Raw genomic sequence first — 72,089 nt, 5'->3', positions numbered from 1 at the left:
GAGGTCAAGTGGCTAAATGAAAGTCCCAAATCTCTAATATGTGCATGCTCTCTCTGGTGACCAGGCCCCATCTTCAAGATATCCAGGAGCCCTGCCACACATTGCCTCATTAGCATAACAAAGACACTCCTATCATGAAGGAAATTCCAGAGTATTTTGAAGCTCTATGCTAGGAATGAGAGAAAAAGACCAGATAATATTCTTTATTAGCTGGGTGCAGTGGCTCATGCCTGTAATCCTGGCACTTTGGGAGGCCGAGGTGGGAGGATCGCTGAGGTCAGGAGTTTGGGACCAGCCTGAGCAAGACTGAGACCCTGTCTCTACTAAAAAATGGAAAAAATTAGCTGGGTATGGTGGGCGAGCCTTGTAGTCCCAGCTACTTGGGAGGCTGAGGCAGGAGGATCACTTGAGCCCAGGAGTTTGAGGTTGCAGTGACCTATCATGACACCACTGCATTCTAGCCGGGGCGACGGAGAGACTTGGTCTAAAAAAAAAAAAAATTCTTTATTATACCACAGTCTTGAATTGAATTACATAGTGACTCCCCTGGACAGACTGAAATAAACGGAAGATAGGGAAATGTATTCTTCAGTCCACAGCTAGCCTTGTGTAGTCATTAGCAAAGAAAATGGTAGAGAGCAATGAGAAATCTGAAGCCTTTAAATTTCACTGCCAGCATGTAGCATCATTAAGAATTAGCTGGACATGACCTTGGGGCTATCATTTTAGAGTGGTCTAAGATTACCTCAGGGATCAGTACTTGGCCGGGTTGTCTAGGTTTCCAATTTCTGGCAGATGATAGAGTTGTGGGTGCTACAAGTGAGGATCAGTAGGTGAGGCAGAAGAGGTGGAAGAGGTGATAATAATTATTCAGCGGTTGGGGAAGGAGCCAGATAAAGTTTACAGGTCCTTGGCTTGGTTCTCAATTTAAGGCTCTGTCAGAAAATGTTGCCTTGACTGTAGCTATAAGGTGGAAATCTGAGCTCTTTGGAAGGGAGTTCAAGGGTTTGGGGGTTTCAAGGAGGGATCTGTGTTCAGGGTCACGGCCGGCCTGGGCAGGGTTGTCAGCAGGTGGACAGCGGAACCAGCAGCAGTCACACTCCTGGGAGGCAGCGCTGGCTTTGTTACTCCGAAGCCGCATGATGGTAGGCAGCTTTCGCTACTTGGAGGCTGTGCAGTTCAACGTCTCTATGCCTCAGTTTTATTATCTGTATGTGGGAATAATAATAATGCACACTTGGTAGGGCTACGATAAGGATTCAATGAGGTAATCCACGGAAAGTGCTTAGAACAGTGGCTGGCACACAGAGAGCAGCTGGTAAATGTGACCTTTATTGTGCTGTAGAGACAGGAGCCTCTTCAAATGAATAAAACTGATTTTTCTCTTATCTCAAAGTATATACTTATAATCAACATAAGATACCTGGAAACTTCAAAAAACTGTAACGAGGAAAAGAAAAATCACTTAAAGGCCCACCTTCCAACACAGGTGAATTTAATGACATATTTTTCTGGTCTTTGTTGCTATGCTTTATTTTATTTTTATATGGCTGAAATAATTCTGTTTTCTGATTTTTCATTTACCAATGGAACATTAAGTTTTCCATTTTATTACAATCCTTATGAACCTTATTTTCATGGCTAACATGGTGTCCCACTGAGTACACTATTGCATATTTTATCTGTAATAAAATAAAAATAACTGTCATTGAAATGTCAGGCTCTAGGTACCTTACAGACTTCTTCCGTAAATCTTTCAACAGTCCTGAACATTGTTTGTTACAATTCACACTTTCTTTTCTAAGGGCAGATTTGGCAGGTCTTCTTGAAACAATGTAATCATTGTAGTCAGAGGAAAGGGCGAGGCAACTCTGTCTGAAAGAGAGATGCGAAGAAGACTGGAGACCAGCTCATTCTTAGGTTCGCTGTGGAAATGGGGCCCTGCCGACAGCAGGATTGTCCAATAATGCTCTTTTCTTTCTCTTGTGTCAGTTCACTACTGCTACCAGTATTATTTTTGTTATTACTCATTCTCCCCAAGATACTTCCAGATCTTAATGTTGATGCCCCAGCAAAATTTCTTACTAGAAGTGTGATTTTCCATTTGAGTTTTCATCTAAATCTGTCTGATGTGAACTGGACTCTGTAAACAACCTGTTGTTCAGGCCCTCACACATTTCCAGGTGAATCAAGCCTGCCAGGTGCACCATGGCTGTGGGCTTCCTGCTGTATTTAAATCAGGGAGAAGGGAAAGACATGTGGAGTGACCTTTTTGGAAAGTACAACGTTGGTGACTATCACACTATACCGGATGATTGCGTCAGGTGTCAAAGGCAGTTGATCCTTGCCTAAAAGAGAGAGAGAAAAGAACGGCCACATACCATTCTCAAAACCTTTCCTTATTAGAGAAAACTGTTGTAACTTTTATCTCCAAGGTTATGCTGTATTTCCCAAGCCATATACTTTTCATCTTACAGTTGCACAAGTAAAATTGTGGATGCTGTGTATCTATTGTTGAGTTAGGAATGCAAATAATTCATGTCAAAAAAGAGGCGAGCCTGAACAAAGGAGCTGCAGGTAGAAAAGAAAAATTGCAGCTTAAAAATTCAAGGAATGAACACTGAACTCTGTGTATAATTGAAAATTATACCACTTAGAACAAATTACAGAACCAAGGTGCACCTGAATCTTTTGTGTCCAATTATGTGTTTTAATGCAGTGGATTTAAAAAAAAAAATCACTGCTCATTTTAATCCGTGAGTCAAGCACTAACCCCCAAATGGTATTTTTCAGGGTCCATTTTTACTGTTGCAGAGAAATAATTAAGGCCATTATAATTAACTTTCCTATGACTCAAAAACTCTGAGTAATGTGAGCACCTGCTGATATATGAGACACAGAATAATATAGTGTCATTGAAAATACTGCCAATTTAAAGTAATTTGATAATTAATGGTAAATAAAACGTGCGTAGAAAAACATTTCTGAAACCATGGTGGGGAAAAGTAAGTGCAACTTATAAATTACTAAGCTTTTGTTCATAGCTTTATTTGAAGGATATTCATGACTCAGAGGGGCTAATTCATAATGATGTTGGTAGGCATACAAATCTAAATGCTACATAATATTTAAAGCCACAGTACCCAGCTCCAAATGTTGGAGTCTTGGAGAATCGAGGGCAGGCCGTATCTTCATGGTATCACTCAGAAGCAAACACACCAGTGGAATCAGAAGCCCTAAGAATGGGCAGGGATCTCGGAAGCCTGCTTCCTTCACTGCCTTCCAGAGCAGGTATCTTTCCTGCAGAATTTCTGTAATTTTCTTTGATGAAAGAAACATCTGGTGATGTACTAAATTTTGAACCAAGCTGAGTCTATTTTCCTTGTTTGATCAAAATGACCATTAGATTTTTCAATTTGATTTTTCTCAGAGAAAAGATGCTGAACTCTAGGCTTTATTTGTAGTCGAAAAATTTCCAGTCATATCCGTGAGGAAAAGACTACACCAGCTGTAACTAGTCTCCTCGATTTGATGTGTATATTGTCTTAGGAAGGAGTTGGAGGCCTCTTGACTGCCGATGAGATGTTACGGATTCATCTGTTGAGGGGCTTTGGGGATCAGCTGGCGTTATTTAAACCTCATTTCCTCAGCCTTAGAGAACACAGTGATGCTTGTTTTCTTGAATAATGCCTACATTTGGGTGGCATTTTATTGTTTTAAAAAATGCAGGTGCAGGTGGAGATCAAATTTATGTTTTTCATATAAACTAGTAATATCAGTCTTATAAATCTTACAGGAATACAGTTCGCAGCGCCATGTTGTGGGAGTAAAATATTCGCAGCTGACTCTGAGGCACAAAGCCATAAATGTGGAGGGAGCTGCTTTAGAAGGAAATAAACTCCCTGCGGTGGGAGGGGATGGATCGCCAGAGCCTGAGGGACGCAGACCTGGATGGTGGATGCTGGCAAAGAGGCTCACGTATCAGATCGGGAGTTGGACGGATTGAATGGTCAGATTCCTGGAAAGCTTGGGGGTCTATGGTAGTGTCTTTGAAATTTGTGCAATGCTGTACAAACTAAGGTGAAATCTTCTATTAAAAGAACTCATCCACTATAAGTTCTAATGAAAGAATTTATTTACTTTTTTGTCATTCTGGAGTAGAATATTTTAACTGCTGCATTTGGGAAATACAGCTGCATCTTTTACCATTTGTCACTTTATAGGGTTTCATTTAAGAGCATAAACACAATCATTTAAGTGCCTCCTTTTGTATACTTCGTATGCCTTCTCGTGTGCTCTTCATTCTTATTTGTTTGGCATCTTTTGAACATTTTGGTCACTTGGAGACAACTGGGAAATTATATATCCGTCCTCTGAAAGGCCAAGGCAGATCTGTACATGACAATCTTCGGAGCTATGACCCCAGTCAAGGTGTTCTCTTTGGACTATTTCACAAAGGGTAAATAGCAAAAACATTAACTCCCTGCTGTAATTCAAATAAAGATATTATTTCTTGAAAATCTAGGGAACTAAATGAAATTTTGGAATTGTTTATATTTTTTTCAACATAGGAGTATGACAAAGGCATACATTTCAAAGGCCACAAGCGGGACGTAGTCTATTTTACAGTGATACTTTATACAAAGTTTACATCTCAGGAGGTGGATGGGACCATGTTCGCACACACAGTTTATACTGGAATATGTGGAAGAACTGGTCAAGGATTCATGCCATCAGGAACCACTTATTAGGTTTGGATGACAGCTGGAGAGGAGGAGAAAACCAAAGGCAGATACTCCAGCTCTTTTAAAACATATGTTGCAAAGCCAGCACATATCAAATGCTCGTTTTGTGCCAGGTATTGTGCCAGTGTTACATAGCTTTGAAATGATTCCAAACGCTTAGGCAGTTTGCTACGTGAGTGACATATATCTTGCTGTGATAAGAACTTGGAACATTCCTCCCCGCCCCCACGCCCCCCTGCTCCTCAAGAATGTGACGTCACACTTTATGAGACCCCGTATGTCAGCTGTCGACCTCAACTTCTGGACTCCAAAACACACACAAGCTCAAGAGTTTGACAGGCACTTTGAGAATTTAGGCTGCACTCTGTCAGCCACTTCTCTGACAAAACAGTTAGCTAAGGTCCAGGGACCTTGCGTGTAGTCACAGATCTCTGCTGTGTTGGATGCCTTCTCTTCTGAGAACCATGGGTACAAGGCACACCTCAATCTCTAATTACACTTTACTGTCTGCAGAGGCCTGCTTGCATCCTAACTGAACACATTGTAAGTGTGGAACTCCCTCACTGCGTGGTTAGCGTACCTCGTCTAGCGAGTGTGTTCTTGTGAGCCTTGTTCTTGTTATTCTCCCCTCTGTAAGAACTGTGGACAATGAGAAACATCTCTTCATATGGCAGTAAAGTGTGTGATTTGTGAAGTTATACTATGACCATCTTCTTATTTCAGCCACATGAAACAGCCAGGTGCTTTACATGCATTGTATTATTTGGTCCTTGTGACAACAATTATTGTTTGTGGAAGAGAAACTTGACATTTTGTACTACTTCAAGAAGCAGCAGTAAGACTGTTGGGTGAAATTTCCTGGGAGTTATCACTTGATTAACCCTAATAGAAGGGAAAGGGTGTCCTGGATGTGTCATTTCTGCCCCTAGGGCTCCCCAGGGCTGGTTGGGCTGGTGTGGCCACCCAAACTACTCTGCCCTCCATCAGTGACAATGATCCTGGACTGAGGGGGACTGGCTGGTCTAGAACATCCAGTGGCATTTGTCCCTTGCTCGATGCACCAATTTAAGTTACCATATGTACAAAGGTTGAAAAAGTAAACTGTTCCCAGAAGAGAACTTTCTTTTGACATAAATTATGTCTGTCACCATCAGTCTCCCTATAGGCTGAATTACTACATAGGATGCAATGAGGGGCAAGATGGCCTTTCCTTCCCTGCCTTCCACGTCAAAATTTCATGACTGCATGAGCTGCAGGGTGATCAGGCATTCATTACCCAGAAGAACAAAGAGAACAAACTGCCCCATTGGCCCGTTCGAAAATGCCCAGTGACTACGTGAGGTGGCCTTAGCTTGGCTCAAACCCAGTCATTTGCTAAGCCAAAGCAACTCAGGAATAGATGAAAATCACAGCCAGGAAATGTTATTATCCTGCAACTCACTGAAACAAAACAGAAAGAAACTGAGCTTCTGCTGTACAAGTCACACTTGAATAAGCGCAGTAAATAGACTAATATTCATAGATTGATTACCTACTCTCAAGGATTTTTTTAATCTAAATTTTTTTAGTTTTAGTTTTCAGTAAAAGGCACATATACTGTGGATCTAGAAATAAATGATTTTCAGGTGTCAGGGCAGCAACGGAGGGACGGCGTGACGAGGGCCCACTGGGGAACCACCGAGTGTTGACTCAGGGAAAGGGCTCAGGGTGCCAAGTCCGGGGCAGGAAGTTTTCATAAGTAGGAGAAGACCGTGGAATTCAACTGTGGTATCAGGATGACAAGTTAGATGCCCAGGGCCTGAGGTGCAGCTATGAGGTGTGAGGTGCAGGCCAGGAATTTGGAATCAAGGAGAGGAGACCAAGCCAAAAGTTGATGAAAAGCACACGGTAAGATATTCCTGAGTCGGCCCCAACTTAGAGAATTCCTTGCACATATTAGGCGCTAGGGAAATATCTGTGAGATGAATGAATGAATGTGTGAAGAATGAAGGTCTGTGGGGCTCACCTTTTGAGGCCCACGGGACGTCAAAGCAGTGCGCATTGGTCAAAATTCAAAGTGAACAGGAACAGAATGGCAGCAAAATATCGGGCTGGTGCAAAAGTAATTGCGGTTTCAGACTGTGAATTTTAAATCATTATAACTAGGCTCAAACATATCTCTATTAATTAAAATAGGAGCCATTACAACCAACATAGTTTTGTCAATAAGAAATAAGTTTGTTTATTCCTGTAGCATAAAAATCTGTGCTTCAGGATTCTATGAACTCTTGGAAAGCATTTTCTGCATCCTGCTGGTTGTGGTAGCGTTTTTCCTGCACAAAGTCGTGAAGATGCTTGAAGAAGTGGTCGTTGGTTGGCGAGAGGTCAGGTGAATATGGCAGATGACGCAAAACCTCGTAGTCCAATCCATTCAACTTACAAAATGTTGGTTGTGCGACATGCCGACATGCTGTTGGGCGTTGTCGTGGGGAAGACTTGGGCCCTTTCTGTTAGCCAATGCCGGCTGCAGGCGTTGCAATTTTCCGTGCATCCCATGAGTTTGCTGAGCAGACTTCTAGGGAATGGTGTCACCAGGATTCAGAAAGCTGTAGCGGATCAGACCAGCAGCAGACCACCGAACAGTCACCATGAACTTTTTTGGTGCAAGTTTGGCTTTAGGAAGTGCTGTGGGGCTTCTTCTCGGTCCGGCCACTGAGCTGATTGTAGGCACTTGTATAAAATCCACTTTTCATCGCATGTCACAATCTGATTGAGAAATGGTTTGCTGTTGTTGCGTACAATAAGAGAAGAGGACACTTCAAAACGATGACTTTTTTGATTTTCAGTCAGCTCACAAGGCACCCACTTATCAAGCTTTTTCACCTTCCCAATTTGCTTCAAATGCCAAACTGCCGTACAATAGTAGAATAGGACCTTGAGTTCTTCAGCACCTTCTCATATAGTTGTAAGAGGATCAGCTTTGATGATTGCTCTCAATTGGTCGTTGTCAACTTCTGGCAGCTGGTCACTGTGCTCCTCATCTTCAAGGCTCTTGTCTCCTTTACAAAACTTCTTGACCCGCCATTGCACTGTACGTTCGTTAGCTGCTCCTGGGCCAAATGCGTTGTTGATGTTGCAAGTTGTCTCTGTTGCTTTATGACCTATTTTGAACTCAGATAAGAAAATGGCTTGAATTTGCTTTTTGTCTATAGTCTAAAATAAATATAAAATAAACAGCAAGTAATAAGTCATTAGCAAAAAAGCATAAAGCAAGAAATGTGCATTAAAATGCCATATAACATAACTACATTTATTTAAGAACGTGTTCCAATAGCAAATGGCAAATTTCAACAATGCTGAAACCACAATTACTTTGGCACCAACCTTGATAGCAGAGCCAATTCCTGCAGCTAGATGGGTAACGAGGAAAGGATAGAAGTGACTGTCAGGGAGGATTACCTGGAAATGGAACACCAGGAGAGTGTGTATGGAGAGAGGTGGAGGGAGGGGAGATTTCACAGTACTATTTGGGGAAGAACATCCCAAGGTGGATGGAAAGTAAGGAGTAAAAACAGGCCTGTGGGAACACAGGGCACCAGACTAGCCCACGGCAGCCGGGGCGTGCGGAGTGTGCGGGAGGTGGGCGGAGGGCAGGGCTCAGGTTCCAGGCTAAGGACTTGGGCGCGGCCTGTGCCCGTCACTTCATCTTCTAATCAGGATACACGTGCAACCTAAGGAAATATCCGAGTGAGCTCTCTGAGGTGTGAGGCATGGTGTCGCAGCATAACAGAACGCCCGCATAATCTACAGTTCTCTCTTAATGATGGAAATATCATGCCATTACCAAATGAATGGAAGAGAAAAAGGAGGGAAACAGTGTAATTATGAAAAAAAAATATTCTACAACATGTGTCTATTTTCTTCCTTAGGGATTATAAAATATGAAACAGTCAACCCTTGAACAACACAGGGGTTAGGGGCACCGATCTCCTGCACAGTCAAAAATCTGCTTATAACTTTTGGCTCCTCCAAAACTCAAATATTAAGAGCCCACTGTTATGTTATTAGCTTTACTAATAACATAAACCATGAATTAATATATATTTATATGTTATATGTATTATATACTATATTCTTACAATAAAGTAAGCTAGAGAAAACAAGATGTTATTAAGAAAATTATAAGGAGGAGAAAATGTATTTACTATCCATTAAGTGGAGGTCGGTTTTCATTGTCTTTGCCTTCACGGTTGAGAGGCTGAGGAGGAGGAGGAAGAGGAGGGGTTGGTTTTGCTGTCTCCAGGGAGGCAGAGGTGGAAGAAAATCCACCTGTCGGTGAACTCTCTAAGATCAAACTCATGTTGTTTAAGTGCCAACTGTAAATGCAAAGCAAACTAGAGACCTAGTACTATGTTAGAATCTTGAGGGCATGAAATCAAAGGAAACTGCCACACACAAATGGCAATGGCATTTTTTCCCCACCTTAAATCCTTTTTGGAAGAAGGTGGATGTAAATTTTTAAAAAAGAATAGTTTAAAAATCCTCTAGGTGTAGCATTTATAATGCAATGCATTGTTATAAAATACTTACCGAATAATGACTGGGTATCTTACACTCTCTTGCCAACAGAAACACCTCACAGGTGGTTCCCATGAGACATTTATCTCCTCCATTCTATAAAGCCAGATCATGTTTAAGTTAGGAATTTTGTGTCACCATTTGGAGAATTTCTTGTAATTAGGAAATCCTTGTTGCTGGAATCACAGTTGTTGACAAATTGCTCTTATTGTTCTGATTTTCCCAATTTCCCTTACATAGTCAAAGAGTATAGCGAGGAGGGGAAGAGGAGAAAAAAAAAGAGGAAAATTTGGTCCAAATAATGATAATAGAAAGGTGAACATTTAGCTACCCAGAAGCTTTTGTTTTGGTGGGTCCACATGGTTATTTTCAGGGGGCAAAGCAGCAAAGTTGGAAACAGGTGTTGTAGCAGCTGAGTCTGGGAGGCAGAGAGCAGAAAGGACCTGGCCCAGTGGGCAGGTGCACAGGGCATGTTCCTGCAGATTCTTTCTTGGGAGAGATTCCTGCCTTGGCAAGAACCACCAGAGACGCTTCTTGCCTGGGGCAGATGGTCGATTCAGTATGCAATCTTCGAAATGGTATGGGGTTTGCCTAGACATCTTTGCTTGGAATCTGGACTCTTTCTTACATTTCTGTCTGTCTGTATTTCGACTTCTTGCTCGGTTTGTGGCCTCCTTTGTTTTGTTCTTGGAATGCATGCTCTCGAGTTCCCAAATTCAGTCTTTCCATTTTGCTCTCATTTGCTGCTCTGCTGTGATTTACTCTCATGCCTGGCACGTACTGTACCTTTCTAAAGTCTTTATTGCATGGATGGAGCAATATGGCATTGACGTTTTCTTTGACATGACAGTCCGAGCCCGTTCAGGCTGCCATAACAAGTTACCACACACTGGGTGGCTTATAAACGACAGTTCTGGGGGCTGGAAGTCTGAGATCGGGGGCCACCAGGGTCAGGCTCTGCTCAAGGCTCTCGTCCTGTTTTGCAGAGTGTCTTCTCACTGTGTCCTCACATGGGGAGGGAGACAGAGGAAGCAAGCTCTCTCCTGTCTCTTCTTTTAAGGACCCCAATGCCATCAAGAGAGCCCCACCCTCAAGACCTCATCACCCCCAAAGGCCCCACCTCCAAATGCCATCACATCATGAAGTAGGGCTTCAACATTTGGACTTTTGGGGGACACAGGCATGCAGTCCAGAGCAGCGCCTACTCACCCAGGGATCCCAGGCTGCTCAACATCTCTCCAGTTTGCATCTGTTCTTCCCAGCAGATCATGCTGGGTGTGTGCCTTGCCTTGGCCTGGTACTCCTTTAGTTTGTTTTTTTGCTTATTTGTGTTATTTTGTTTTTTCTTTTATCTATAGCTAACCATTGGAAACTTTGGGGCTGATTGCGTCTGACTTTACTGGTAGTCCATGACTTGTGATTTCTGGTGCTGAATCTTCCACTGCACCTGGGCTGAGTCATTTCAACTTGCAGCATTTCAACTTTCTCATCTACGAAATGGACGTGTGGCCCTCTTGTTATGACCGGCGGGTTGGGGGGGATCTGTTTGTCATTCTGTGGAGAGTATATCTTGTTCTTGCTCTGTTAACCTATCTTATCCTTCTTTCATAAACTTCATTTCACACTAAAAAAACAAAACAAAACAAAACCCAGAAATGTCCTAAATGCTCTCTAGGATTCTGGAACTTCTAGTTCTAAAATCTTGCCACCGTAAGAAGTTCCCCTAAACCATTCCTTTCCTATCACAGTCTTTGATTACTTAAGTTCAATGACATTGAGATGAATGGTCACATTTCCTTTTTCCTTTAACCATGACTATGACTTTATGTTATTATTATTATTTTTGGTAGGAAGCTTTAGGGACATATCATGGGGATAATATTTGGGGTTTTCTCTTATCTGCAAGCTGGTGTCCTCACTCTGCTTCACAGTTGCTCTGATTCCAGGAAAGGGTCAGGCGGACGCCCCCCTGAGAGGGAGGAGCATGGCACAGCGTAAGTGGTTCCTTCCGGCCCAAGGACCACGGAGGGACTGTGGCAGCCACCACGCCCTGGGGGCTGCGTGAGCCCCACCCTAAGCACACACGTTACAAACAGGGGATGCTCTTCCATAGGATGGGAACAAAGCTGAAAGCAAACAGGCCTTTGTCCCTTTACCAGTGGGGACCTGGGAGTGCACGGGGCCCACCAGAAGCACCCTGCAGCCACATCAGAGTAAATAAAACGTCAGTTGGGTGTACATAGGTAGAGGAGCCTGCTGTTATTCTGGGTGGCCTGGACAGTGTCTCAGAGTTCCCATGTACCCAGGGGAGAGGCGGGGAAGCTGACATCTGAACCACTCAGTGAGCGCCCAGGGGCCTTACCATAGGAGGCCCGGTGACCTGATTGGCCAGAGCTGCAGGGCAGACAAAGTGGAACCCTCAGGGCCCATAAGAGCCAATGCAGGGCCACACCAGCAGCTGAGAAGGATGTCAGGCCTGACAGGGACAAGACTGTCCTTGAGGTGCCCAGCTGTGGGCTTTGGGAGCAGAGGTGAGCTCACGTGCTTCCACCAGGCAGGTGCTACTGTGGCAGGAGAAGCTAGGCAAGGAGCGTGAACTTGAAATGACAGCTGTAAGGAGGAAACAGTCAGAAAGCTGAGGACGCTGTTGTCGTGTGAACTGGCAAGTTCAGAAGGACTTTCCCCCTCCCTTGCTGGGTGCTGGGGTGGGAGACTAAGAAAGGAAAGATCAATAGTAGAAAATAAACAAGACAGATGTGTTTTGCTCACCTGAGTGGAGGTGAGGGCTATTTCAGCCCAGCCACGGCAGCTGTAATAAGAGGAGGCTGCCCGCCCTGAACCTCCGCCCTGCACCTCCGCCCCATGGGGACCTCCTCCTACCTGCGTTCCTGTCTCTGCCACATCTGTCGGCTGGTGGCCAGATCCCCATCATGGCCAGGGAGGGGGCGAATTGCCATACCTCCCCCTGGGGCCAACGGTGCCCAGAAGGGATGTGCTTGGTGGGAAAGGGCCATGGACACTGTGCACTAGTACGGCGGTCCCTGCCTCTGTCCCACAGGCCCTCTGTCTGCAGGAGTTGTTGTCCGTTAGAGTCACACGTGAAAGAGGAGAAAGGGGTAGCTCTGAACTAACACTTCTTGTATTAACCTGGATGGAGCTGGAGCCCATTCTTTTAAGTGAAGTAGCACAAAAATGGAAAAACAAACACCACATGTACTCACCATTATATTGGTACTAATCGATCAACACTTATGTGCACGTATGGGAAGTAACATTCATCAGGGATCAGGCAGGTGGGAGGGGGAGGAAGGGATGGGTAAATTCACACCTAGTGGGTGCGGTGTGCACTGTCTGGGGATGGGCACGCTTGTAGCTTTGACTCAGACAGCACAAAGGCAATTTATGTGACCAAAGTGTTTGTACCCCTGTAATATTCTGAAATAAAAAGACAGAGAGAGAGAGAAAGAAAGGTAGCTCTGATGAATGCGCTTTCTCTTTTGAACATACAGACGATCATTAGATTGTTAAAAGTCACCAATTCACACTTAGATTTTCCTGGGTGGAAATGGCACAGGGTGACAGATCCACTATGAATCCACTAAGAAGCTCATCTGATGATAATGGGATTCTTGCATGATGAATTTGATCCTGAAATCTCTTAGAATTGAGATGAATTTGTTTACATAATAAAAATCAAAAGTGCCTTCTCATTCCCCTTCCCAGCCAGCTGCCAGGAAACATTTGCGCTCTCACGCTGAGGAAAGACACCGTAGTGGGAGAGGCAGAGTGCTGAGCGGGGACAGGAAGGGTGAGGAGGGAAGGCAACACAACCAGCGAAATTCCCCTGCATTGGAATAATGTGCTTGGCACAGCCTAGTGTTCTCATCGTAAAAGGCATAGCTACGGTTCTCCTTTCCCCACGAGGCAGAACAGATGCTGTCTCCGTGACGAGGCGCTCGCTCTTCAGCAGAGCAGCCGTTTCCACAGCCAAACATCTCAACGGCGGACCTGAGCTCCAGGCCAGACTTCCCTGCGCCAGGGCAGTGCAGCAGGTGGAGGCGGCTCAGAGCAGCAGCAGGGAAGTGGGGGGAGGAGGGGACAGAGGGAGCAGAGGAAAGAGGGAGTCAGAGAGAAGGGGAGAGAGAGAGAGACAGAGGGAGAGAGAGGAGAGAGAGGTTGGTTCATGTTCCCCACCCTGTCCTAAGCTGACCTCACGCAATAGTGCACGAGACGGAGTGTGGCCACTGAACTTAGAGTGAAGAGTCCCCTAGTGTTCTCCACGGAGAACAGAAAAGAGGTTCCAGACTCCGGTTGTACAAGGAGGACTGGGCTATAAGGAAGGACGTGGTGTTCCTCTCAGCCACCCCTGCAGAGGTCCCAGAGACTGTGTGTGGCCTGGGACCACGCCAGCCCCCAGCCCCCAGTCCCGTTGACGATGTGTGTGAGGAATGTGCGAAAAGGGCCAGGCATTCCCGCCTCAGGAACGGACGTGCTAGTGCTAGTGAGGAAGAGGACGGCATCTGCGTGGTGCTTTCCAGCTCACGAAGCCCTTTCTTGAGTTCTGTTGTGTTTGTTCCTCACACCCGCCCTGTGATGTGGGGTGTGATCATTATCCTCCTAGTATTGGTGAGAAAACGCAGAGTCTTAGAGTCAGCTAACTTGCCCAGTCACCCCACTTGGAAGGGGCAGATATGGATTCAACTCGAGCCTGCTAACTCCACGTGTGAGACACTCCCTACTGCATCCTGCTGCGTCTTGCAGCACATGCCCCGGGTGACTCGGTGGAGGCCTGGGGGAGTTTGTGAGCCTGGGCCCCGGGGAACGCCAGGGGCTATGATGTGGACTGGAGGTGCAAGTGTGTGAGTCTTTCCAGGCGGCAGCCGCTGTTTGGACACCACAGATGCTTCCCTGTAGCCAAGCATGAGGCTGACTAGAGCATAACATTTCCAGGGAAAATGGGGGAGGTTGCCGAATGGAGTCTATTTTCTCTGGAAGTCCAGGAGAACATTCGGCCCACTCATTGTGTTTTTGCCCGACGTGCACAGCTGGCGGCTGATCTGCAGTTCTGCTCACAGTAGCACTGTCTCTGTAGCAGAGCCCGGAACGGCAACTCCCCTTCTCCTTCTCCTTGCTTTCCCAGGCCCCTGTTTCACTTGTCAGGAAGGTAGATCCGAGGTGCTCAGCTGCAGGGAGGGCACAAAGCAGTTGCCAAGGGGGCCGGCATCACTTACGATGACCCTTCTCCATGGTGGTGTCAGTGCTTCCGGCGATTCTTTATCTTCAAGGAGGTTTCCATCTCCCTCTCCTGACTCATTCCTTCTTCTCCCAAGGAGAACAAACTTCAGAGAAAGAAAAGGAAATCAAAGGATACAATATTCAACAGATACTGGGAGCCCAGAGGATTCTGGGCAATCTGCCTGCCATCTGACAGATGAGGCTGTCAGCTCCAGGTGGGGGTAGGTGAAGGTTGTCCTAGGTGTGGTTGGCCCTCCTTTGTGCCACCTGCCCTTTTAAGCCTTGCACTCATAGCACCCAAGTGTTAAAGGCTTCTCTTTTGACCGGGGATGAGGAATCCATAATAAGAAGTGACAGCTCTGATTTGACCGCCTCTCCAGGGCGCTTTCCTTGACGACAGCATCCTATGCAGCTGCACATACCCGGGGCGATGCGGGATCTGGAGAAGTGGTGCGGTGGGCAGGTGCTGTGGGCCTTCTTTCCCGCCCTCTGCAATTTGCATCACATGGCCTGTGCCTCCTCCGCCTCCAAAGCCAGCCCCAGCGCTGCCCAAGGAAAGAGCATTTTTCTGAGTTTCACAAACAACGATTTGTTTTTATCTTATCCTTTCCATAAAGGCAGTTTTCTACTGGAAGCTGCTGATTCTATGATGTTCCAGCAAATAAAATTTTGGGAATCAATGTGGGTGGGAATTTTATCTTGCAGCACTAGAGCCCTAGAATTAAGGATAACATGAATCCTATGGAGCTTATCATAACTTGGATGCGTGGGGCTGGGGCTATGTGATTGGCTGCAGACTGGCAGGAGGGAACATTTCCGGGTGATAGAAACGTTTTGTATCCCGGTCGTGGTGGTGTTTAGATGGGTGTAGATATCTGTCAAAGCTCATCTTTGACCAAAAATGGGTGCACCTCACTGATGTAAAGATACTGCAATAGAGATTTAAAAAGAAAAAAAGTTTTCTAAGAATGTGTGTAGAGGAAAGTATCATCTTATTTGAAAGAAAGCAATGCAAGGTGGGGGCGGGGGAGGTCTGGGGAAATGGTAAAAGGACACAAAATTTCCATTAGGCAGGAGGAACAAGTTCCAGAGGTCTATGGTACAACATGGTGACTATTGTTCATGACAATGTATTTTATTCTTGAAAATTGTGAAAAGAGTAGATGTTAAATGTTTTTGCCACACACACAAAAAAGGTACCCATGTGAGGTAACACCCGTTAATTAGTTCAATTTAACCATTCCACAATGCATACATATTTCAAAACAACCTGTTGTAATTGATATAGACAATTTTTATGTGTCAAAAAATAAAATAAATAAAAGATTATATTAGGATTTATCAAAAAAAAAAGAGAAAGCAGTGCCTTAGGATTCAGGAATGCCAACAGAATTCAGTCAACAGCACTCTCTATTACTGGCTGACTTTTTAACTGACGTTTGCTTTCTCTGACTTGACAGTCCAGATCGGACACCTCCATTGCGTGCTCTCCTGGCACCCCAGCTTTTCCTTCCTGGCATCCACCACAGCTCTGGTTACGCAATCAAGTGGTCCTCTCTCCATGTCTTCTCTTTGCCGCCCATTAGGCTTCCTGAGGGTGAGGCTAGGACCGAGACCGCCCTGTGCCCAGTGCTCTGCCCTGGCCCCTCACGAGAGCTCTGGAGAGTTTGTTGAATGAAAGACTAAATTTACTTAGTGCCTACTATGTGCCTAGCACGGAATATGTGCAGACAAATAATAAGAAACATCTCCGTAGCTAACAGTGGAGACAGATCATGAACATTACAATGGAGTAAGACGTATGATAAGGGCATGAACTGAATATTGTGAAACATCAAGAGAATAATGACTAGTAATGGGTGGGAGCCTCCTATGTGTGTGGCCTCTGATTTTCACACGGGAGGACAGGTGTGCAATCTGCCATGCCATCCTACAGCCAGGTGCACATGCGGGGTGGGGTAGGCTCTGCAGTCTTTCCTGGAACACCTCTGTGGGTCTGTGCACCTTCTGTCGTGTAAAGTCAGAAAAGTGTTGGGCTGGAGGGGACTACTTCATGCCCAGCCCCATCTCTTAGACCTGCTCTTGCTGCAGTTCCAGATAGCCTCAGAGATATGCAAGGTGCTTAAGGACAGGAGTCAGGCTGCCTCCCAGGACATCTGAACACTTCCAAGAAGGTTCTAGCTGAATCTGGACCAAATCATACAGAGTGAAAAATATGTTCTTTCTTTTCTTTTCCATGTAAACCAGAATCATGACAAGGATAACTTGTCCAGAAAACCCCACTGCTGTCTCTCTGTGTGGAGTCAACCACTAGAATGAGATTTCTCAAGCTCAACACTATTGGTGTTTGGAGCTGGAAAATTCTTTGCCGTGGGGCTGTCTTGGGCACTACAGGATGTTGGACAGTGTCCCAAGCCTCAGCTGACTAGATGCAAGTGCACCTCCCCTCCCATTCCACGCTGTCTCCAGACACTGCCAAGTGCCTTCGAGGGGCAAAATCTCCCCTGGTTGAGAACCTCTGCCTGGGCTAGAGTCAAAGACTGGCTCAACCACCTTAGACAAGTACTTGACCTTTCAGTCACTCAGTGTCCACATCTGTACAATAGGGATAGCAACATATCTACCCCGTAGGATAACTGGTAGAATTAAACCAAGCGGTGCTTGCCCCAGGCTGAGGCGGGGCCAGGCACACAGTAGACACTCAGGGCAGATCTGCTGGATCCTCAGCCCCAGTGCGTGTCTTCCAGACCCCTGTTTATAGCAGTTTGCTATGACAGATGTATTTGTGCCATGGACAAAGGGAGACACAAAAGTCATGAACTTGAGGCACATGAGCTCCACAAAGCTCAGAAACTTTCTCCGAGGACAGAGGGAGGTGAATCTGTTGGGGGACACGCCTCACACCTCTTCATATCCGTGCAGTAATGAATGCTTCAAATAGCATCACCTGTCACGGTATGTTCAGTTTCTAGATTGTCAGGCAAAAACCTCAATTAAAAAGAGAAAGAGAAAAAGAAAAAGAAAACCCCCAGGAAACTTAGTTTAGATCCTGTCACATGGCTGAGAATGTGTCAATTCTGGGAGAAGCTTATTTATCAAAAGGTAAAATATTCATGGTGCTCCACACACAGCCATATTGCCAGCACTGCAATGACTCACCCCAGGGGTTTATTCCTCTCCCAGGAGTGGCTATCACAATGCAATGCTTCAGGGACATGCAGACTGGAGGAACCAAGCTTCTGTACCTCGTGCATGGTGTCCTCTAGCAACAAGGAGATTAAATCTTACAACTGTCAAGAAAATGGATTTGTTGCTGAGCGCTCGTCTTGGGTGGTTTATTAGACTGGATTAATCTTCTGCCGTTCAACCCTCAACACAGAATTAGCCGAGGATGAGCATGCACAATGTGGACACCAAGGTGGGGCAGGGGGATGCTCACAAGGGAAAGGCACATCTGCAGGGAAAGACTTGGCATGGTGCCCAGGTGGTCATGAGGAACAGAGAAGGTGGCCTGTCAGGTTCCTGGGGTCCTGGGGAAGGTGGCAACATGGGTGCTCCTCTAGAAAGTGGCTCTGAGATAACTGGCATGCTCACTGCTGTTTCCATTCTTGTCCTCAAAGAGAGGCAGGAGTGCCTCAGTGGGGCTGTCACTGTACCCTGTGGGTCACACAGCCAGCTGGGGTGGCAAATGCCACAGGTTGGCAGATCTGACTGCAAACTCTTTGCCAGGCTCAGGCTGGATTGGGGATGGAAGGATTATTCTGTGCGTTTTCTCCCGTTGGCCTCAGCTGTGCCAAGCATTCCTTCAGTGCTGCCGTCCTCCGAGTTTAGGGACAAGAGGGCACCAGGCTGTCAGCCGGCAGAGTTGGAAGTCCCTTCCTACCTTGAGCAGCAGGTGAACTGCTATTCAGCAACAGGGAAGGAGACACACGCTACTGTTCCTCGGGCTCTGATGGAATATTTACCAAATCCAAGGCCTCCCCCATGTGCCTCATACCCTGCTGCATCAGGGAGTTTCAAGTAGCTGTTTCTCTCATTTGGAAATTTTCCTCCTTCTCTGTCTAGACACATTCTTCAAAATCTAGACAGAGACTCGACTTCTCCAGGAAGCCTTTGTTGATGACGCCAGTCTATGGCAGTTTTTCCATCTTCTGATTGCCTATATTGTCTCTACCAATTTACCACAAACTTGCCTTTATCATGTTCGCCTTAGAAATAACGTTGATCTTGTTTTCTGTTTTTTCCTCTCTAAAAGGCAAACATTGTGTCTTATACTTCTTTGAATCCTCGTGGACCAGCACATACAAGGAGCTCACTATTGACTGCTCTGTAAAATGGCCTTTCTGAGATCCTGGGAGAGCCTGGTTTACATGTGGCTGCTGTGGACTCTTGGCTGTGTGTGTGTGTGTGTGTGTGTGTGTGTGTGGTGATGGGCAGCCATCCTGCTCCAGGTCTCAGACACACACCTCATACACACCCCAGTGGCCTAGAGTGGTTTGTTTCACGTGCCTTTCTTTCTCCTGCCAGGCTGTGAGCTCTAGGAGAGGAACTTCACCTAATTATCTCCCCAGCACCCAGCGTGAAGCCCAGGACTCAGCAAGCGCAGGTGGAGGCTGTTGGTCGGGATGGAACGAGTACATTTGTAGGAACATCATTCTCCCCCCTCTCCATCTTGCCTCATAATAAAAAATAAGAAGTTCCTCCCTTTCGGAAGTTTTAAAGAGAAGTAGTCTCCCTCCTTCCGTTGCCCTGCAGACATGGTCGGGGTCCCTGAGGGAGGGGATCGAGGGGTCCTATTGTGATGCTGGGAGAAGGAGCTGGAGCCAGGTAGCTCCCATCTTTGGTGGCCTCTCTTTCAGAACACCTTGTCCTGGACCACACACTTCCTCCCCTGGGGAGAGGTCTGCAGTGGTCTCGCTCTGTGGATCGGTGGGGAAGTGCAATCCGCGAGGAGAGTGTGAACGCCCTGTCACGTCCCCAGAGCAAACTGCGAGTTTCCAGTTCCACTTCATGCACACCAGACCCGAGGCTTCTGTCCCCACCTGTGTGCCTCTGGGTCCTTCTCCACCGCGTCTGACTCGGAGCAGGGTAAGGGGCCATCAGGAACTGTCACTCTCACATCTCCATGAGGGGAAAGGAGACACAATCTTGAAAAGTGGATGCTGTGCCTGCCTCCCCACTTCTCTGTGCGCCTCTCACCCAGGTCAATCAGCGTCTCTTGCCTCACCTGCAGGGACTTGGGGCTGCAGGGCCGATGCCTCTGGATTTCAGAAAGAAGAAGAAAGGGACCAACTTCTGAGCATTCCTTTTGCCCTGGCCGGCCTCCACTTTCCGGGAGGCCGTATGCAGACCAGGGCCCTAAGTGATCCCCTGGAGAACTCGGTGAAGCTGGGGGAGGAAGAGCATAGTGTGGACTTACACACCGGCCTCCAGAGGTTTGGAAAGAGAGTGTGTCTATTAACCATGCCTGTTCCTTTTTCTTCATACTTTGACAGCTGGGGCCTTGCTGACTGGAGGAACTGCCCCTCCCAGGGTTAGCTAATTCCTGGAGATAATAAACAACTCCCCTGGGAGCTCACCTTTCACATGCAAACCAACCAACTCACAGCTCACCCCCCACGGCCCCTCTCTGGGGATCCTACACTCTGGGCCACCCACATTCTGGGCCACTGTCCCCTGCCCTGGTCACTCCAGGGACCAGACAACTAGGGACAGCCCCTATGCCCTAGAGCCCTGAAATGATTCAAACCAGCCAATCCTGAGCCTACTTACCCTGCCTTGCCCATCCTCCCCACAGAAATCACCCATGTCCCCGTGTTCCCCCATGTGGCAAGCCCCACCTTGGATCTATGAGTATAACTATCTTCTCAATGGCAGTTGTCTCCTGATCTGTTGGCCCTACCATACAGATATAATAAATAATAATAAGACTTATATTTGAAAACAGTTTAGAATTACTGAACCAGAGAGAAAGCCAAGAATGGAAGAATAAGAAAGCCACTGCTCATTGGAAATTCACGGCATGCCAGCGTCTGCTGTAAGCACTTGGCATGTATTAGTTCAATCCTCACACGTGCTCTCCTGTGAGTAGGTGCATTTCTCAGATGAGGAAAATGGCTGGGACGGAGAGGCTGAATACCCTTCCCACGGTGACAGCTCCAGGAGTGGGAGGGCAGGCACGGGAGACCGGGCACATTTGCTGAAAGCATAGAAATGGTGGAAATGGCCGTGGGCCGGCTCCAATGTGCAAGATTTTGTGTTTGGGAAAATTGGAAATCACTGTAGGGTCTTCACGAAGTTGCTGCAGATAAGCCATCCGGCCCTTGCACGTGAAAGACCTCCGCCCCTGCTGTTTTAATAAATGGTAACAAAAATGGATGGCTTGGCTGGACTCCCACCAAAAGTCTTCTGCTTATCAACTGAATACAGGGCCAAACCTCACAAATTCCTGCTGCTTCCAGACTCCTGTTCTCACATCTCAGTAAGAGATAACTGGACACGTATTGAATCCTGTCAAGTCTTTTTCTGAGCAACAGTTTCTCATTGCTTCACTGGGCTTCTATTGCTTAAAAGCTCCAGGGAGTGACTTGTGAAAATCCCAAATCTATTTTACAGTTGAATGGCAAATGCAATACCTTCTTCTCAAACAAGCCAAGAACTAAATTTTAGAAAAAGTGAACGTCACGAACTCTGGCTCTGTTTGCATCACATCAAAGCAACACGTTGCAGATTCAAGTTCAGTGGCTGCCTCTGTCTCCCTGCTTTTTCATTTTGCTGTAAGAGATTCACAAAAGGTAGTGTGTTTCCTTTTTGGCCAGATTCCTTGTAACTTAAAACCAGTTGACTTCAGTCTGATTAACGTGTGTGGTGAAGACAGCCTGGGGGTTCCAAGTGCATATGGAACAGTCACTGTACTTCAAAGAGCACCTAGAAGGGGAAGCATTAGTGCCTCCAAATTCAGCGTGAGCTGATGGTCAAAATCACCTGGCAAGCTCGACAAAAGTGACCTCAACACTACCTGCTAGAACCAGCTGGGTTTGCTCCTCTCACTGATTAAACACTTCTTCCTTCAGGAAATCCTTTTGTTTATCTGGGAAGTACAGAGACAAATCTTTTCTTCCAAAAAACATGTCTGTGGCCTGTGGAGTCTGGACAAGAGAATCTTTTGAATAATTCTTACAATTTCCCTCTGTTACGATGGACCACCCACTCCGTCAGGGACACACACCCTCAAGGCCTTGGAGTGAATTCAGATACTGGCACCAGCCACGCAGGAGGGGTGGATGGTGCTGTTGGTATGTCATGAAGTGGGACCCCGCAGCCTGGGAGGCAGCTCATGGAGCCACCATTTCCGGAGTTGACAATTGTCCGGTTGAGGCATGCACATTTGCCATTTCGGTAGGTTAAAAATGGTCAAATATTAGCAGTGCCAACTGAAGAATGCCGAGTTTCATAAATTCGGCAAGGAGAGCTTTATTTCTAAAGGGTTGCAGCCTGCAGGTGGCCGTCCTGGAGGCTGGGAAGCAGAGCCTCAGGCAGAAGCCGAGAGCAAGCATTTCCAGGGAAAGGCAGCAACAGGGAACTTATGCTGAGCAGGGTGGCCAAATATACGTATGTGACAAGCTATAGGAGGAGTTATGGATATTTATGAAAGGAGAAACGCGTGTGAGCAATTGAGTTTCTTGTCCCTTCATGGGTTGCATGTTAAGAAAATGGCAGCGTTAGCGTGCGAGGGCGCAGTTTGTGCCCTCTGACATCAAAAGGTGAAGCAGAAGACATGAAGGCTCTCTGCGCACAGCCTCCCTAGACTGGTCAGAGCCACTCCACGGTCGGTGGTCTCTTGTCAGAGGAGTGCTGGCCAGTGGTGCCGAGACTGCAGAGAGGAGGGGCAGTCGCTGAGGTCAGTGGTGAGCAAGTCTGTCCACGGGGCTGGTTTCTGCCTGAGCCCTGGGGAGGAAGGCTGATGGCAGTCAGAGAGGGCGGGGGCGTGACCAGGCGCATCTGACTTCCCGTCCCATCACGGCCCAGATTTTAGTTTTTAAGGTTTCTTTGGGGTCCCCTCAGGCAAGAGGAGGTCTGTCCAGTCAGTGGGGGGCTTAGTTAGGATGTTATTTGTATTTCTCAGCAGTTTGGTTTAGTTGGACGCCATTCTATGGCGTCTCCCCCATCTTACTGTGTTCTGGAAGAGAGCATGGCCCACCACCCTGGTTTGTTTGGGCTTTTAGCACTGAAATTCTATTTCCAGGGAGACCCTCTGTCTTGGGCAGACTGGAGTGGGGGCTCACCCAGCTGGGAGACCAGGTTTAAGCTCCTCAGCGTGGCGGAGGGGGCGGCTCATCTTGTCTCCATCCTCTGCTCTGTTAAGGCTTCATTAATGAGTGGGAACATAACTGTAGTCACCAGGTGCCGAACGCTGTCCACAGTCTCATTAGTTCTCAAAGCAGTCCTCCAGGGCGAGAGACCTCAGGCGGCTTCCGCCCCATCTCTCCACCCGGGCTGGAGCTCTCCGCGACTCCCGACCCTCAGCACGGCGTGCGCACTCTGCGCGGCCCTGGGATTGAGGCGGTGAAGGGGACAAGCCCGGTTTCTGGCACCAGAAACAGAAACATGGCAAATAACTTCTGTTTAGTGGTTGGAAGACATTGCTTTGAAAATGCAGGAATGGTGAGCCTTGAACTTCAGTCCCTTCCCGGATCTGAGGACACCAAGGGGGCTTGGCGGCGCTGTGCTTTCTGGCGCTTCTGAGCCGCACACCTGACTACTCAGGCTGCACAGCTGGGTTAATTTCTCTGGAGAGTCTCTCCCTATAGATTGTTGCTCTTAGGAACAACTTTTTTTTTTTTTTTTTTTTTTTTTTTTTTTATGGGGATTATTGGCACCTAATATTTTACTGAAAAAGAAAACTTGCCAGAGACCTAAAACAATTCTTTCAAGGATAGCCAAGGCCCTCCTGCTTTGATTAGCTGTATTCCTCAAACCGGGGTGTGCTTGTGGTTTCCCAGCAGATGTGAGAAACCACAGCACAAACAAGGAACATCTTGGTGGAGAGTCGACTGTATGTAAAGATTTAGGGAATTTTTCTCTGTTTAAAAAAAAAAAAACAAAAACACCCAGATTTATATAAGAGGTAGAGTGGAAAATTCTTACAAAAATTTAATATAAAAGAAGCAGAATTAACAATTTCGAAGTTACTTCAGGCTCTACTCCTAGATTTTCAGGTCACAGAATCCAATTTCGAGGAGCATGGAGCCGACTTCAGCAATAAATCACAGCAACCTGAGCTCACACATCATTCAATTATTTTGTGAACTTGATTCTGTCCTAATATGCTCTGCAAAAAAATTTTCTTTTGTCATGTAGGGCACTGATAATGTAAAATCCATTTTGTGCAGACAAGCTACTCTTAATCAAAAAGGTTCTCAAACATATGACTACGATTTTCTGAATAGACTTTAGATATCAAGTTTCAAAAGCACCTTTAAATGTCTACATCTTAGCAGAAGCTTGAATTAAGCTATTTTATGCTTCATAGTCGTTATAGTTTGGTCTCTAAAATGATGAAAAATTGTCATTGAATAGAATGTTCCTCAAACCACTGGAACATTTGGCTGAGTTTAAATGATGAATTACTGTTATAATTATTGTGTGAGAGCATGTAAGGTATATTCTGCCTTAAAAATAGAGCATGGCAAGGTTTCCCATGGTTTGCAGTACAAGTTGGATGGCTCAGAGTCTTAAAAAGCAAATGAGCAGGAGATATACACTTTTTAAAAAGGGGCTATTTGTGGCTGCTGTCTCAACTTTCCTTGGAAGAATTATTTTGGACTGAGTGTGAGCAGCAAGGAGGAAGCTGGAATGAGGCTCCATTTTGGTCATCAGTTCAGTTGGCCAAGCCATTAGCCTAGCATTTTGAAGCTCGAATTTTAAAAACTACAGTCATCCCCTGTAAGAGCAATACACAATGTGATTTTCAAGTCCAAAACAATGAAAAAGCTTCTGTGCTATGGAACAGGCTCTGCTGGGGAGGGCAGATGAAATCAGCAGGTGTCGCCTCCTCACGGCTGAGTCTTTGGGCGGATGTTGTTTGAATGGATTTCTGTTTTTATACATCTTAGATTGTTTTGATGAGATGGCCTTGCCAACTAGGTGTTTGTTTTGTTTCTTTTCTCTCCTCTGTGTAAAGACTTTTATAGTCTTTGAACCATCCTATGTTTTGTGATTGCTCTTTGTTAGGAGAAAGTTATTAATAATAGAGAATATAAACCCTTTAACTTTTCTCTGTTCTCAGCCGGCGTTTTGTTATAACTGTGTGTTCTGTGTTGAGTGTTAAGTGACAGTGCTATCACGCAAGTTAGTAAGCAGTCAACAATTACCCGTCGATGCAGAATTTTTACTTTAAATTCAAGTTATGGATACTGTTCTTTTATTTTTATAGATTTTGCAATTTGTAAACAAAGTTTCAATACTCATCTTCTCAGTAAGAGATGATAAAGTACATGAAACATTTGAGCAACGGGGAGACTATTCTTCAGTTTCTTCTAATGAGAGTGTTTTATTTAGAGGTAATCAAAGGAGATGTTTGTTTCCACATCGAGGTATAGATGAAATATAAAATTTATTTTTCACCATTAACTAAGGATCACAAGGTAGCATGTTAGTACAGGAAATGTGTATGTGAAAAGGAAAAAGTGTGAGGAATTATTTTTAATTATAAGTTGCCACTTGCCCAACACAACAAGAGATTAGAGTTATCCAAGATATGTGCAAACATGAGGTTCTATTATTTTGCACATATATCCAGGGAATGAGACTAAATTGATAAATGAGAAAAATAAAGAGAGGGGGCCACGCTGCAATAGTGGCGCAGCCGCTGTTGTGTGGAGGCAGCACAGGTCTGGCCACAGACTTTCAGCAGAAGCTGCCATGATTCCTTGCATTGTGTTAGGAAAAAATTTCTCTGGAGTCCCAGAGAATCTGCCTTTGAATCTATGCTTTACCATTTATGGATTACATGAATCTGAGCCTAACTTCTTTGAGGCTCAGGTACCTTGTCTGTAAAATGGGCACCAGCAATATGTGCCTTGAAAACTTTTACTAATGGAATCAAATAAGGTAATATTTGTATAGCTCATACCCTGGTTTTGATACCTGGTGGACCCTCCTGACCATCAGGGACTCTTACTGTGCAGCTATTTTAACTCCTAGGAAGCAAACCCTGACCTTAAACCACAGCACCCACTAGAGAAAAAAATGAGGCCCCTCGTCTCCAAATATAAAAATTCTTAACTGTTTTTTGTACTACTTAACTAACAATTATTCATAACTAATTTTAGATTTAGTTTGGTGCCCAAATAAAAATAATAATAGGGATGATAATAAAAAGGTAACAGGTGAGCATTGGCCTTTGGTTAACTTCGGTTAATTTCAAGAGGTGTTAGTATTATTAATAGTTACTCTAAGTATCAGTTTGGGACCAGTTAGGAGAGAGAAACCACCCAGGAATTTGGACAGGGAAAGTTTAACATAAAGAATTACTAACTGTAGCAGGGGATTGAGTTGGCTAACGATAGTTGGTTAATAAGAAGTAGAGGACGCTAAAGAAAACAGCAGTAGCAGATGTAAGGAGCAGCCACCAGCCCTGAGGCTGAGATGGACCCCCAGAGAAGGGCTGGGAGCCAGACCCCACTGAGAAAGGCACAGCCCTGGTTCACGGATGGCAGACAGGTCACATCACTGTGGTGCTGCACCGGTAGCACTTGTAGGAAATCCACCCTCTGAAACTCACTGGAAATCTCTCTGTTTGCGGGGGTGTGTCTCCATGGAGGCACTGAGGGAGGCTGCCCACACCCCTGGCCACCATGTCCTGAAGGAGCTGGGCACGGGGAAGCTGCCTGCCGTGGAGGAGCCTGCCCGAAACAGGAACACTCCTGCAGAGCCTCCCCAGTGGCCCTCGCTGGCAAAGCTTAGCATCCTACCAGCTGGCCAAAGCGAAAATATCCAAATGGCCCAGGACCATTTTCACAGAGCAGGGAAAATGGTGAATTTGGCGCTGAGCACCAGTAAAATGGCTAACTCCACTACTAGAGAAACACTTTTTCAGAAATATATATATGGAATATATGAGGTAAGACTTATGAAATGAGAGCATAGAAGGGTACATGACCCCTGGTCAGTTACAGAGAGCCTGGACTGCCTAGTTTTCGTCTTTTAGTGTGTTTGTTTTTCTTGTAGTGCACTTGAGATGTAAAGCTTGAACTGATAGGCCCTACAAGAAACAACTTTATGAAATTTGGGTTTGTGGCTATACAAATATTGTTAAAGACATTATTCATCATGCTACATGGGGTACTCAAATGAGAACTCTGTGGAGAATCTTCTCTCTGGTTGCACTTCTGATTAGCAACAGGTCTTGTTGCTCATAAGACAGGACACATGGTAGAGCAGTAGCTGTCCCACCACCAGCGTTCAGCAGACACTGGGTATCATCACTGGAGACTGACTTGTGCAAGTGAAGAGGTTAGGAGGAGAGTTAAAAAAAAGAAACTAATCAAGGGCAGAAATTAACAACAGGAAACACGAATGAGTCTAATACAAACATTGATAAAATAAATAACTTCCCAAGGTAGAACATAAATTTTGCCCTAAGCTTTCTTTCCAGCCGCCTTATGAATTAATTGGTGTTTGACTGATTGACAACAATGCCAGTTATTAACTAAATTGAATCAGCTGAGAAACATTCCTTGGATTACTTCTTTAGAATTATTTCTGCACAGGGACTATGTAATTGAATTCAGTCAAACTCAAAAAGGGATTAAATTCTTTAAAGTCTCTTAGAATTTTTAAAAGTTTTTCCCTTTCTTTTCCTTTTCTTTTTGCAGATTGAAGAACTGGCTACTTATTTTTTTTAAAAAATTATGTGGTTATATAAGGAATTAAATGTCATTGAACTAATGCTACCTGTAACAAAAGACAAGAAATTGTCATTGAAAGAAGGAAAAAAAAATAAACTCTGCAAGAATACTTCTGTGCTTATGTTTATCTGATTTATTTAAGTCTGGTGAGGGAGGCATAAATGTCTTACAGACATTGTGTACACACTGAGTTTGTATGTGTATTACTTTAAAATGTTCTCTGAGTATTTCATATTTCTATCTCTTCTCTCCCCATTTAAGATTCTTCTAGTTTCTCCAGGACAGGAATTACTATGTATTCTCTGCTTTAAAACAAAAACAAAAACAAAAACATCTTGCAGAATTGGCCCGAGTAGGCAATGCTCAGCATATAGATAGCAGGGAGAGCTGTATAGCCAGCAGGAAAGTTTAGTATGACAGAATTTTATTCATATCAAAGACTCTCTCAGAGTAGTTAAAAAGTCTATTTTAGTAGCGACTTACTATCCTAAGTAGCTTATGGCTGTATGGTTTGTCACATTTGCCGGTAACATTTGTGCTTCCTAGTTGTCTTTTTGAAGATTTTTGTCAGCTGTTAAACAAATTGGTTTCTTTTTTTAAAAAAAAACTTGCAGCATAACCCAAGAAATCTTTTTCTAGATGTTTCTTGGCATCTCAGTTCTACTTTTGCTTTACTCATGTGGTCTTGATAAAATCGCCCCATTCAACTCATTTGTGCTTAGTAGGAAGGACATTTGAGAGCAGCTGGACCCAGTGTCTGTCAAATAAATAGGAGTTGCTAATGAGGCAGAATGGAAGTCCTCAGAAGGGTCTATCATCATAACCGTCCCCAGAGCAGGGCTGAGGTTGTACGGGGAGACCTTGCTTTGCCATTTTGATCAACCCAGGAGGTACTCAAGCCTTCGGAGTCTGTGATGATGTCTTCTCAAAGTAAATTCAAATACTTGCTCTTAAATCAAGAAAGTAATAAAAAATGCCAATTAATTCTAAAAGATATTATCATTTAAATGGCCATTAGAAAAACTACAGCAGCATCATTCCTCTCAAGGAAGACGGCAGAAAGGATAATGAGGCATCATCAGTAGAATGCCAACATGTTACTTGGAAAAAGAAAGGGCGCAGGAACTTCTAAAATTCACAGAAACAAAAATCAGCACAGAGACCTAGACCCTCATTAGTGCCGAGTGATGAGATGACTACTTACGTTGATGGACGGCAGTATAAATACAGTTCCAGAATATTCCTCGGGACTACTCAGGGAATCAGAAATTGAGACATTTAGCATTCCCTCCTGTATTTAAAATGGCCAACAAAATTCATTTTGTTGACATACATCTAAATCAATAGTCATGCTGCGATAGGCCAAGTTCAAGGGCACAATTTAGCATGACTTCTGTGTTAGTTGTTGCTGCTGTTGACAGCCTCCTCTTTCTTTTCCTGGGGTCAGATCCAACTAAGAGACATATTAGAGCCTGAGAGGCAGAGATCAAAATACCAGCTTTAGGACTTAGCAAGGCCAGATGGGAGAACAGGGGTTTACGTGTGGGCCAAAGGGGACACTGATTCCTCCCGTATGAGCAGAAGTCAGTCCCTAACACGGCCAGGGACAGCGCTGGCCCGGGGAGCGGGAGAGTGAGAGCGGAGAGTGCCTGGTGCTGCCCCCTAGCGGAGCTTCCTGGGGAACACAGGCGGCAGCGGCCACTCCTTCAGTAACGCAGAAGTGTTTTCTGTGGATTCCCGTGTTTGGTTTTCATCTTGACTGACTCTAAAAACATATTCTCTGTGTAGCCAGGAGGAAATGAGAGTTTGATTCTTACAGATTGCTCACTTCTGACTGAACTAATTCTTTATTTTTCCCTTATCAGTAGAACTTATAGCCTCCAGGTTAAATGTTCTTCATACTTGGCAAAATATGATAAAATAAGCTACTAAATAAAGTATCATAAAAGTTAAAATTCTCGCTCGTCCTTACCAGAGTTGCAAGATCTCTGTCTTGAATATGACAGGCCCGGCCTCAGGATTTTCTTGCTCAGGTTCAAATACAAATAGCGCTGCTGGTTTACGGCAGGGCAAGAGCGGAGACAAACCCACCTGTCTCCTCTGCGGTTCTTCCCACTAGGAGGATTTGCCCCATAAGACTGGAAGATACGGGGTCTAGTGGAACAGTTGACAGTACTCTGCGGGCAGATGGCTTTGACTTGGAGTTTCGCCTCTGCCCTGACTAGCTCTGTGACTTTGCGAGAGGTTACGACCCGTCTCAGCCACAGGGGCTTCTTGTGCAAAATGCCGGCCACTGTATCCCTCTTGCAGGATTGCTGTGTTAATTGAGATGATGCACCCTGCAGCGCCCAGTGTGGGTTAGCGCTCAGTAAGTGCCAGCATGACCCATTATCAAGCTGCACTTAGTACGAATAAAAAATAGAGTGTGATTGATTTTATACAAATTGCAAACGAAAAAAGAATGATCATGTGAACCGTTTGGGAAGATGTATCAGTCACATGGCTTCTTCCCGGAGGAGTGCCATCCTCAGGGTTGATCCATCTCTACCTTCTTCCTTACATTTGGGGTTGGTTTCTGGCGGCTCTGCGTCAGTTTTTCCTTCCGTGGCTGCCTTGAGTCCCCACGAGACCAGCGGGGTTTTTTTCCTCCAATCTTGTCTTCACTCTGCCCAACCACGACCACATTTCCTTTTCCTCATAGTCTGATGTTACGTTAAGGGGATCAAATTCTTCCTTCTACACCTAAGGCAAAGTAACATTTTAGCAATCCCCAAATCTGGCATTAATAGCTCAGATTCTTTTGGTTCTGTAACAAGTCAAAGCTATCTCTCTCTCTTTTTTTTTTTTTTTTAAATTTACCTCTTAGTGTTTGTCAAGTACTACTACATAGTAATTTCTGTGTGCCAGACATGGTTCTAAGCACTTTATAAGTATTAGCTCATTTCATCCTCATAACATCTCTATAAGTAGATTCTATATTTAATCTAATTTTATATAAAACAGAAACCAAGGCACACAGGGGCTTAATGACTTACCCAAAGTTACACAGCCAGTACTTGAGGGAAGCAGGGTTTCATGCGAGGAGTCTGGCCCCCGCCTCTGCTTTCAACAGCTCGGCTAAGCTGCCTCCCGGCCACCCTCACTAAATCATCTTCCAGCCTCTCGCTGCCACGGGTGGGAACTCTGGGCTTAATTAGATGAGGGTTGAAGAATGTAAGAATGTAAGTTTTAGAGAGTTTGCCACTTCGAATATTTATCATTTCTTTGTGGTGAGAACATTTAAAATCTTCTGTTTTAGCTGTTTTGAAATATATTATTTAAAATAATGTATTAAAAGTAATACATTATCATTAGCTATAGTCACCATGCCGTGCAATAGGTCACCGGACTTATTCCTCCCATCTCACTGGACCTTCGTTCCCTTTGACCGAGTCTCTGCTTTCCTCGCACGTCCCCACCATACATGTAGAGAAGCATTATTTGCTAAGTAAGAATAACACAAAAACAAAACAAAAAGGAGTACAACAAACAGTTGTGCTTTCTCTGTCCAAAACCAAGAGGAAAGCCGGCCCGGGAGAGCGCCAGGCCTCTGAGGGCGGTCTCTGCTGTGGCGTTTGTCCAGGAGGTGGGAGAGTTCCCAGCACAGAAAGTGAGGCGGGATCAGGAACTGGAGCCGGGGACAGGGACTTGGCAACACGTCAGAGCCGAAGTTGCAGAGCAAAAGAGGGAAAATTGGTTGGGTCTATGGGATGGTAGAGTTTACCATCGTTGTCCAGAGCAAAGCACAGGGGCAAAAGCAAGGCGGGAGACAGAGGGATGGGCCTGAGAGCCAGTGGCTCTGGGGCCCGAGGGGAACTGCACGCCATCTCTTCCTGACGGGGATTTGTTCCCCTGTTTCTCCTGGGCTTTTTGCCTCGCTGCCTTTGGGGGTGGTTGTGCCTCAGAGCTACACTCTTGGAGTCAGTTGAAACACACTAAAATTGAAATGTCACCACTAGAGTTAAGAATGATCCTGTTGAAGATGGCGACTGGGAAGTGTCTAGAGCCTGAAGCAGCCACTGTACAAACACAGAGTGTATCAGTGGCTCAGCAATAAGCAGGATGAGTGCCAACTGCACGGGAGAGCCACCTGCAAAGGTATAATCGAGTGGCACAATTCTTTTTCCCTTATTAAAATTATTACATATTTTTATTTTAAATTTTTTCAAGAATACAATACATTGCCATACACTATAGTCACCACGTTTTATAATAGATCTCTTGAATTTATTTCTTCTGTCTAATTGAAATTTTGCATTCTTTGACCAACATCTTCCTAACCTCACCCACATCCTTCCCTCTGCCCCCACCCCCAGCCCCTGGTAACCAACTTTCTATTCTCTGCTTTTTTGAGTTTTGACTTTTTTAGATTTTACATATAAGTGAGATCATGCAGTATTTGTGTTTCTGTGCCTGGCTTATTTCACTTGACATAATATCCTCTAGGTTAATCCATGTTGTCACAAATGACAGAATTTCTCCCCCTTTTAAGGCTGAATAGTATTCCATTGTATATATACCCCACGTTTTCTTTCTCCATTCATCCGTGGATGGACACTTGGGTTGATTACATATTTTAGCTACTCTGAATAATGCTACAGTGAGCCTGGCAGTACAGATATCTCTTTGACATACTGATTTCAGTTTCTCTGGATATATACTCAGTAATAGAATTGATGGATCATATGGTAGTTCTATTTTTAATTTTTTTAGGAATCTCCATTCTGTTTTCCATAATGGTTATACTTATTTATATTTCTACCAACTGTGTACAGGGGTTCCCTATTCTTCATGTCCTTGCTAATAGTTGTTCTTTCATCTTTTTGATAACAGCCATTCTAATAGGTGTGAGGTGATGTCTCATTGTGCTTTTAATTTGCATTCTCTAACGATTAGTGATTTTAAGCATTTCTCATATAGTCCTAGGCCATTTGTACGTCTTCTTTTGAGAAATGTCTATTCAGGTCTTTTGCCCATTTTTTCATAGTATTATTTGTTTTCCTGTTATTGAGTTGTTTGTATTCCTTATATATTTTGGATATTAACCCCTTATCTGATACATGGTTTGCAGATATTTTCTCCCATTCCGTAGGTTGTGTTTTCATTATTTCATAATTGTTTCATAATTGTTTCCTTTGCTGTGTAGAATCCTTTTATTTTGATGTAATCCTGTTTGTCTGTTTTTGCTTTTGTTGTCTGCTTTTGGGGTCATATCTAAAAATCATTGCTCAGACCAATATCATAGAGCTTCCTGCCTATGTTTTCTTCTAGTAGTTTTACAGTTTCTGGTCTTATGTTTAAGTTTTTCATCCATTTTTAGTTAGTGTATGATAAGGGTCCAGTTTCTTTCGTTTGTATGTGGATATCCAGTTTTCCCAGCACCATTTATTGAAGCGGCTCTCCTTTCCCCATTTTGTATTTTTGTTGAACAAAGTGACACAATTCTTAGTAGTAGTGTTAGAAAAATAAACCCAAACAAACTGGGAGGTAATGTGGGTTTTTGGCACCTCCATTTATTATTTGTGAGACACTGAGCAAGTTAAATAAGCTCTCTGTGCCTCCACTCTCTTGTCAGAGAAATGCAGAAAACACTGAGATGGTTACTAGCCATCGCCAACACTTTAGATACGGCATTTCCTGGGTGTCTAGCTCAACACCTAGTGCATAGAAAGTGCTTAAGTATTGACTGAATGAATAGTGGGAATTCAAAATTGCTGGTTCTCCCCTGGAAAAAACTGAAAAGATTCTAAAGGCCCTGTTTCTGTTGGGAATTTGTAAAAGCCTAGGACAGTAGAGAATGGTATATCAGACTCCATGTCCCATCACCCAAAATTGATGGTCATTACAAATTTGTCAGAGGTGTTTATTTGTTCCTTTCAACATCATGTTTGGATGAAGGAAATGTACAGTAAGTGTAAAGCTTCATTCTCTGGGCAGGTAGCATAAGCTGAGGTATCAGAAGGAGAAAACACAGCCTTCGCTCGGCTGCCATTGCTTTATGAGAAGTTGAAGGATATTTCAGAGTAAAACAAATACAGACACAAAGGATCTGGGCTCCTTTTCCAGAAGCATTTGTCTCAAGATAGAGCCAAACAGACAGGGATGCCTGATTGTACCACAGTGCATGTGATATTTGAGAAGCTGTAGGGAGTGTGACTGCTCCAGAGAAATGAGAAAGGACAGCTGTGCTCCTCTCTGAGAGTGGCCCTCAGGGCTTAGCCAAGGCGACACTAGGGTGCCATTCTCAAAGGAACACTTAGTGAGAGCCTAAGTGCTGAGAGCTGGGAGTCGGCGTGTTTTCTCAGGAAAAGTCTTTCCAGAATAAAGTTTTCGGATATAATTGTGTACTGGTACACCAGGGAAATGGTATATCTGTGTTCAAGTGACAACTTGGAAAGTCCCTTTTGATATCTTTGTGGACAAAATAATAAATATAAGTAGGGTGATGATATAGTCAGGTAAACTGACATGTGGGTGGTTGAAAAATCCTTATGTGGCATTTGAATAATGGTGATGACAGTGTAGAAAACAGGTGCTTCTTGGCATCCTCAGTGGTGGTGAGCTGGACACGTTCAGTGATGAAATAGCCTCTGCAGAGACAGCCTAAAGGTTATCCATGGGCTTGCAGCATTAACATTTAGATGCTTCTCTACAATTGCATGTTTCTTCTTGTAGGACTTTCAATTTAATTTAACAAATGTCATTTAGTAAATGGTAAAGGTCATTATATGAAAGGAAAATGATAAATCTCTAATATTCAGTAATGAAGTCTTTATGGTAAATATCACACACCTAGAATTATCTTAAAAGTAAGAATAAAGCTCTTTTAGACTTTTATTAAAACTTCAACTATTCAGGGCTAATATTTTATCAATCTTTTATACTTAGATCTTATCCTATTTCACTGCGTGTCCCTTGCTAAAAATGGAATTATAGGTATCTTTGAGGGATGAATATGTAATTTGTGATTTGTTGAACATCTAGCAAATGGTAAATTCTCCTTTTGTTTTGGCAATGTGAGGACTCAGGGATTGAATTGTACTTGATCCAGGCTAATCATATTAACCCCATTTCTTTTGCCAATGATTGGTCCAGGGTTCTGCATGTGACCCAGTTCTGGCCAATGAGCTTAAATGGAATTCTGGGAAATATTTCTCTCCTTTATAGAAGAGAGTGGGGCAAAAAGAAAGCCCCTTTTGCCTTCTTTCTTTTCCCCCTTTGAACAACTGTTGTGTGAGCACATGATGTCTATAAGGAAAGAAGCCAAAGGGCAAAAACTCACATACTAAGGATCGTGAGAAAGGATAAAAAGCACAGAGTCCTTGGTGGCATTGTTGGTGTGCCTGACCACCTCTGTCACTGCCTGTCTCTGAATCCATATGAAGTGAACAATGTTTTAAGCCATGTTGTGTGCTCTTGCCATTGCTTGCTGAGGGCAGAACCCTCATGAATGGACTAATGCTGTTATGGGAGTGCGTTCCTGATTAAAAAAAGAATGCAGCTCGAGTCCCCACCCTGTCTCTGGCTTGCATGCTACATCTTGTGGGCTGTCTCACCATGTGAGGCCTTCCATCATGTTATGATGCAGCTAGAAGGCCCTCACCAGAGGCAGCCCCTCAATCTTGGACTTTGCAGCCTCTGGAATTGTGAGCCAATTACATTTCTTTACTTTATAAGTTACCCAGTCTGTGGTATTCTTTCATAGCAGTGGAGAATGGACTAAGACAATAGACATCCCTGGTTTTTGGTAGACCCCAGAACCATTTCTTCTAGCTACTCCGGTATAAATTTGTATTAAAAACCAATACACGTTCTGAGACAGTGCCTGAGTTCCCACAGAAGTTAGTGCAGCCTCCAGGTATCCACTAAGGAAGCAAAAACACAGCTTGGTCATTGAGAGACTGTTTTGTTTGTTTGCTTATTGTGTTTGCTTGCACATGATATGGAAATTAAATTAATTTGAAAGTCTCCTCTTGAATGGATGATTTGGAGATAATATCTCAACATAAAAAAGATATGTGTACTGAAAGAATAAATTTAAAAATAAATTAGATCTGACATCCTCTTTTAGTATATTTTTCACTTTTATTCTCTATGCCAGTTGATTTATTAGGGCTTCTCTGCTGTGAGCTTATCATACTGCAATCTTCCCCAGGAAAAAGCAATTTGAAGGTGGTTGTGCTGCAGGCACATTATGATGGCAGAGAATCAAATAGAACACTGACTTCCATTTAAGATTGTCAATTTGATGAATAGAATGATGTTGACTTAAAACAGACAGGACCTGATAAAGATGATCTGTTCCCGACAGGTAGAAGGCATGTGGAATGATGATTAAATAAAATGTATTTGGTTACTATGTCCTAGAAATTTTGCATTTCACTATTTTTGAACACATAGAAATAAAATAAACTAAGACTTAGAACCTTTCAAACCAATTCCTCTTTAAATAGTGTCCATTTTGATTAATTCTGAAGTTGTATACGTATATGCTCTGTTTTGCTTTGTTAGGAATTTTAATTCTTTGCAATTTTTACCTAATTCGGTATTCACAAAATGCCTTTTTAATTAACCAATTTTATTTTCCAATTTGGGATGAAATTTTACTATTTTTCTTTAACATAGTGCTTATGCAGGCTCTGAGAGATGTTTACTCAGTACTATTTGTTCATCACCTGTTTGTGGACCACCTACTGTGTGCCATGAGACATCAAAGAAGCTTACAAATATATATACATTAGAATTACGAGACTTGATGATAGGTGTTTTGAAGGAACAATATGTGGATCCTGATCTGGTTTGGGGATCAGGGAAAACTGTGATTTAGTGAATTTTGAGCTGAAACCTGAAAGAAAAACAGAATCTGTTATACATATCAGTACTATTTTTATCCAGTGGTTTTTTTCCCCTTGGTAGTCAATCATGAGTGTGTGTGTTGCGTTCAGGTCGCTTTCCTCTGAAGAGAGTTGGTCTAATTCCCAAATAGTAAAGGGAGAACCAGCGTCATCACAGTGGGCCTTGAAGATAATTACCTGAAGTATTCCAGGAAGAGTGCATACCTGTGTAGGGTCCAGAAGAATTGAGAAGAGAAAGAAAAGCTCAAATGACAGGTTCTGGGCAGGAACATAAACAGCTTGTTTCTGTAACTTGTGTGTCCAAGAAAATAAAAATCAAGTTACTGATCTCACATGGGCATAATTTCATTTCCATTTTATGTCATTCAGTCATTAAGCAAATTGTAGAGTTTGTATAAGAACTGTTTGGGCTGTGATCAAAGGAACATCACACAAAGCCCTTTGCAGAGATGCCAAGGTGCATGTACCTGGTTTCTATCACACCTATATCTACAAAGGCAGTGGGACAAGGAACCTGGGGCACTAAACCCTAACATTTTCATCAGATAACATATTTGTGGATTTTTATAGCTCTTGTCTTCTTATACAATTGGAGAATTTGTGGAAACATGTTGTAAGTAGTAAAGCATAATTAAAATTTAAAGTATGAACCCTACAGATTTACCAGTCAACCAAGACCGGTAAGATATAAGGGTCAAACATTTAAACTATTTATCATCACAATTTCTAAATGTATTTACTTAACTATTTCCTTTCTTCTTTCTCTTTCTCTTACCTCTCTTAATTCCTTTCCTCCCCCAAAAAAAGAGTTATTGAATTCTTAGTGTGTGTCAAACTGGAAATAGAGGGATAAGTGGAAACACTTGCTACCTTCACAACCTCACTTTCAAGTGGAGGAACAAGCAGGTAGGAATAGGTATATGTAAGGTGATAGTTGCACTAGACTGAGTGAGCATGCTAGCAGAAGTTTGAAGAGTTTTATAAGATCATAGAAGAAGGACTTTGGTTAAGGTAGTCAAAAAAGATGGATGAAAATGATGATTACATGGTTTTCATCTGTTTATGCCAAGGAGTGTTGCATACTTGGTGTCTATCTCAGTGCTCGAGAGCAAGATAAGGATGAATGAAGACTAACTGCTGACAGACAAGTTCACTGGAGAATCCAACCAATGGGTAAATGTGTTTCCTTTGTATTGAATTCTCTGTTTCTAGGCAGGAAACAGAAGGAAGGGTGTGGGGGATGTGGGAGTAGGGGAAGAAGTAAGTTGTGAGCACAGAGCAACAGCTCCTGTGAGGCAGCATATGTGTGGTGAGTAACATGCACACCTGGTGTCACTAAAGACACCGTGAAGAGGAATGAAATATGAATAAAGACTACAACAGCTCATGGTGTTAGGGCAATGACTGGTTCTTAACCTCCAACCCGAAGAATCACAGCTGGAGGAACAACAGATGGAGCTATTAACAAGCCACAAACCCACAAGTCACACAAGCAGCCTTTATTTGCAAAGTGAGAGTACGCCCCGGAGAAGGGACAGGTTGGTCCCTGTGAGTGGAGACAATCTTGTGGAATACAAGGTTTGTTCTTGTTATTATGGATGGGTGAATTGAAGCTTCTAGTGTGGAAACCGTTCCTTGCATCATGGTTTTCCATAATTCTCTCTAAAAACCCATGGGGCGGGGGCCGGGGGTGGTGAAACCACAATGTGGCAATGTCATAAGGTTACGCTCGGTCACCCCTCTGCTACCAGTGCATATGCTTTGTGCAGGGGAAAGCCACAACTTCCCACTGTGTTGAATCACTCCTTCTCTTATTGTTCAACCCCATGGAGTCGCTCTTCTAATCTTGTTTAGTCAACCTTTGGCGGCTGGGGGAAACTCCACCTTCACCCGCCTCCTTGCTGAGGCGTACTCCTCCCCGAACTGCACCCTAACAATGGGGTGACACCATTGCTTGAATACTGTTTTCAAAAATTTATGTTTTAAACTTTTTATTATGGGCAACTTCAAACATATGTAAAGGTAGAGAGAATAGTGTAAGCTATAATAATATAATAAAATGACCCCCACGTACACCCATCCCCTGACTTCAACTATTATCCACTCGAGACCAATCTCGTTTGATGTATGCTCCTTATCCCCCACCACAGGATGATTTTGAATTCCAGATGCCATATGATAATTAATAGTTGCATTTGTAAATGTTTCTGTATTTATCTCTACAAGTTAATTCTTTTTTTTTTCCTAAAAACATAGATACGGCCAGGCGTGGTGGCTCATGTCTGTAACCCTAGCACTCTGGGAGGCTGAGGTGGGAGGATGGCTTGAGGCCAGAAGTTTGAGCCCATATGGAGCAAGAGTGAGACTCCATCTCTACAATAAACAGAAAAATTAGCTGGGCATGGTGGTACATGCCTATAGTCCCAGCTACTTGGGAGGGTGAGGCAGGAGGATCCCTTGAGCCCAGGAGTTTGAGGTTGCAGTGAGCTATGATGATGCCACTGCACTCTGGCCCAGGTGACAGAGCAAGACTCTGTCTCAAAAACAAAAAACAAACAAATGAAAACCCCCAAACAAACAAAAAACAAGTATGCAACCATTATCTCACCTAAAGTATTAATAATGAGTCTTAAATATTACCAGGTTATCCAGTCAATGTCCAAATTGTCACAGACATTTTTTTCCCAGTTGGTTTGTTTGAATCAGGATCCAAATAGAGTTCATTACATTTGGTTGATTTGTAGCTTAAATCTCTATCATCTGTAGGTGTCCACATTCTGACATTTCTGGTTCTTGCAATTTATTTATGAAAGAAACCAGGTTGTTTTTCACGTAGCATTCACCACATTCTGGACTTCGATGATCAGCGTGATGGGTGTACAATCACGCTAATATACAGTTACCATGTTCTTCTAAGTTGTGGTTAGATCTAGATGCCTGATCAGATTCATGTTCAATGTTTTGCATTAATGCTTCCTAAGTGGTGATGTATATTTCTATGAGGAGACACATACGGTCTTTTTGGGCAATGTTAAGATTGACCCATAAGATCCTGGGTTGCCAACCTCATCTACCCACTGTAATCTTCTCCATCAACTCCTTATGTTTTAGTGACAATCGATCACTGATGCCTATATTCATTATATCATTACAGGCTGAACATGTCCATACTCTCCTCCAAAGTAGATAGTAAATCTCACCAAGATGTGAACTGAAATGGTGAAATGCAGAATACTTACCAGTGTGTTCGCTTTCTGTGCTTTGAAAAACTGGTATTTTTCTTTTTTGAGTGTTATGCTGAACCTGCTCCTTTCATTTCTACTAAAATCAATGTGTCTTCCTTATTTATGATGCTTTTGTTGCATCATGAAGTTACAGCCTATTTATATTATTTTTAAGGATTCTTGAATTATAATGAAGGGGAAAAAAGAAATGTGAAAGCAATTTTCCTAGAATTTTCTCTTTATTTTGGACATGCATGACTTTAAAATGAGCAGAGCTGTAAGCAGAAGAAAAGCATGCATTTCAATACCCTTCATTAATTCAGTACGTCTTTTGAGTAGCTCATCAGATGACATTTGAAACATAATTCTGTGTCTGAGATTTTGTTTGTGATATGTGCTGCCCTTGTTAGATGATTTGATAGTGTTCCATAATTCTTTCCTGCTGGCTCCTGCTTAAGTATTAATTATGCATTATATTCGTGTATTTGATTTTTTAAATCAATGTGCTTATTTTTGGATGGAAATGCCACTGAGGAGCATGTCAGTAGTATCTCAATGTGGCCATACTAGAATACCAGAGCTGATAATGTTCTGAGCATCACTCAGTGGACGCTTTGGTGAAGGAGCCGCCCCAGAGTGATAAGCCATTGAGTGCTGCGTTGTTGTCCACCTTGAGCCTTCCTAGACGGCCGCTTAAGGATTTCACCAACATGTGCAAGCTGGTGTTCAACGTGCATAGTCACATGGGGTCCATGCTCAGAATGGCCCATGCTGAGTTTAAGGCTCTGCTGTCACTGTCTTGAAATTCTTGACAATTTCATCTTTGAACTTGAGCTTTGTCAGTGAAGTCTGATGGGACAAAGGAGCATGCACATGACCACAAACCAAGAAAACCCTCTTGCAAAGGAGGTGGTATGCTCCAGCTCTCGCAATGCTCTATTTTGGTAATGGAGTTCATTGTTAAAATTAGACTCCCCATTGATCAAATTATGCTTTAGCATTTCTTGGAGAGCAAAATAGCAAAAAGATGTCCCTGAGTTGGGCTATAAACAAAAATATACCAATTAACTTAATTTTTCTGTATGTTTTTCTTTTTTAAAAACTTGTGGCAAAAATACATAATATAAAACTTCCTATTCTACTCATTTTAAAGTGTACAGTTCTGTGCCATTAAGTGCATTCACACTGCTGTGTGACCATCATCACCATCCATCTCCTGAACTTTTTCATCTCCTCAGCTGAAACTCTAAACTCATTAAACACTAACTCTACACCGTGTGCTCTCCCCAGTCCCTGGGAATCACCATTCTACTTTTTGTGTCTATGAATTTGACTACTCCAGCAACCTCATACATACAGTGGAATCATATTATATTTGTCCTATTGTGACTGAATTATTTCACTTACTATAATGTCTTCAGATGTCTTCAGATTCATCTGTGTTGTAATGTGTAAAAATTTCCTTCCTTCTGAAGGTGGAATAATATTTCATTGCATGTATATACCATGTTTTGATTATCTATTCATCTGTCAATGGACATTTGGATTATTTCTACGTTTTGGGTATCATGAATAATACTGCGTTAAACATGGATGTTACGGACTGAATTATCCGCATCCTCCCCAAACTCATATGTTGAAGTCCTAACACTGAGTACATCAGAATATAACTATATTTGGAGATAGAGTCTTTAAAAAGGTAATTAATTTAAAACGAGATTGTATGGGTGGGCCCTCATCTAACAACTGGTATCCTTGTAAGAAGAGGAGAGTAAAGTGAACAGAGGAAGATGATGTGAAGACACAGAGAGAAGACAGCGATCCACAAGCCATGGACAGAAGCTGCAGGAGAAACCAACCCTGCTGACACCTCGATCTAGGACTTCCAGCCTCCAGAATTGTGAGAAAATAAATTTCTGTTGTTCAGGCCACCCAGTCTGTGGTTGGTTGTTATGACAACCCTAGCAAACTAATAATTTCGATTCTTTTGGGTATGTACCCAGAAATGGCATTGTTAAATCACATGGTAATTCTGTATTTAATTTTCTGAGGAGTTGCCATACCGTTTTCCACAGTGGCTGCACCATTGATTTTATATTCCCACCAGTAAAGCACAAGGGTTCCAATTTCTCCACATCCTTGCCAATACTTGTTATTTTCTGTATTTTAAATTTAATTTTTAAATTTTGAATAATGGCCATCCTAATGGGTGTGAAATAATATCTCAATGTGGTTTGATTTGCATTTCCCTAGTGATTAGTGATGTTGAGTATCTTTCCATGTGCTCATTTGTATATCTTCTTTGGAGAAATATCTATTCAAGTACTTTGCTTATTTTTAAATTGTGTTGTTTGTTTTATTTTTGTTGAGTTATACAAGTTCTTTGTATATTCTGGATACCAGTCCCTTATCAGATATGTGATCTACAAATACTTCCTCTCCTTCCATGGGCTGCTGTTCACTCTGTTGATTGTGTTCTTTTATGCACAAAGGTTTTTAATTTTGAAGTCTAACTTATCTATTTTTTCTTTTGATTTTGGTGTCATACCAATGCTAAATCCAGTGGTTTTTGATGCATTTTGAGTTAATTTTTGTAAATAGTATAAGGCAAGCGTCCAGCTTCATCTTTTTGCACATAGTCTTTGTGTTTTCATGGGAAGGATATTATCTAAATTCTGAAGTTTTGCTCCTTCTTAGGGGTTGCCATTTCTTTATCTCTGTTCTTTATCTTGTCTTCCTATTTTTTGGTTTCCTTTCTGGGTAATATTGCTAGTTACTACTACTTACTTTTGCTAGTCCAATGCATTGATCAATGTCATACAATTTATTCCTCTTCTACTTACCTACCCATATCACAAGGCTGCTTCTCTTCTACTTATAATTGCTCCCTGTTTCTTCTTTTCATTTTTGTGGCTCCTGTTCCACCTGTCAACATATTTCTTAAGCCTGGTAGTAGCAGGTGTGTTTCATACATTTATTCATCAAATATGCATAGACAGAAGTTGCATATCAAGAGAGCAAGGCAATCTGGACAAGAAATTCAAAGAAAAACACTTAGGCTTCATTTCTTGCAATCCCTTTCCTCCGAGCTCCAGCTGCTAAGTACTAAACATCTCTGTGTGGCTTCCCCACACCAGACTCACCAACTGCCCTTTGTGTTTCCCTCTCAAATGATGGCTCCACGATCCATTTAGCAATCCAAGTCAGAAACCTCCGAGAGCTCATGGACTTCCTTCCATTTGTCAGCTATCAGCAAGTCTGTCCACGCAAGATCCTCCACATTCTTTTGTCTGTCCCTTGTCCTCTGTCTCTAATGCTGCTTGACACAGCTGTGCTGCAGGATCACCCCACTTCCTTACTGGCTGGCTGCCTCACTTCTGTGAATACATGTTGCTGTCAGAATGGTCTTTGTCATGTCCCCATCTTCTGAACATGGTCATGGCTCTCCCATCATCAAAATTCTCCAGTTCATATTTTGGTTCATCTATTTACTCATTTAAAAAAAATTCTTTTAGAAGTTGTAAACTGCATTACATTGCATATTCGATATTTTCTGATCTAGATTTTCAGTAGCTGCCAAACCTTATCTATAGCCTAACACAATCTCTCTCTCTTCCCTTTTTTAGTCTCTCTCTCTCACTTTATATTTAAATAGCATGCAATTACCCACGTGCTTTAGAGAAGCACACTGTCTGAGGCCTTCACACTTTTGAATGTGTGGTCCTTTCAGCAGGCAGAATACCTTCCCCTCACCTTGCCACTGGAAAACTCACAGACGTAATTCATGTTGCAACTCCAATGCTGCCTTCTTTGCAATATCTTCTTTTCACCTCGGACCGGCCTCAGGACTCCTATGACCTCTCCTCTCACTGCATTTGTGCACGTCCATTCAGACTATGGTCTAATACATTTATAATGGTTTGTTTATTTGCTGGGCTCTTCTCGAGACTGTAAGCTCTCTGAGGGCAGGGACCATGGCCTTTCGTCTTTGTAGCCCAGTGCTTAGCACAAAGCTTGGCAAGTGATAGACCTTTCGTAAGAACATTCCAGTGCCTGCTTGCCGACTAGCTTCATACTTCAGTTTTCCATTTCTGTTTCCTACATCTTTTTGTTGTTGTTATTCTTGACCTCTTTGGTCTTGTTTTAGGCCTCTTTTCTTCTGAAGTGGTTAAACCTCATGACACCAGCTACAATCAAGGCATCCCCTCTCTGGACATGGTAAAGTTGTGCACAAAGCAACAGGGTGCCCAAGGGTGCACATGCTTTCTCATGTTGAAGAGCACAGGGCACCCCAGAATTGTGACTTACTGAAAGAAACCCCCAGGCTGCTGTTTGATACCAGAATACGTGACATTTCCTTGATCTGCAGTTTCCATGAAAGCTGGGAGTTTCTTAAGGGCTCCTACTATCTTTGCATTTCTGATGCCTACACCAGCCTAAAAAAATAATTGTCCTCACGATTATTGATGTGAATTACTTCTCTCACTGTTAGGTGAATCAGTGCTAGATATTAGCTATGAATCTTTTAATCTGAATGTAAGTGTATTGGGTTAGGGGTAGGTCTTAGTCTAGTGTATTTTGTTCAGTGAGTTACGTTAGTGTTTGCTTCTATTATTAGTATTTGGGTAGATCAAGAGAGAGGTTGAGACCTGAAACACAAAGTGGCTACACCATGAAAACTGCATGCAGTGACCAAACTGGAAATAAAACTCTGTCTTTTTAATTTTATTCCTTTCTTCTGAAAGGTAAAATCTTATTTGGAGAGAGAGGAAAGAAATACTTACAAGCTCAAATTCTGGCTCCCCTCCATTTCAGTAAGGTGCCAATTATCTTGAATTTGCCTGAAATCTAAGGCTGAAGTATTTTTTAGAAAAGAACATTTTCTTCCTGCAGAATCTCACATTCTTGTAGGAGAAGGTTTGCAGCTGAACTTGAATTCCCCCCGCATCAGAAGACTCTGGTGTAAGATTTGTGTCGGTGGAGGCTAAGCAAGCCCTGGGAAATAAATGCCAGGTTAGTCCCAGCGATCTCCCAGGACAGAGCCCTGGACAAGATGTTCCATGTTTGTACTTGCAACCTCAGAAATAGCAGGAGATGGTAGAGGCTTCATTAACTCTGAAACTTTGCTTATGAGTTGCAAGAAAAGCTATGAGTTTTCTTGAGGTTATGTGGCCAGAGAGGATGTCATCTGTGTAGAGAAAGAGACCACCACTGCTGGCCAGACAGCAGGGAGTGCAAAGCCACTGGGGCAATCTCAGGAGGCCAGTTCTCTCCTCGCCTTGCCAGAGAGGGCTGGGGTGCACAGTCACATCCTGGAGCCTCTGCTTTTGAGCAGAAAAAGGGAGGACTGTCCTGGTAGCAGTTGGAAAGACAAACTTGTGGATGGTCAGGAGGTTACTGCCCTAGGGAGGAGGCTCACAGCTTGACGTATGAAAGTGGTTAGGAGCTGGCAGTGTGTCTGGGCTGTGTGGTGAGGGTCTGACTGGACGGGACATGGAGGAACACAAAGAGAAGCAAACTGTCGCAGGATTCTGCCTGTTTAGACCAGACAAGAGAAGATGTGCCCTCATGTTGCCGGGGCTGAGGGGAAGATGTTTGCATCGGAGCAGGAAACAGAAGGGAAAGGTAGCGAGCACATGCCCACCCAGAGAATTCACACGAAGACACAGCTCTGGGTAACTGGATGGGGCTTTTTCTGTGCTGCTGGGGCCGGGGCGGTTGTGCTGTAGATAAGCAGTGCACGTGTGTATTTCCTACGTAAGAAATAAAGAGGGAATCCGTGCAAAACATTCTGGGGGACAGGTCAGCATGACAGCAGATGTGTTTTCAGGGCTCTGGTTACCCTCATACCTCTTCAGGCTTAATCCTTGTGTTGAATTTAAGTCTCCTTTCTCCTGGGCTACTCTTAGAACAATCCAGTTCTAGGGGAAAGAGAGCCTGGAAACCACAGCTCATTCTGGTCCACTTTCTCCCTCTCTATCTGGCCCAGGAAGGCTGAAGGGGACTGAGGGGGGCTCAAAGGGGCTATGAGAAGACACCTCGTCAGAGCTCCCCATGCAAAGGGTCCACCGGAATTTTCTCTTTCCTGTCCTTTAAGTTCCTGAGAAGACTTGAAGATCTTCCTGTGACTGTCCATGTGACATTTGGAAAAAGGGACATCTCAGCACATGCATGCCTTCAGTTCTGCATTGTGACCTCTGTGACCTCTAATTAGATGTCCTGTGTGACCTCATCAGAGTATCCTCGAACCTCTGGTTGCCAGGCAAGGTCGCCTGCCTGTTGTTCCCAAGGATCTCCGGGGAACCCCTTGTCATGAAGGGATGCAAGAGAAACAGAACTCAGTTTCTGTCCCCAGGAAACTCGCAATGAAAGTGAGATAAGTACCTATAATCAAAGACGTATGAGCCTATCGAGAAGAAAATATAAACAATTCCTTGGCAATTTAAATATTCATTGTTCCTCCCAACTATTGGATCATGTTGGTTATCTGGTTTCTTTTTTTTTTTTTCAGTGAGTGTTTCTATATCCAATTCCGAATGAGATAATCATTCAAAAGTTATGGACAGATTTTACCTAGTTTGTAGAATATATAAAGTGAGCTCACATAATAACAGTCATTTCTGCTTCACAAATGCCAAAGAAAGTAGGCATTTAAAAATACATTTTATTGTGTGAATATAGTCTATTATATCTTCACCACTGAAAGTTTCCAATATATTAGTATCCTAGAGAATTCCTAAATGCCTTAGCTTCCTACCTGAATAATTTGTGTGCATTAAAATAATGCAGTGTGGCATCTTGACAAAATTTCCATTAAAAAATTATTCCTATTCCCCTCTACTTGGTAGTCACAGCCTCAGAATTCTCCCCAAGGATTTTTACAACTTTCTAATTTATCTTTCATTGAAAAAAAAAATATGCATGGAGTCAACCATCATTAAAAATAACTTTCTGAATTGACTCAATAATCAGCACAGAGGTTCCAGGCACATCCTTTGCTTGGACCAAGGGAGACTTCATACTTGGGAGAAGGCCATGGCTGGGGAGAGGTATGATTTGTGGGGTGCTTCCAAGCCCGCACTTGTATTCCTTTATATTTTCATGGATGAAAGCTTTGGTATCAAGGTCTTAAGGCTGTTGTGACATAAAAATTCCCCAGGATTGAGGGTGGGGAGCATGACCGGCCCTCATCAGCCTGTAATGCCCCAGTATGAATGAAGATCATATTTGAACTGGAAGTGCCTTGGAGATCATTTACTACATATGCTTCACTTAACAATGAGGAACTTGAAACCCAGAGGACATAAATGATTTGTCCACAGAGTGTGAAGCCAATAATTAGCAACAGAGCTGGGACAGCACCCTCAGATTTCTTCTTCTGGGTGTTTCCACTTCTGGGTGCTTTCTCCATGGGCCACATTGCGCTGTTAAGCTCTGAGCATTAGCTATTGGCTCCGTCTAAGGCCTTCCTGGGACACTAATGAGGTGCCTCGATAGAAGAAGGCAGGGACATTTCCTGGGAGCAGATGTGTGCACATGTGCTTGCTGGGGATTTGGGGGCGTTTAGGGCAGTGTGAGGGAGGGCAGGAGGCAGCGTGAGGCCAGCTGAAGTTGAGGGTGGAGCTGATGAGAATCAGGCTGCCATGCGGGGCTGCAGAGAGGCAGCTGGGAGGGAGCCCTGAGAGGAGAGAGCATGGCAGACAGGCCAGCACTGGGTTTGGGGCTCACCTTATTAGTGCATGCTCGGCAGGTGAGTTATGGAGTGCCTGCTCCCTTCCCAGTTCCAAAGGCAGGTTCTTAATTACATCAGACTTCCCAGGGCTTCTTAGAGACCTTAAACAGGCTTTTCTCTGTTCCTCCTCTCACAAGTGACAGGGAGCAAAGTGCTTCATTGTGAAGAAATTACTACACCCTGAAGGATGAGCAATTTATCCCTTTTCTCTGGTGAAAACAACCCCTTGGAGAAAGCCTTTGGAGCTACTGAGGCATACGGGGCACCAGGGAGCCGATTTGTTTATTTTTTTTATTGGTTGTATTTGCTAAATTCCCACCTCTAATGAGCTAATAGACCTTGGATGCACATAAAGTCCATTTATTTCCTTTGATAAGTTTACATATTTATAGAAAAACAAACCCCTTGGGGCACTGAAAGAACAGTCATGCAGCTGCTTAAAATCTTTTAATTATGACAGAAACAACTCCTTTATTGTAAATCAGCAAAACAAAGTTAAGTGGAAAGCTAAAAGCTCATGCCTGACAAACATATTTTCCCAAACAGATTGAATACTTTTGAGTCTTTAGAGACTACTTTACTAGTGTTTTTAATTCATAGATGTTGAGAAAATTCTGACCCAAGTATTTTCTTTTTCAGAAGCATCATATTTACACCATTTGGGTTTTAAATAACAATGAGAGGCTTTTAAAATTAAAAGTTATTACTTAGGGATTACAAACAAAAGCTTGAGTTCCTTCTTGGAGGAGGCAAAGAAATACATTTAATCAGATAAGTAAATTTATTTCAACAATCTAAATTATAGTTTCATTCCCAAGTTAGTTTACATAAACAATCTTGAGTAGAAAATACAAAAGTTTGGTGAGATTACGTTGATATAAAGTCTATTTTACTCAAACTTTGTTTTGGTTGTTAATAGATTTGAAATTAGGCAAACAAAATTAAAAGTCTATTTTCTCATAACTTTAGAAGGATTTGTTTGGAGTTTCATATTAGGTTTTATTAGGTGCATTTAATGATTTTAAGTTTCCAATTTTATAATTAGAAATATGTTAATTATATTTCTTTGAAGTGGCTCTATGTCCACTTGAAGAGTAAATCATAAGTCTAAATGTGTCTCTGATTTTGGGATAGCTAATGTCTTAAAAAGAAAAAAAAAGACATTTATGAATGTTTCTACGAGTCAACCTTATTGAAAAGAAAACAGTGCTTGGAGTTTGATAACCGGCTATTGAGATTCTCTGATCTTCGCTGTCCTTTTATATTCTGTGACCTGCTTATACACTGCAGCTAAAGCAGTTGCTTTAGGAGAGAAAAATCAGACCATCCTCTATAAACTATTTGAAAAGCTGTTTTTCAAATGAAAATAAATAGAGAAATCCTCTTTTTTAAAACCTAACTTGTGAAATACTAAAAAAAAAAAAAAATTCAAAGAAAATATTAGATCTCAGCATTCTCATATTTCTACATTTTAACCTGTTTTCTAGTTAAAGGGTGGATTGCCTCCCTAAGTTACTTTATTCTCCATTTAGAGAAGCTTTTGCCTTATTCTAGAAACAGCCAACATTTTGGCTGCACCTAGTTACATTTGTTTTCTTCTTAATTTTGCAGGAACGCAAGACTCAATTCCAAGTGGCACTTAAAGAATTTCAAGCATTATTTTTCCACTTAAATTCATGGCATCTTGATATGTACCATAAAGCATATCTGACACCAGTTAAAATGATACATTATTCAATGCAGTTGAATTTTGCATATTACTCCAAATGACAACAGTGCCATAGTGCATGGCTGTAAACTCAGGTATATGAGAGCACAAAGAGTAGTTGTTTAATAGGTTATTAAGTATGAAATGTCCGATTTCCTTAAGTACTAAGTTTGACAGTTGATATCTCTGACATTTCACTTTGACACTTCTTATTTATTTTTATTGTGAGGGTGCATCCTCAGTCTTTCAAATGCGTGTTTTGGCTTGTGATTATCTTTCAACATTTTTTTAGAGCAATCTTTGTGAAACCATGGAAAAGTAAAAAATTCATGTTACTTTTGAATATGAATTCCATTGTGGAACCAATGTGGCACAGATAGCTCAAGATACCAATGAAGTGCTTGGGAAGGATGTGGCTAATGAGCACATAGTACATCAGTGCTTTGAGACATTCCATTCTGGTAATTTTAATCTTGAAAATGATCCACATGGGCTACCTGAGACCACGGTGGGTAATGATGAGCTGAAAGCTGTAGTGGAAGCAAATTCATCTCAACCTACGTGTGAACCAGCAGCAAGGTTTGACATTACTATTCCAACAATATTGGACCATTTGAAACAAATGGGCAAGGTAAAGAAGGTGGATAGATGGGTATCTCATGAATTAAATGAGCATCAGAAGAGAAATCTTCTCGAAGCTTGGCTTTTTCTGCTGTCATGACATAAAGGCGAACCATTTCTACACAATATTGTTACATGTGATGAAAAAAGGGTTCTTTTTGACAATCACATGTGTTTGACAAATGATTGGATAAAGATGAAGTGTGGAAACACAGTTAAAGTCTGAATATTTATCAAAAAAGCTAATGGTGTCTGTTTGGTGGTCCAGCACTGGCATTATCCACTACAGCTTCATGAAACCTGGTCAATCCATTACAGCGGATGTCTACTGCAGCCAATTGGATTAAATGATGAGGATGCTTGTGATTAAGCAGTCGAGATTGGTCAGTGGAGACAGAACAATCCTCATGCAAGACCACATGTCACCAAAAACAACGCTGCTCAAACTACAGAGACTGGACTTGGAAACTCTCTGTCATCCACCCTGTTCACCAGACCTTGCACCAACTGACTACCACTTCTTACAGGCTTTGGACCCCTTCTTGCAAGGAAAAATATTCAATTCTCAACAAGCAGTGGAAAAAGCCTTTTGTGATTTCATCGCCACTTGCTCTCCAGGCTTCTTCGTTGCTGGCATAAACAAGCTACCGTTAAGATGGTAAACTGTGTCAACAGTTCAGTTGCATGCTTCTTGTTCAAGATATGATAAACAACACTTTTGATTTGAAATCATACATTTCATATTTAATGGCCTATCTACTCTGTACCTACAGAAGGGGCTGGCTGTAAATTGAGCTCATTGCAGATATACTGGGCTCACAGATTTATTACTCATTCGTTCAATACATTCCACAAAGGTTTCTCAAACTCCTGTAATACGTCAAGCTTCTTGTTCTGCACTGGGGACACCTTGATAGAAAAACACAAACACCTCCTCAGGGGACAGCCTGAAGCTGGGGCTTCATCGTGTGCTTCTCCGAGGAGCACTGAGAAGTACGGCGTCCCCACTCCACTGGGAGGAGAGCAATCTGCTACTCATGTTTAGGAGATCGGCAGTGGCACTGCTGACGACTGCACACGTAGCACTTACTCCATGGTTGTAGAACTGCAGAAAAAAAAATCAAGAATTGAAATTTACTTTTCTAAGAGCCATAGGCAAACTTGGGAGGAGTAGTACTGGAGGTCCCAGCGTGGGAAAGGATGTTCCCCTGGGGCATAGGAAGCAGCTTCTCATATGAGGTACAAAGGAGGTGACAGGCTGCCAGCCCCAACCCTTCTCTTGAGTCCAGGTGGACATTGTTGATAACCAGGAGCTCTCAGGGATGACAGGGAAGCAATGCCTGGTCCTCCTGAAAGGAAGCCTCCACCATCTGCCTCGAAGGGGCCTGAAGGGAGCAGTTGGTTAATGAATAAAATCGGAGGATGCCCACGTGCTGGGCCGTGTGCCCCTGTGCTCGGGCATCCCCGGCCAGGGACTCCTGGGCGATTGGAAATATGGGTCTACACAGACCCGTCGTTATTTTCATTCAGTCGGTGTTTCCCATTCCTAGCATAGCGCCTGGCACCTCGTAGGGGATACTAAATGTGGGCTGAGTGAATTAGTGCCAAGTTCCTCTATTACTACTTTGCTATGTGACACACGACGGAAAAAGATAAAAGCCTTCATTTACTCATTAAGAAATCAGTGGGATCGGGATTATAGATTTCTAAAAATTGAGACACAATTTTAGCTTAAAAACAAAACACGATTTATTCCTTCCCCGGCACTCTGCCTTTTGCTCTGAACTGACTGGCTCACACAGGTCTGTGAGCCCCATACGCACGGAGCCAGTCTGTTGATCAATGTCAGTCTCCCCTCCTTGGGATTCTCCCCCCTACCCCTTCAGAGTCCCGTGAGTCGAACGATAGAGGAAAAGAGAGCTCAGGATGGAGTTGCAAGAGTCCTGCTGTCTCTAGCAAAAAAGGAGAATGAAACTTAGACTTGCTTTTTATCCTGTACCATGTGTCCTACAGAACAGATCTTTGGATATTTCTTTCTCAAGCTAGAGAGTTGACTTCTACGCTTTTTTCCATTGGTAAAGTGCTGTACTTGTATACCTGTCCCTAATTGCAATTCTAATCACTACACTTCTGTGTGATCTAGATGAAAATAAAATAAAATAGCTTTTTATTTTGAATGTTTTTAATGATATGCAAGAGTAAAGGCAGTAAAACACTGATTCCCGTATGCCAGCATTTAGTTTCCACAGCTGTCAATATGTGCTTCATCTTTTTCATCTATCCCTCTGCCCACTCCCCCATGCCAAAGACTATTCTGAAGCAAAATTATCATATTGTTTCATTGATACATATTTTAGTATGTATTTTAAAAGATGAGCACTCTTTACAAAAAACAGTACCATTATTGCATCTAAAAAATTAATAATAATTCATTAATATCATCAAACATCTACTTGGTATTCACATTTCTCCAATAGACCTTGTTTTTTATAGTGTGTATGTTTGAATAGAATTGAAGTAAGTTCCATACATTGAGGTTGGTGATATATCTCTTAATTTATTTCAGTAATCTGTAATCTTCCCCTTCATCTCTGCTTACAATTTTTTTTTTTATTGAGATTACTAGGTCATTCATCCTGCAGAGTTTTTCTGAGGTCTATATGTTTGTGAATTTCATTCCCATGGCGTTAGGAAACATGTTCTTTGGCCCCTGTATCTTATGTAAATTGGTAGTTAGATCTAGAGGCTTGAGTGGATTCAGGTTTGATGTTTTTTTTTAAAATAAGACTTTCTCCAAGGTGGTGGTGGTGTTTCCTCTCATTAGGAGCCACACAACATCTGAGTTGTCTCTTTTCTTGTCAGACTACTGCCAGTCGAGTAGTGTCTACATCTATTACTTTCTTAGAAATCACAAAAAGGTAAAATTATAATTTTTCATTTTTTATTCATTAGCTAGAAAAATGTCTATAAAGAGAAACTTCCTTTTGTCAATTTTCGAGTTACTCTGAAGTATGGATTGCATAGAAAAGACAGAATAAATATTTTTTCCATTGATTTACCAGTTTTCAAAATAGTGAGTGGTTCCTACCTATATCCCAAAGATAAATTGTGCCTTTTTAAAAGTATAATTATTAATGTATTGGCTTAATTTAATTATATTTAACACTTTAATTCATTGTAGGTATTACCCTCATTGATACTCAATTAATCTACGTTTAACAAGTGCCTGTAACACAACCCTAGGGTGCTATGAGAGCTTCCTTGTATTCTGTTATGACTTGACAGCACATATTTTTAGGCTTTGTAGGCCGTAAGTTCTCCATTGCAATTGCCATGGACGGTGGGTAAATGGATGAGCGTGGCTGTGTTCTTTATTTATAAAAGACGGGCCCAAAGGCCATTGTTGGTGGACCCCTGTTCTAAAGTATCATAACCTATGTACTAAGATAAAAATATAAAGCAAATGCACATCATAAAGTCTCGTATTTAATCCTTGCTCTATCTCTTCATGCTACCAAAATGTATTTCTGTTGAGTCTGAAAAGGGGAAGGAAAGCAAGGGAAAACAGAGGTAGAGAGAATGGCAGGGGCAATGGCATTGCTTTGATAAAATAATGTGGATAACTGCTTATTGTAATTAAAAACATGAGCATCTATATATGCTCATATATAGATATATATAAATCTAAGTCTCTGTCCATGTACATTTGTATATACATACATATGTAAATGTCTCGAGTTGCTTGGTTTTGTAGTTTTGTGACTACAAAGCACTATTCAATTAGATATCTTAAAAGCCCACTAGCAAAGCTTTCATGGGGACTGCTTAGTGTTCTATTTGTAAATTCCCCACTCTCAGGGTTGGTTGGGTTCTCAGTTTATGTGGTATAACCCTTTCTAGTGGGTGACTTCCTCTGTAAATCAACCAGCCACCAGACATTCAGACCCCATTTGAACACTTCCAGGGTCGAGAGGCTCACTTCCCCCAGAGGCAGCCCATCGTGAATGATTCTTCAAATGATTTTCTTTGTATTAAGCCCACGTCTGTATCTTCCTGAATCACTTCTGTGAGGAAGTGAGCCTCTTCCATGTGGCTTCGTCAAGTCCTCTGTTACGTGCTTCCTCATGGCCTGGACCTCTTTGTGGACTTTTTCACTTTTGTGCGTGGGTATTTGATAAGTTGCCCTCTCCTGTGCTAGACTGTAAACCTCAAGAGGGCAAGGATACATCTGTTTTTATTCACTTTATATACCAAGCATTTAGTGCATAGCAGAGTCTCAAGAAATATTTGTTAAATGAACAAATCAGTTCTTATCTTTTTCTCTATAGTTATTCAGAATAAGTGCAACCCTCTAAAATATATGCTGGTGGTAACATACTCCTCTTAAATCTTATTTTTCCTAAAGTAAACATGGAAGCTTCCTCAATAATTCCTCTTGTCGCATAACTTTTGGCTTATTTCCTATTGTGGTTGTTTTTTTTTTTTGTTGTTTTGAACAGCTTCCAGTGGGGTACTCAAAATTGAACAATAGTTCAGATGTACCCTCAGCAGGTCAGGCTTAGAATGGGACCATCATGTCCTTGTGGAGACCAAAACAGCCATCAACATGCAGTAACAACGTTGTATAGATGACTTAGGTGATGCATTAAACATATTTTGTCCTACTTGTATATTTCTGAGTGTTTTACCGAATCCATTGGCAGTTAACACTATGAGGGTTTTTGATTTATTCAAATTCACTGTATTCCCAGTTTCTACCCTCCTCCTCAAATTATATTGCTTTATATAAATGTCCTACTTATCACATTTATTTTATATTGAAAGCCTATGTGTGTGATCTCTGAGTAGTACAACTGAACATAAATATGTTACTATTCTTCATCAAACAATTTAAAAACTAAGAGAGTTTTTAAATACACATCTTTGTGCAGTCTTCTTCCCAAATTATCTGAGTCTTCCCTGGCTTGTCCCAAGAACAACACATCATTTCGGTTGCTTAGGAGTTGACCTTTGCACAGCATGCTCTTTCAGGATCTCATCTGTAACATATTTGGTTCCCAAATGCTGATCAACCTGTAGGTTCTGAGCTGCTTCCTTGTTTCAGACAGTGTTTCAGGGGCGGCAGTAGCTTATGAGTTTCCAGGCCCCTGATAAGTGCCCCCTCCACGCCAGCAAAACTACCCTTTCTGTGGGATTTGCAGTAGTAATTGGATGTCTGCATCAGGCATCTGCTGTTGTGAGTTCCTTCTTTGGAATACATTCAGCAACTGTCTAACTTCATCTCTCTCGCAAACAACATAGGCCTGGAACATTGTGATCTCTCCTATTAATTAAAGGCACAGGGAGCTTGGGACCTGCCGCCTGAGAGATTCCAGACCATCAGGGACTCTGGTGAATAGCTGACCAGGGAGAAATGCTGGCCAACCTCTTCCCTTCTAGGGTGTGGATTCATCTGAATTTTATTCATTTAAGGAGGACAGAATGCACTGAATTACGGATTTCCTCTCTGCCCCTATCATAATATTTCACAGGCACCACAGCTGTGGGTGTAAACATGGATGATAGAATGCAAGCAATGTAGGATTTTCTGTTCAGCTTTGGATACAAAGACTAGTTTAGTGTCCCTAGTCCCTTTTCTATGTTCTTTCTGGTCAACCTCAGATACTTCTATTAATACAAAGCCTGCTGTGTTTGCTGGGCTCCCAAACCTTTCTTTCCCAAGCTTTAGGTCTAGTATCTTCATTGCCGGTTGGACATCTCCAACCGGCCTTTATAATGTTTCCTAAACTGAACATATCCAAAATCAAAGTCATCAACTTGCTCTCCAAACTCTTTCAAAATTCCATCTTTCTCTTAATACTATTAATAACAGCTATCCAGATCCTCAGACTCGACACCTTGGAGTCATCCTGGCCACCCTTTTATTCATCTCATATGTCCGTGTTGCCCACAGGCTGCACTGGATAAATGCCTTCTCCTTAGTTCCCAAACTGAAACCTTTTGAACCTCCAATCCATCCTAGAGATCTGAATCTTTCACAAGTTTGATCACTCAGCTGGAAGTCCCACAAAGGCAGGGAATGTTATTTTCTGGTTCTTGACTGTGTTCCTAACACGGAAAACTGTCCCAGGGGCACTCATTAATAGTTCTTGAATAATTTACAAGCGCCAGGAATTTTCAGATCATGCTGTTGCATGCTGAAGAACACCCCAGCTTGCTGTTCTAGGTGTTCCATGGTTGAGTCCCGTTCTACTACTCAAAATTCAAGAAGTTCCTCTGAATTCACCCAAAAGGATGAATAAAATTACTAAACAATTTACTCCACTGGCTTTCCTAGTACATTGCCTAGTCATGGCCATGGGCATAGAACAGGGAAAGAAAAGATATCATGATAGCATTGGGACTACTTGCAGAAAGGGTCCAGTTTTCATTAGGAACTAATCCAGGATGTGATAAAACTGCCAAACTCTTTTCATGGTTTTGAAATAGTGGAAATGCTATAATTTTGAATAATTTAATGGGTCAAAGTTAGCATTCAATAAGAAGAAGTCATGGCCAATTCTGAGGTCTACTCATTTGCAAACAGTTTAACTCCACAAGTATTTATTTATTAAGTGATTCCTAGGTGTTCTTTTTCATAGAAGAGATGATCTCCTTGAAACTGCTTTTTTGGAGTATGGTATAGAATGATGGCGAGGGAGGGTGAGATGTCTGAGGGCAAGTCAACAGGGACAGTATAAAGGAGGCACCTTGCACCTCAGCTGTTGGCCAATTAGTTGAGCTTTTGAATAGCAGGAAACAGAGGCAGCAAACAAGGCAATTTAGCCTGAGGAGCAGGTTCCACAAATGGGCAGAGAAAGCAGTTGCCCATTTGCTGTGTGTTGAGAGGTATTAAGGGCTCTTTATTTCACACCCTGCCAGCTAGTGACTGCTTGGAATTTTGGATTTACAATGCACTCATTTGGCTTAAAATTGTCTTTCCTATTTGTGTGGAGTGACTCTTAGGTTGGTAACACCTTGTGCCTTTGCAGTCATTTACACCTTTAGGATGATTTCATTTACAGTCTTTTCCTCAGAGATGAGACAGCTGAGGGGCACCCTGGGTGGCCCACAGGAGTGGACACAGGGCACACTGCAGAGGGGAAATGGTGAAAGGAGAAGGCAACATTCAAACCTCACACTTTTGGCAGGGGCCACTCGCTTTTCATTCATTCATTCCATAAATAATTATTGAACTCCAGAGTCATCTTTGTTTAGCAAAGTTTTTGCAAAGACCAGGTGCAAATTCCCACAGTTGATATAAATGCTTTTGGGGTAAGGGCCCCCGCAGGGCATGGAGTACAGAGAATGGCCAGCTAGCGTGGAGCAGCAGTCTGAGCAGGGGCCCGCGGAAATATTTTGCCAGTCTACCTCTTCCTGGGGCCTCTCTCTCTCCCCCACCCCCTCTTTTAACTACCAAAGCTCAAACTTGCCTTTAGAGGCTTTGCTTAGAGTTCATATCACACGGGTGTGCAGGGGCGGGTGTGTGTGTGTAAGACCGATGGTCATGTGTGATTTGTTCATTCATTCATTGGAAAAAGATTTCTAGAGCAGCTGCAGCGTGCAGGCACTGGTGAGGCATGAGATCTCGGGGCTTCCTAAGGGTTCTTCCCTGCCAGCTTTAGGCCACAGGAAAGACAGGTATGAAGGGGTGATCACATGTGTGATGGGTGCTACAGGCATGAAAAGTGTCTCTAGGGGACAGGGCTGGGAGGACAAGGACGTCATCACTGAGGAAGGGATTGAGTTATTCAGGAACTTCTCAGCTGCTTATTGATTTAGGGCTTCTTTTATTTAGGGTCAGAGGGAATTAGTGAAAAGATTTTAAAACAGAGAATAACAAAATTGTATCTGGGTTTATAAAGAGAACATTTTAGGTGCAGGATGGAGCCTGAGCTGGAGGAGGTAGGAGGGGCTTGTGGTGGTCTCATTAGGTGGCCATCACAGGTTTCAGGCAGCAGTGATGCTCCAGGGTACTGGCAGTTAAGTCGGAGACAAGGGGGGTGATGAGAGAGATAGTAGTAGGCTCCAGACTGGGGTGCCTACAGGTGGCTGCTATGATAAAGAGGGAGGGAAAAAAGGCTCCCAGGTTTCCACCTGGAGCAGTTGGGTGGATGGAGGTTCTGTTCTTCACCGTAGGGGAAGATGAGGAAGAAGTAGGTTTGGGGGATTGCTCCTGAGCGCACTGCTCCATGCGTGGAGTTTGAGGTCCCAGTGGGGTGAGCAATTGGCAATTTTGAGTGGATGGCTCTCAGCTCGCGGGAGCCAGCACCCCACTCATGGAAACAGATTATTCTCTTGGTCTTATCATGCTACTTCGGATTTTTGAAAGGCTCCCCATCTCCTGTTGCATCAAGCCTAATCTAAGATAAAATATTATCTGGCCATCACCTCTTTGAACATGCTCCTTCAATCTGGTCACTTAGTTTTCAACCTTTTTTTTTTTTTTTTTTTTTTTTGCTTTTGGAGGCAGAGGGGGAAGGGACCACAGACCTCTTTGGAAATGTCATGAAAACCATGAATCTTCTCTTTAGAAAAACACACAAAGATGCACATAACATTTTGCTTACAGTGACAACAGGTTCAGAGGTGAGTTTAATTTACTTACATTTATTGGACTTCCTGGTGCATGGATCAAGTGTAGGGTGGCCACATAGCCCCGTTTGTCCTGGGCCATCCCACCTTTCCCTGGAACCATAGAGCTTCGTCTAGTTAGTGCCCCTTTCATCCTCAGAACTTTCTATTTGGATGATAAGTTTTGCAGTGAACTTAGTCAGGCGCTCACATACCCTATGACCCCTCACAAACCTTTCAGGGATGCCTGTCTGCTCACAGTGCCAGCCACTGCCCCAGTGCTTTTGCTTGGAATGGTCCTCTGAGCAGTCACACTGCTCTCTCTCAACCCCACCCATCCGCACCCCACATCCCCAGTAAAAGAGCTACATCAAGGCAAACCCTTCTGAAAAGCGTTTGTCTTCTGCCAAGACTCAGTTGCTCTTTTATCTCTTCTATATCTCTGTATTCTTCCTCCGAATCTCCCCATACATTCATTTGTTTATTCCAGCATAGTGTTGCTATCTATGGTTTATTAATTGCTTCATGGCTTAGTTTTATTTCTCCAGCTAGGTAATGGCGATGTGACCGAGGGGAAAATGTGTAGGCTGTTTAGCATCTGCACAAACTGGCACCAGTTATAATGCATAACCACTCTGAGACTCGGCTTCCACATTTGAGAACTAGATATCATACCTACTTTGTAGGGGTGTTGAGAGGATTCTATGGAAACTGCACAGTGCCTGCCACATAGAATGGTTCGTGTTATTGACTGTCAACTGCATTTATACTGCCCTCCCCCTCCCCGGGTTCTATCACAATGCTGAGTGCTAGTTAGGGAACAGTCACCGTGTCAGAGGAGGAGGTGGAACATACTGTCTGTGGTTCTTGATGAAGTAGAAGCAGCAGCTTCAGGCACAGTAGCTAGAAAAACAAATATGTTTCCAGAGATTTTTTGTAGTAATTATTGGGATGATATTTTTCCTTTTAAAAAAATTGCCAACAACTTGTTTTTTGCCTACTAGTTTTTGCTTACATAACATAATACAACTCAAGGAAGACTCACGTTGTCACAATAGGACAAAATGTGCTCACTCAACTACAGACAAGTGTATGCTTTCTTCTCTTGGGAACTTCATGGTATCTTGAATGTTTTCTTCATTTTTATTTCTCTTAAATATTTGATGTCCTGAGCAAGTCCACATGTGCCTTTTCTCAGCCACACAAATCATTCCCTACATCTTCTGCCTTTCTCTATCATGGTGGTAATTTTCCGTAACTCTTCATAAAGTCCAGTTTCTCTTTGATTCTTTTAGGAGGAACTGAGATTTCCATTCCTCTTTCCCTCCCTTCCTTCCTCCCTTCCTTCCTTGCTTCCTTCATCCCTTCCTTCCTTCCTTTTTCTTTTTGTTTTTAAATAGGAGAAAAAAAAATCCAAAATATTCCACTCATTCTTTTGCTATTTTCTCCAGTTGCTGTGTTCTGCTAGCTAGCAAGCCCTAAATCTAAATTCAATTCCTTTTCCTCCACTGCTTGCTGACAGGTAATAGTCTAGCATATCACAAGTAGCTCTAATCTAAGGCTCGTAACTGTGTTTAAACTTTAGGAAGAGAAAAAAGAAAGACACGTTGTTTTTGTATTGGTTTTATTTCAAAACAAACCCAATTACCATATGTTAGAAAAACCACTTTCCCAAGTCCAAGTTGACACAAGTGACCTGTGTTCTGGAGAAATCCATGTGTCCATTCATGCCAGTCTCTTTACTTCGTGGTGCTCTGCCAGGAAGGGCAAGCGTTGCCAGCAGGCAGCGCACCCAGGCTTGGCGGTGCCCGTGTGCGTTGGCCACACACGGGAGCGTTTGTGTATCGTGTGCCTTTCTGAAGTTTCCTTTGAACTCTTAGGAGAGTCAGAGCTTTAAACACATCATCTGCAGTTCAAAGTATTCAGAAGCAATTAGACTGTAGCTTTCAGTTGATTATTTACCTGCCATTTAAAAGGCAAAAGATTTATGCGATCTGAAGAGAAAACTGAGTGTTTACCTGCCTTTTAATCATTTTGTTGGCAGCTTGTCTTTTCAATGACATTCTCGGGAATAGAATTTTCTTTTACATGAAGAATCTCCAAATATCATTATCAGAAATAGTAACAATGACATGCGGTCACAAATGTGTTCCCTGAGTGTCATCTGGGGGAAAAAAAAGAAGCAACATAAAACCAAACACAACAAAGATCAGCGTTTCCACAGCTCATATTGAAAGGCAAAAACAAACAAATGAGCACATACTGTGTGCAGTGCGCCATGCTTTTGGTGGCGCTGGAGGAGCCTAAAGCCAAGTAGTGCCTCCTGTGCTGGGCCAGGCTCCCAGAGCACCAGCGCTTTTGCCGAGCACTCTACTGTATCATTAGATGAATGCCCTGGCCCTGACCGGACGGGCTATGGCCTTTAGTGTGCTTTCAACACGAGCAGTGCACTCTTTCAGCATTTCAATTATTTCTGATTTGCTTGCATGCTTGCATTAAAGAAATATATATGAGGCATTTGTTCATTGGCTCCAAATCTTTGCAGAGGTTCTTTATTCACATATAGGGGGACAGGTGGGGGATGGAGTTGACTTTCTTGGGCGTTCAGCTGTCCGGCTGGTAATTGGTGCTTTCACTTTGTTTCTCTGCTGTTCCCAGCCTTCCCCCGATGAGGAATCTGGGCTTGGAGAGGCTTTGTGGGGCTCAGTCAAGGCCTCAAAGCCAGTCAGCAGGACTGGACCTCAGGTTCATTTGACTCCATACCCCTTTCCCTGCATCCTGTCTACACCACCAACTGGGAGACAATTTTCTTTGGCAACCAGGACCAACTCTTGATAAAATGAGAGCTAGAATTGTGTAGGTAAATGTCAAGCTCACCTTTTCCTGGACGCTTCTATGCCCTTTGAACTCTAATTCCCATCCCCAATAATACCGAGAAACATGAATACTTAGCATGTGCCAGAAACTATCAAAGTTACTTGCCCACGTTGGGTCTTTTATACTTATAGCACCGCTGGGAGGACTGCACTGTCTTGTCTTCATTCTGGGCTCAAGAAGACTGAAGTGGAGGGGTCGCCATCCTGCCCATGAGCTGCAGGCCTGGGACAGGAATCCAGGTGGGTGGTGTCAGAGCCTGCTCTGAACCACTCCCAGCACGGCCCCCATCTCCTCTTCTCACCCGCTCCCCACATCCCCTCGTCTGTAACCCTCCTTGCGGCCATCCTGCCCCACCCTTGCCTTCTGTCTGGCCCCTCCGGCAGCAGCCCACAGCCGTGGCATGAACCTGCCCAGTTCCCTCAGGCTCTCAGTGGCTGCAACTGATCTGATTCCCTACCCCACAGCAATGGAGCTGAGGTGTGTGGGAGGAAATGACGGGTAAGAAAGAACTTGGGGGAAGACTGGAAGAGAAGACGTTTATGTTTTCCTTTATTGCTCACTAATTTCACTGAGCTTTCCCTGGGTACAAAGCATTGTTCCGGCCAAACGTTGGAGGGGGACAAAAGGATTCCTAAGGTCTCAGCCATCAGGGAACATAGGATCTGATAGGAGCAACAAAGCAGACAGAATCACATTTTGCAATGTAAGCGTTGGAGACATGCAAGAGAGACAGATCATTTGTAACAAGCAGAGCGCATTGGGAAATGCATGGATGGGTCTGAGGTTCCAACAAGCAGTTTAGCACATGTCCGGGGCCATCCCCACCTCGTGATGGGCCTGGCAGGGCAGAGGAGAGAAGGCCCAGCTCCCCGCTCTTGTCCTCAGCCTGCGCGTGGCCCCTGCCTAGAGCATCCGTCCCGTCCCTAGACTGGGTCATTGACTCCTCAATTTGAGACAACATCTGAAGGAATTGAGAACATCGCTTCTAAACTGAGCAATTTAGAAATAGGATCACATTTGAAGTGGTGTTTGAATCACACATTAAAATTTTTGTAAAATTGAGTGAAAATTTTACATAAGATCTTTTCACATTTCCTGAACACTACCAAGAATACAACATTTGTCATTACAACCTACAGGACAATGATGGAGGTCATGGTTAGTCACAGTTTTGAGGGCACTTAAAAAATAACACTGGGAAGCCAAAGAATCCGTGAAAAAATACAATTAAAGTTAAAGAGCCATCTTATCTTGCCTGATTCTCAAGAGCACTATTGAGAACTTTGAGTACTTTTGAAAACTTTTCTCTAATTCTGAGAAACTTTGCCTCTTTTTCCCTCTTCCTTCACTAAACACCCCTGCCCCCACATTTTGGTTACTGCGCATAACAGTTATTTTAGAACATTTTATAATGTCTTTTAAAATCATCTGGGCAAGTTTCTGAAAGTCTCGGAGATTGTTCAGGGGCTGTGATGCTTGTTGTGACTTACTGGATTTTTGTCCCTTTATACTTAAGATATGACTCTGCTGGGTTGAAACGCTGTTTCAGCCTCGTCTCAAGGTTACATGTGGAAGAGAAAACACGTGTTTCCCTTTGTGGGCTTTAACTTTGAATCTGCCTGTGATCCAAATGTGCAGCTTCCTCAATAGCCTCCACACCCCGCCTCCCCCCTACCCCGTATCTGTTTGTGATCGGATGCGCAGCCACACTTTGGTGACTTTACCTTCTGCTCAAACCTCCAGAAAGCACAGCAAATGGCTGATCCCTTCTCAGCCTTTATCCCAGCTCTGAAGTTTTCCTTTTAGATAAGGGGGTTCAACCTAGGCCATTCATCTGGTTCCTCCGCTCAGTCCAGTGGGACAGTGTCTAAGGATTTGCCAGTGTGTAGGTATCCGGGGTGTGGAAACGCAACCTCGCTTTAGTAAGAACACAGGCAAGTAGCTGTGGGCTGAATTGAGTAAGAGCCCCCTCCCCCACCAGACAGGACTCACAATATTTTATTTAAACATTAGAAAATGTTTCCAGTTAAACTAAAAAATTATTGTACTGAAAATTAAAGACAATGATAAATGACCACAAGCTCTCCATTTTAATATGCTTACCAGTGAATACTGACATGACCCACAGTGATTAGATTGGGACAGAAGAGTACAGGACTCTGCAGGGACCAGTCAGAGGGGAGCCTGCAGGTCTGGGGTGGGGAGCGTCATCGGGCAGAGCCTCAGAGGGTGCAGAGAAGTGCGGTCCTAGCTGGGACCCCGGCTCAGCTTGGCAGGTGCGTCAGGGTCCGAGCAATCAGTGAGGAGGCAGGGCGTTCCTTAGGGTGTGGGGAGGGAAATGCCACCATCAGGGGAATCTGTGGGTCAGGAAGAGAAGAAACATGTTGCATTTGCCTGATAGAACCAGAAGATGTTAATCTAGCGAACTTGGGGAAACTGCAAGGAAGTTCACCTTTCAGGTGAGAGAGACAAATAAGAGAAAACCATGTGAAATGGTTTGCAGCATTTTAATCACAAGAGCAAGGAAAGCAAGCGTGTGGTGGGAAGGCCAGGAGGTCAGGTTAAGGACCTGGTTAGTATGTCACCACTTACTGCATTAGGACACAACAAAAAACTCCACATACAGACACATACAGCTGAATAGCAAATAGGGCAAGGACATTCTGCCCTAGTTAGAAAAAGGTCTGAGGAGAAGTCTGGGATGGGTAGCCACTGCAGAAGAAAATAAAATCCTAAAGACTCAAAATGTGACTTTTGTGAAAAAAAGATTAATTAGAGACTGTATGTTCAAGTTAGCCTCGGTCCTGCTGAGCTGGAGCTTCTCTGTTGACTTGAGGGACACCTCACGTATCTCTACACCCACGTTACCTTTCCAAGTCTCCCCGAGCTTTGCAAGGAAACCCTAGCTTCCAGGAAGTGAGGCTTGGAGAAGGCAGCGCTCTTCTAGCTCCGCTCCAGGCAGCTGCCCCCAGGCTCTCTCCCAGCTCTTACCTCCCCTGAGGCTAGGCTGCCAGAGCATTTGCAGAACAGCAAGAAAACTAATGAGCTTCTATCCAGCAGTTCCCAGGCGGGAGCCCCAGCCTGACACAGGCTCCCGTGTGAGTATAGATCACGATAGTGGCAGGGATTTGTGGGAGCTATAATATGGAGAGAATAATCTGGAAATAGCGTCCACAGATCTTGTAGGGAAATTGTTCCACAGATAGAGCCTTCAGATTAGGGAAGACGGCCCCTGCTGTGTCCCCGAGAGGTCTGACCCTCTGTCCCGGGGCAGGGGAGAACCACCCGGGCACAGCATGCTCCCTCAGATTTCTCTCCTCTTGCTAGCCAAGATCAATGCCTTACTTTAAGCAAAACCACGGCTTCTGTTTGTGCAGAAAGCAGACAAAGGATCTTAAATCATCTCTTGTAGAGATGATAGGCGATAATTCTACTTGCAGTTCTCATGGGTCAGGCCTTCTTATGTGCTCAGTACTATTATTTTGCTTTCTCCTCCCGACAAACCTTTGAGATAGGAATTGTTATTATTCCTAATTTTCAAGAGGAAACAAAGGCTTAAAAATGCTGAGTAACTTATCTAGTGTCTCAGAGTTATCAGATGGTAAAACCAGTGTCAGAAGCGAGGCAATCTGACTGCAGAACCCACACTTTCAAAAAACTGCATTCTACAGAATGAAGGCTGAGAACATAGATAGTATGAGGGAAGAAGAAACTGGCACGTGTTTTAGTGTTAGTACTGAGTGCCACTCAATACCTGGGATTCATGATTCCCAGGAGACAGGTCTTGAGTCCTGCAGCCTGCACCGCCCAAGTGAAAAATGGCAGTTACCACCAGGCCTCAGAGTTCTTCCCCAGAATAAGGGAGGCCGACCAGGTGAGCCACACCCTTCCAGCTGAAGTCACAGCCATGATTTTCTGAGTTTGGGCAAGACATTTTATACACATCAATACATTTTATTCTCCAAGTCTGATAAGGGGACAGAATTCTCAAGAATTTTCTTGAAACAAGGTGTACATGAAGGATGCGCAAACCCTGCTTGCCCCGACTGACCGCCCACACCTTGATGACGCGGGAACTGGGACTGTCGCCGCTGGAGGCTTCACCTGCTTTCACCAGGACCAGCAGAGCGCAGGGACGCTGTCAGAAGCCCGTGGCGGGAAGAATTACTAACGATAAGACCATGCCTGTGGGCAGGATGCTTGCCGGTTGATTTATTCTCTAGGTAGGCCTACAAATAATTGAAGAGAGACCTAAACACGCACACACAGGGCCTAGCGATCAGGAGCTGATGGAGGATCTGCTGACAGCGCGGTGGGAATGGGGAGCTCGCGTGTGTGCGCCTTGCTCAGGTGCGCCTTCTCTCTGCCTCCTGTATCTCTGCCATGGTCCCCTTTTCTTAACTCTCTTATTAGTGAAGGTGATGATTTGCATAAATAAACATTATTTATTCATGTACGTTTTCACATGTTGGAAAAACATCATTTGTCAGATCTCGTGTCCTAATGCTTGCTGCGTAAAACACGGTGACTAGTGCCGTGTGGCCTTCCTCCTGGGGAAGCTCCCGGCGCAGGTAGCCCTGGACTCTGGCCAGTCTCTAGGGGGCGGAGTTGAATCTAACGTACTCAAACCCAATGCACCCGCAGCGGTTAGCTTTTTTCCAGAACTTGTCTGTCTCCTGGTGTCCCTTCTGTAAGCGCCTCCGTTTTTCCTAGGGCTGTTGGCAGAGCAAAAGTTACAAGTGGTTCCAGCAGCGAGGGCCCTCCAGCTGCCAGCGATTAGCCTCCGCAGCTCTTCCAGGTGGGAACCTCCTGCTGTCTTAAGCTAACAGCAGGGAATTTGTCTTCTCCGATGGGTGGGATGCTAACCGGGACAGGAAGATGCTCTGGCAGGGCCCTGTGTGAGCCCCCATCGACTCCCACACTCTGTCAGAGCTGCTGACAGGCTCAGCCCAATTCTGTATTCCAGTCAGACCCCAGCTAAAGGGAGAGAGAGTGACGACGGTTACCGGCCTATGTACGTGTTTCCCCGTGAGTAAACGAGTATTTCTGACCCTTTGGTATAACAGCCAACATTACTACATACACAGGGAGCTTTTCAAATCCTCCAGGAAGCATCTCCTTGCCAGCATACCAGGGGACTTATGAGGCACAGATAAAATTGCAGTCTCTCTAATTTAACATAAATGTATAGGATAAAGTTTTGGAACTTCACCCAATGTGTTTTCCCCTACTCAAATCATTTCTTTGTTTCCTTCTTGCAGCTTTGCCGTTCTCCTAAGGCTAGGCTTAAGGGGAGGGTTGATGATCAGTTTTGCATTTCAATCTCATCTCTTGAATTTCAAATTAGACTTTAAAAATTCCATCATGAGATAATTGTATTCATTTAAGTAAATAGAAGGTTCTTTAGAACTCCCTAAAGCTGGCTTTACAATGAAGAATCATAGAAGTAGTCCAGCTAAGAAATTAAGGAGAAATGGTAGGATTAAAATAACACAATTTTGCAGCGTTTAATGTATTAACAGATGTAGGTAATGACCGCCAATAGCTGCTAACTTCACAAAAAGAGAGACGATGAAACATTATGTCCCTCCTGGTGGAAGAACACTCCACCACTTACTGCCTGTTCTCGGAAGACAAGAAAACAACAACTGAATTTGATAAAACCTCTAGGTCCAACTTCCAATTTACAGGAAATAAGAGAGAAGAACTTGTTAAACTATACCTTGGGGATGCAATCAGCAAAATCCAGGCTATTGAAAAATCTACAAGCCCCATAGCCTGGTTTCTCTAACAAAAAATAGCAAGAAAAAAAGAGAGAGAAATTTCAGATAAAAGAGATTTAAGTGTCATAAGTAATTGAAATGTGTAGATATTATTTAGATTCTAATTTAAGCAAATTATTAAAAATGATATTTATGAGATAATTAGGTTTTGAATAATGAGCATTTGATGGTATTAAGAGATAATTGTCACTTCTGTTTCTTGGTATGTTAGTGATATTGTGGTTATGTTAAAAAATGAGTTTGTTTAACATAACTGAAAAATTAACAGATAAAATGTGTGATCTGAGAGACCAAAATAGATAACCTTTTATCAACTCAGATAGACCCATGGGTTAAAGAAACAAAAATTACCTATGATTTGAGGGCTCAGGGCCCAGTTAGCATGGCAAATTTCTAAATTCCTACTGCTATAAGAAAAACCACACTCTTGTTAACTTCCTAACAATAGGAACTATCAGGCAAACTAGCAGACCCCTCCTAACTCTGATTTATAACCCAGATCACTACAATTCTGATGTCTTCCAAACATTCTTTCCTGATAGCAACTGCAGACCTTAAGCCAGTTTCAACCAGTTTCAGGCCTCACACAAACCATCTTTGAGGTAAATTGCCAAATTCTGTCATTTTAATGCTAAAACCCCACCCCAAAATGAGCATGAGAGGTATGTCACATATGTTTATCCACTGTGCATGTGCTTGGCTCCCCTCATAGACATGTATAGCTGTCCCCACAAACCTGCTCAATACGTATGACTCTATTGCATGATCACGCTCTGTGAGGCATAAAACCCAACCTACCTTTTCTGTCCTCAAAGAGACAGCACCTGCAGTACACGTTGGAGACTGTCTCTTCCCAGTTTACAAACTGATATCGCCAGTAAAGCTCTCCTTTCTACTATTTAGCCATCCTGATGGTCTTTTGTATGACAGATGCAACTGAATAAAATTGCAAATAAAGTTACTTATGAGATTTGCTTCAAAATAATATGGAAAGGGGACCATGGATAGGGCTACAGATGAACCAAGATTAGCTATGAATTGATAATTATTGAAGTTAGGTGGTAGGTATGTGGGGATTTATGATATACTACTATTCCATTTACTTTTGTGTATCTTTGAGATTCTCCTTAGTAAAAAGTCATAAAAATGAAGTCATACACTAGGTTAGAATGATAATGCAAGTTTTCATCCTTATATTCAATAAGAATCCCGATTTCAAGCTGCTTCATGGGGTGTCACCATGAGATACTTGATGTTCTTTCATGTGGGAATTTATTAATCATTCCAAAATATTAGAAGGCTTTGTTCATCTAACAAGTACATCAGGGTCACTCCCAGCTGCTAGTCAGTACTTTCCTAAACTACAACGGTGTTGTTATGTTCTGAAAGAATGAAACTAGGCTGTCTCTTGTAGAGGAAATGAGAATTACAAAATGCAATATTGGTACTAACAGGGTATGAGCTCTAGCCCAAAATGTGTATAAAACTCTAGGGCTGGTCATAAAATCTTGATTTGGCCTGGGTTGCTTGCAACTATTTTAATCCCTAGGAATAATCAATACCTAGATTTAAAATGGCTTTATAGGCCAGGCACAGTGGCTCCCACCTGTAATCCTAGCACTCTGGGAGGCCAAGGTGGGAGGATCACTTGAAGTCAGGAGTTCGAGACCAGCCTGAGCAAGAGGAAGACCCCGTCTTTACCAAAAATAGAAAAAATTAGCTGGGCTCTGGTAGTCCCAGCTACTTTGGGGGCTGAGCCAGGAGGATCACTTGAGCCTAGGAGTTTGAGGTTGCAGTGAGCTGTGATGATACTACCACACTCTCCCCAGGGTGACAGAGCAAGACTCTGGTCTCAAAAAAAAACAAAAAAAACAAAAAACAAAAAAAAAACAAAACAAAACCAAACCCAGAGAAACAATATTAGGAGTTCCGAAGGAACTTCTCTGTAAGGTCTGTTCTTCTTTGCATTCCAACAAACAAGAATGCAGTAGCCAAAATTAAGTTTCTGTTGGAAATGGGAAATAGATAATATTGCCGAAAATCAAATTAGTGGTATAGAAGACACACTTGAGAGACAGTCACAGAATGTAAAGTAAACAAATGGCAGTTAGAAAAGATAAGAAAGATCAATAAAGGGAATCTAAAATAGACATAATAAAAAAATGGCTTTATAGAATAGGATAAAGAAAAACGTACAACTTTGAAAGCAAGGGACAAAATTAACATATTGACTGCTATCCTAAGAAAAAAATTTTTTTCTTAGGGCCACAGTGTTTTATTAAGAAAATAGAATAAGAACTTCAAAAACAAAATGATCTGTTCTAATTTAATGAAAAATTTGTTATTTTTTATTGTTTTTTGTGCATGAGTTATATGTAATTAAATTGTCAATATTAATTGTAATAATAAGAACATCAACAAATAAGATTTTCACAAACCAACTGCACTTGTATGCTACATCATGGCAGCGTGAGTTGCCTGTGCACCACTGGCTCCCAAGGTAAAGAGATGTGTGAATTACATATGCTTCATGAGGCCCTGGGCTCAAAACTAGTGTGAGTTAAATACAACTCACAAGGCAGTTAATGTGTTAAATAGCCCACGATGACTACTAGACAGCATCATTCAGCTATTAATGTAAATAATTACTAATGTTCATTGAATTGCTCTAATATATACTACCCACAGCTGCTTTTATTTAGCAAAATCAAGAACTATATGTGCTAATATTAGCAAAAGGACTTGCTATTTACTTTATTTAGTGTTTAATTATTAGAAATTATTAAAACATATTAATTTGTTTGTAGAGTGATCACAGAATTTTTAAGTAGTTGAACTTCATTTCCTTTGAATAAATTCTAGGCACAATTGACAGAGTAAGTTTTAACACATCTTTCATAGTGTACCCTTAACCATAGAGGTCTTTTAAAGATTTATGAATGAATCATATGACAGAAAGCATTTTATAGCTATCTTTATGCTTTTTGTTATTTGTAATAAGTTGTGGCTTGTCTTTGCTGTTCTGCTAAGACAAGAAACTACATATCCTGCAAGTGGCTTTCATAGTATTTGATTCTAATTTTCTCAGAAAATTACTACAGATTTGTGTCTATAATAGCATTGCTATTTTTCAGGACAATGATGGCATTGACATTTTGAGGCTATTGTATATCAATCCAATTTAGATAGTGTTATTTTAAGCACTTCCTCTGTACTCAGTTTCAGGTGGACGCAGTGGGGACAACATATGGCATGGTCCCTGTCCTTTCTCTGCTAATGTGAGGCCATTCATATGCGAATGAACAGCAGCTAATCAAATGCTAAAATGTACCAGTTAGAGAATCAAATGCTAAATTGTACCTGACCGTAAGGCTATGGGAGGTTAGGAACAGGAGACATCTATGCTGTCTCTGGATGTCAGGGAAGGCTTCTGGGAGGAGGTGGAGTTTGGGCTGGGTTTGGGAGGATGTATAATGTTTACAAAAGTGGAGAGGACAAGAGAGGGCATTTCCAGCACTAAGGGCAAAGAATAGGATGTGTGGGTTTGGACAGCCTGAATATGAATCAGAATTTCCTTGGGCCCCTCCAGCCTATGGTACCAATGAGGTCACAGTAATATTAACAGTGTACATTTTGCTAGTTTGTCATGACAAGGGTCGTGACTGACATGGGTGAGGGGACAGAATCACAGCACTAAGACTGGCATTGAGTCTCTGAGTGGGTGCTTGAGCCAGACGATGCTAAGTATTTTGACTATCACCCATGATATGATACTTGCCTGTCAACCTGTCAAAGTGCATTTTTTTCAGCTTCCTTAATTCAACTTTTGTACAAAAGAATTGTGGTAAAATATACATAACATAAAATTTAGCACTTTAGCCATTTTAAGTGTACAGTTCAGTGGTATTTAGTACATTCACATTGTTATGCCAGAATGCTTTTAACACACATTGTCATTAAATTCTCATAGCTTTTGAAGTTCTTGTTACCAGCCATAGAAGGAGAAAGTTAAATTTAAGCAGTGCATCAATTATCTTATAAAAAAAGATAAAGGCTGATGGTGGGTATTTTTTAGCTTGTTTATATCTCAAGTTTTAATTTAGAAATCAAGCTATCAATTATGGTAATTAAGTGCTAAACTAATATTTTAGCTAGAGAGAAATTAGTTTGTTAGATTTTCTTCTGAGGTTCAGGATTTTCAAAGCCAGTGAATTTATCGTATTTAGGATTAACAAGAAAGTTTCCATTTTACCACCTGATGACAAATCTATTTGGCTGGCCATAACCAGGGCATCTCTCTGGCAGCAGGAGGTTAGGAATAGAAGAGATTATCAATGGAGGTTGCGAAATTGCTTTCCCGGAAGAACTTTGTGAGCAAGAGGAGATACCATTTGTCTGGCGTGATTGATTCAGTCCTACAGCCCTGAGCTTTTCAACAAAACAGCAATCTAGCTTCTTACCAGAGGGAAGCCTTGATGGATATGGGCTCCCTGTGTGATCTCCCCCCAGAAAAGTGCCATAGAAAGTTAATACTGAATGTGCATCTTCAAAAGGAGGCAGAAACACAAACAGAAAGCAATCAAACTGATCAGAAGGCCACCGTTTCGTGCATGGGAGCAAACCATCCACTCCCCTTTCTGTCGTCACTGGGCCACCTTCTGTTCCAGGTTTAAGCTGCTGCCACTGTTCCTTTGTTATATGAACAGACAAATAAGTATTTATGAATTAGTTTTGTTGACTAAAAGAATTTATTCCTTAATAATTTTAGAAACAAACAAAAGGATTATCAAAGTATTTCAAGTAGTACAATGTCCCATGAAATTCCATGTCTGACTCCCTTGGGAAAAATGCTGGGAGGACTTCATTCGGTTGTCCTGTGTTCATTCCATCAAGAATTAGGGGCACTGTTTATGGGATAGGTCCTGGCTAGCTCCACAGGGTGCATATTGGTAAGTGTGGAGGACACGGGATGGCCTTATACAGTATATCTTTCTCTCTGAGTGTCTTCTTGCACTTGCGCTTACATTTTTCTCACTCCCTTGCAGCTAAAGCTCCAGGTGTTCAACAATCACATGCCCCCACTGAGCACGGAGAGGGTGAATGGAGTTGCAGGTGTCTTTGCTGCAACCTGTTTTATTGCTGGCAAGAATGGTCCTGGACGTGTTTGGATTGTTCTGCATAGTACCAGA

This window comes from Eulemur rufifrons, chromosome 3 (genome assembly GCF_041146395.1).
Source record: "Eulemur rufifrons isolate Redbay chromosome 3, OSU_ERuf_1, whole genome shotgun sequence".
Lineage (NCBI taxonomy): Eukaryota > Metazoa > Chordata > Mammalia > Primates > Lemuridae > Eulemur > Eulemur rufifrons.
This window is presented reverse-complemented; position numbering follows the sequence as displayed.